We start from the raw sequence: 72,089 nt of genomic DNA, 5'->3' as shown, positions 1-72,089 counted from the left end.
ACACGCCATGCAGTCACACGCGTCGAGGACCGCCAACCCGTCGCCCCACGAAGGCCATGCATGTGACCCGACAAGCCAGATGACACCCGCAGCCCAAAAAAATAGACGCACTCATGCGCGCGGGCAAGTGTAGCAAGAACAATTATCGTTCAGAAGCAACTAAGTCCCATTCCCATGGAAATAGATTTGGTACGGAAACGACCTTGTCAAGTACTCCATGTATATCTTCGACTTATGACACTCCTCCCGATTCCTCCCACTCCCGCTTTTTCTTCAAATCTCTTGGGTGTTGCCCTCATCCTCGCCACGATCTTTGTTCATGTGAACACCAGTGCCTTCATGTGATAAGCTAGTGGTACTAACACATGAACTAAAGAACCCGCTAAAAAACACATGACCTAAAGTATTTCCACATGAATACACGTAAAACTGTAGTGAAAGATGATCCTTGCTATATAATCCAATGAGAATGGATGTAATGAAATGCCCGGATGGAAGTTGGAGGATGAAACTTGTTGTTTGATTATAGTCTGGTGTGCATGGAGTCTGGTATATGTAAGGGGAGAACACATCATTTCACAACCAATATTTGATGAGTATTTATTTTTCATGAGGTAAATACCCACATCTCATAGTAGGTGTGTTCGGACGTAATTGCTAGGTAGAGCCAGTCCCAATGCACCGTCCATGGTTCACCACTCCGGGATTCCCCTATGTATCGCAGCCACTCGCCCACTCTAGCTGCTTCGAGCAGATGGTCCAAGCTAGTACACAGCAGCCCACTAGTGAAAACTGTGCGCATCACTCAGTCAGCTAGCTGGCACGAAGGGATGTGGATTCTATTTCTTTGGTCGTTGCTTTCCTTCTTTGCCCATAGGGGTGTTCATTTTATTTTATCAATTCTTTCTTCTTCGCTCGTGCGTACGGGTAAACCTTTTGTTTTTTGGAAAATTGTTCAGGTTTTCAAAATTTCAGTTTTGCAAATTATTCATTCAGATTTTAAAATTATTCATGGAGCTAAAAAATGTTCATGACTTTTATAAATCAGATCTCATAATTCATTCACGGGTAAACATATTCACGGAGTTCAAAAAATGTTCACAGGTAAAAATGCTTGTGGAGTTTAAAAAATATTCATGGAGTTAAAAAGCGTGGCGCTTTAAAAAATAATGTTCACAAAGTTAAAATATTAAAATGTTTACAATTTCAAAAGTTACAGAGTAAAAAAAGTTCAGTGATTTTAAAATAATGTTAATTGGTTCATAATCATATATAACCCTCCAAAAGAGGAAAACAAAATACATGAAAAGGGAAAATTGGGAAAAAAGAAAATGAAAAGAAAATAGTAAGAAACAAAATAAAAGAATAAAAAACAAAGTAAACAAAAAAAAACAAAAAATGAAACAAAAAACTAAAACCAAAACTTAGAAGAGAAAAAGGTAACAATAAGAGAACGAAAAAAACAACCATAATGGGCTGCCGGTGCCTTCTTATGTCCACAGACCACAGGCGAGTCCTTTTCTTAATGATCACTATCTAACTCATTGAAAATGTACTATGATCTCAAGAACTTTGTGTTTTATAAAACTAAAACGAAAATTTACCAACAATTTCAGATGGAATATGAAGTCTACCTCCTTTTGTGTCCTATAATCTTGTCGGCCCATAACAGCCATGTAGGCGACCCGGTAGGCCAGGTGACGCCTAACGCAGCCTAAAAAGATGCACTCATGCACGTGGACCATCTTCGGCGATAACCTGGTGTGGTCGCTACATCGGGGCCAACCGGCCAAGGGAACTGGCTCCTCTAATGTTCAGAAGGCAAGTCAGGAAAAACAACGAAGCAAAGTCAGGGAATTGAAGTATTAGTACCATATTATATACACTAATTAATTACTATAGGTAATTACTGTAGTCATAAAAAATTAAACTAAGTTTTATTATACCATAAGTTGTGTACGTATGTAATTAATCTAAATACATGGCCAAAAAATTATTATGAAATGTTTTTCAGTTATTTTAGCCTTAATCAAATGGTTTTGAAGAAGCAAAGTTAGGGATCTGTAGCTTGTCTAACTTTCCTTCTACAAGTCAGAGGATCCAGTTCCCCGGCCAAGTGGTTCCCAAGGCGGCATGTTTCCGTTCTTGTTCGATATTCTAAGCGGGAGCTCCTCGCCACTGACCTGGTCGGTGGGTGGAAGGCACCGCACACCCCCACGATCCAGTAATTTAGTGGGCCGCGGCCCATTGCATCAGGTGAGTTTTTTTTCCTTTTTCTTCCTTCTTTTCTGTTTTTTCTTTTTTGTTTATATTTTCGTTTTTTAAAATCTAACACTTTTAAAAACTTTTTTCGAGAAAAAGTTTTTCATAAAATTTGAACAGTTTTCTGAAATTAAAACAGTTTTTAAATTTGAACATTTTTTGGATTTGAATATTTTTCAAAATTCGAAATTTGAACAGTTTTTTAACTCGAATAATTTTCAAAATTGAACGTTTTTTGAATAAGAACAAATTTCGAATTTGAACGATTTTTTGATTTGAACGATTTTCATATTTAAACAATTTCCAAATTTAAACGGTTTTCGAATTTGGACGGTTTTCAAATTTAAACAGTTTTCAAATTTGTAAATTTTTTAATTTAAACATTTTCTCAATTTGAACAATTTTTAAAAATCAAAATTTTCGAATCTAAAAAAATATAAACAAAACCAAAAACAGAAAAAAGAAAAGAAAACAGAAAAAAGAAACCAGAAAAGATAAAAAAGAAAAAAGAAAAAACGAGGCTAAACAGCCACAAATGGGCCTGGCCCATACCCGACCAGGGGGTGTGCGGTGGCCGGTAGCCACCGACCTGGTCGGTGTATAGGTTTTGCCATTCTAAGCCGCCTACAAAAGTGCGGCCGCAGCCCAAAATTTGGAGGGCCAAATTTTTTCATATAGGTACGAAGCAACCCATATGTTGACCGGAATACGAATACGAAAGGAAAATAGGGCTGACGTGGACCTTTAATTACCTGGGCCTCTAGGAATACCCAAGTCCTATAAGGGCATGCCCAACGCATAGCCTCAACTCACTGCCTCACAGGCCAATTAGGCTCGGGTGTCAGTCCGAACCTGAAAGTAGCTGCCCGGCAGACCAACTAGTCTCTTGCAGGAGAGGCTACATCCTCGGCAGATAAAGCTGGAAGAAAGAGGAAGAAAGGGAAGAGAGAAGAGAAAGGAAGGAAAGTGATGGACCACGGGGAGGAAATGGCAGGAAAGGAGAAGAGAGATTGTCTTGCTTGCGCCGCGCGAGCTCGATAGGCCATGGCCGGCAGCGGCAACTCAAGGTGTGCAGCCACCCCATAGTCTTGAGATTGTCCACGCCAGATCTCGATCTAGTGGACGCATGGGATTTGATAGAAAACTATCTAGGAAGCACTTCGATCCGGGAGGGACGAGGCAGTCAAAGGCTTTGTTAGATTGGATTTTTCTTCCATTGCTAGAAGAAATTGAAGAAGCTTGGGGAACCGACGAGCTGGTCCTGGCTTGGTGTTCTCTGGAAGAACGAAGAGATTGGAGGTGAAGAGCATCCCACGATGCTTCATGATTATTATTAAAATAAAAGCTGGACGGTGGGACCTACTAAGTGGTGGCTTCAGCTTTTAGCGTTGGGTAGATTCTAGTCTATGTAGTAGTTTCAGCCAACCGAACCTAGGTGGAAGTGCTGAGGCAGTGACAACCATATGCCACCATTGCTCATGCCCTAAGTGTCTTTGTATCGGGAAAGTTGGCATCGTTTGCATGCGAGCGAAGTGGGTTGCGGCCAGTTAGCACTCGGGGACGGTGACTGTTTTGCCTAAAGACCAACCTTTGGAAAGGGAAATTTTCCATCCGAATCAAACGAAAAAAGAGTGACACGTGTCAGCTAACCCGCGCTCTCGCGACCGGAAAAGCCACGCGCACGCGACCAGGAACCCGCGCGAGTACAGCCGCATGCATCGCGCGCGAGTGCCGCGTGCATGCATCCATCACGATTCGCGAGCGAGTAAACCGAGCACGCGCAAGTACGTACAGTACAGCCGCATGCCGTGCATGCATCCATCCATCGCCGAGCGAAGTACACTGGGCATGTATACATACGTGAGCTATCCAAGGCTAGCACATCGATAGATCAAGTACGAAGTACAACTGGTCGGGTACGACACAAAATGAGCTACCACCACACTTGTACAACTAGCGGGCAACATTAGTGCTAAACGTTCAGCACTACTCCCTCCTTCACAGTTTATTAGGCGCGCGCGTGCTGCAGGTCAATCGATTTAACTTTATATAATTTAAATTATATAATACAAAAATTATATCATTAGAAAATAGAACATCTGAACTTTCTAATGATATAATTTTTATAACATATAACTAATGCTAACTTGATCAAATTTGCGACCTAGGGGTACGCGCGTGCCTTATAAACTGTGAGAGAGGGAGTAAAACAATCATCGTTCAGAAGCAAATAAATTGCACTCTCATTAAAATGGATTTGGTTATTAAACAACCCTGTCAGGTACGCTTTAAATCTCTGTGGGTAATGACACTGCTCCCGATGCCTCCCACTCCCGCTTCTTCTTTAAATCTATTTGGTGTTGCCCTCTTCCTCACCACGATCTTTGTTCACGTGAACACCAATTACTTTCTGTAATAAGGTAGTGGTACTGACACATGAACTGAAGCGTTAACACACGAATACACGTAAGCTAGAAGTGAAAGAGGAACCTTGCTATATAATCCAATGAGCATGCATGAAATGAAATGCCGGGATGGAACATGAATCTTGTTGTTTATAGTCCGGTGAACATGGAGTCTGGTATATGTAAGGGGAGAAAACATCATTTCACGACCAATATTTGGTGAGCATTTATTTTTCATGAGGTAAATATCCACCACTCATAGCAGGTGTGTTTGGACGTAATTGCCACTCCATTAATATTCAAAGTTCAAAATTGTTCGAAGTTAAAAATTCAGCTTTTTCTTATTCGGAAAAAATCAGCCTTTTTAATAAAAAAAAGGAAAACAGAAAGAAAAGAAAAAACCAGAGGGAAAAGACCTCGGGGACGACGACCGTTTTTACTGGTTCAGTTTTTTTTTTCGGTTTTAGGAACATTCCAGAAGATTCCAGCGGTTTTCTTTAGTTTTTCTGTCATTTTTATTTTTATTTATTTGTTTTCTAATGGAGATTCACTGGTGGAAAAAGGGCCTTTGGTCGCGGTTCGCAACTGCCATTAGTCACGGTTGCGCAACCGCGACCAAAGTAGCGCGACTAAAGGCCCCCCCCCTTTAGTCGCGGTTGCTTACGAACCGCGACTAAAGGCCCGTCCACGTGGGCGCCAGGCGACCGTCGGGGCGGAGGCCCTTTAGTCGCGGTTCTTCTGGCCGACCGCGACTAAAGGCCGCCGCAGGTTTAGGGTTTTAGGCCCCCTAAACCTGCCCCCCTAAACCTGTTTTTCGTTTAATTTGTATTGTTTTATTTCTTTTGTGCTTTATTTGTAATTTTGAAGGAGTACGTTTCACATATTCTACGGTACTACATACATGCATGCATATGAATGTACAATTTCAAACAAATTTGAAATTAGAACCAAAAAGAATTCAAGAGGAATATACAATATATATTCAATATCATCGGATGACCATATACAAGTTTGAACAAGTTTCCATACATAATTTAATGCATGTATAGTTCTACGTCCTCTACGTAGTGTTGTCCTGTAGGATCGATGACTTCCCTCGCGAACCATCCGGCTAGTTCCTCCTGAAGTGGTCGGAAGCGAGCTTCGGAGGTTATTCCTCTTGATGTTGAGCTCATCCGACTGGTCCCGCTCATTGGTGTATCTCCGGATCCTCTCACAAACATAGTATCCACATAGATTGGTCCCCGGTGGCTGAATATCCCCGGTCGTCCGCACTTGCCCTTTTAAAATGTAGCTCTTTTTTGAATTCACCGACCTTTTCATCTACGAACCGTCTCCAAACCCTACGAGGCAAAGAAAATTAAATGAACAAGAGAGTTATTAATTAGTTACTTGATATTAGGAAATGATGAACGAAATAGGCCGATCGATATAGAGCGCAAATGAATGAAAACAATTACTTTTGCATCATTTTTCTCATGTCGGCCCAAAGCGCCGCATCCATATTCGAGAGAGTCGTGGACGAGAAGCGTGGAGGTGTGAAATTGAATTACCATCGAGAATCCGAGTGGAACACTGCGGACACGATACATGCACGATCATGCATATATAACTCATCGATTAGCCACATACCATGCATGGAGTAAACAAAAGAGAATGTTCTCAAGACGAAACACTCACCCAAAATGGTAAGGAAATAGAATATCACTTTTGAGTTCTGTTTTCTAAGAAACCGCCACGGAGTCTTCCTCCACGTCGGCGGGGTGGTGTTCTAACACATATGAATTAACGATGTGTGGGTCAATGAACCCAACATCATGGATGTTCCTTATTTGCATTTCCCGCTTCTTCATTACGCATAATAGCGTACACAACAAGATAGTTAGGACAATATATAGTGCGGGCAATGAACGAGATGGGGTAGAAATTAATAAATCACTTACGAACGTAGCAACTGATGATAGATTTGTCGAGGTCGCGCGATTGAGCAGTTGGAACAATTCACTCCGATGAATTGGTATATAGTAATGTTTGAAGTGATGCTCAGCTCTAACTTCCGCATAAATATAGTCTTTGGCGTTTTTAAGTTTTATGTAACTCTTGTACCAATTTAGCAGACCTTTCATTTGTCGAGGTAGATCCTCTTCCTGCGCAGGCTCGACGAGAGGGACATTCTTCACATATGTAAATACTACGTCCTTCATTGGCGCCTCATCAAGGCCTAACAGTGCACGAAGAGTGATACCTAAGTCGGCCGCTTGTTCTCTGGCACTCGTTACAGTCAATCCATGTCTTGCCGCAGCTGCTATGATATCGGGGGCATCCGGACCGGCGGCTTGCACTATGAGCGGGGCGATCGATTGTTTACTTTGTTCCCGAGCTGGGCAACTTCTTTCCCCCTTTCTAATTTTTCTCGGCCTCCTCCAAGGCTTTCTTCTCCTGCTTCTCCGCCAAATCTTGGTTCCTCTTGAACGCGAGTGCTTGCCTACGAAGTTCACGTGCATAGTCGTCGAGCAGATTCTTTGCGGCTTGGGACGGTGTGTTCAAAAATGACTTAGCCCACTTCTTTTGCTCATCGAGAAAATGCGGCTTGGGCTCGCCCTCTATTTTCTTCTTGCGGCTCGCCTTCCATTTCTCTAAATCGGCGGCCGCGCCGCCTCGACTTCCTCGGCACTATGTTCCCAAGGCCTCGTGGGGAGAGGCTTCGGTGATGGCTCCGGTACCTTTGTTTTCTTAGGTACGTAAGGGTCCGGGTTAATAATCCGGGGCTGCGCTGCTCGCTTCTTCGCCGGAGGTGGATTGGGGGCGGCGTGCGCTACCCGCCGGGGCGGACTAGGGGCGGCGGCTGCTTACCCGCCGGAGGTGAATTGGGGGCGGCATCGGCCCTCGTGAAGGAGGTGTAGGTGAAGCACCACCACCACCACCGCCACCGCCGCCACCACCACCACCGTAGGGGGTGGACTTGTTGGCGCCTCGCACGGAAACTTGATAAACTTCTTACGCCATAGAATGAGCGGCGCTTGACATCTCCAAGTCTTGTCGCCCCTTCGGGTGTAGCAATGTCAATGTCCGGGTCCTCAAACCCTTGGACTATGTCCTCCACGCGTGACACGAGCATAGCCATCTTGAATGGGGTTGTTGTGGTGGAGTGCTCCGAGTGGTAAAGCACTGCCGATGGCTACCTTCATGGACATGTTCCCGATAGGATAATACGGATGACATGCTTTCATCTCCTTTATATCGTCCACGGGGTAGCGAGGAGGCTCCGGTGCGGTAATTTCGACCACCGGAGGCTCCGGTGCGGTAATTTCGATCGTCGGTGCACCGGCCGATGGGGCCTCCGTGGAAGCCACGGCTGCTTCTCCGCGGCTGGCTTCCGAGATCCAATGGATGATCTTCATCTTGCGCCCGAGCTGCATCTCTTTCGGCTACTAGTACACTCACGGTTTTCTTCATGACATCCATTTCCGATGCCAACCGCGCCACAACATACGCTTCCAGATCCATCTTTCTCTTACGGCTACGTAGCCGTACGGGTCATCGTTACGGGGAACCCTATTTTCCACGGAATGTGCCCCATGCCTCGTACACGTCCTCCGTGTTCGGGATTCCCGAGGGCTTTTGTCGGGCGTCGTTCTCTCCGTTGAACTTGATCCTCCCTCTTGAGCATCCCTCATTGCCTCAATAAGCTTTTGGGTGGGTGTAATTATTTTGCCACTGGTAAACACACTCCCTGTCTCCGGGTTCGGCGATCCCCCATGCCCGTACCACCGGCTTTTGGCCCTTGGGTCCCATCCCTCCGTACACTGGACGGATTCCTCGCGTCCTCGGCTCGTTCTCCATCTTCTCCCACCTAGGCTGCCAAAAGCGATACCCTCCTCGGCCCCATTTTATGATTGTACTCCTTCTTGGCCGCATTATCCTTATTTTTTTCGATATTTCAAGGAACTGCTCCGATTTCTTTTGCTTCACAAATTCTGGCCAATCATGTTGCGGTTTCTCATATTGTCCTTTGAAATCCGGAGTCTTGCCCGGCTTGACAAAGTCATGGGCTAGATTTTGCTTGTATTTCCGGAATGCGTTGGCCATCCTAGAAAGAGCGAACTGTTTGACTAGCTTGCACCTCTCCTTGTTTTCCGCAATCTTGTTACCCTCCTCATCGTATTTGCGGTATTCCGGAGGTAGAACGAAATGTTCCATAAGCTTTTTGAAGCAATCTTTTTTTGTTCTCTTATCGACAAAAGTGAAACCAACACGTGCCTTCTTTGGCTCATTCCACTCTGGACGGTGATCGAGACGTTGTCTCTAACAACGGCTCCGCATTGGTCGACAAACTTGGTGGCGTTCTTGCTCGGGCTCCGGCGGCCTGCCGGTTGCTTCCTCGACAACATCGATGGTGCATGTTTCTCCTGCTTTCATCGTCTTGGTTGCGCCACGCTTTGACGACGACGTACTCGATTGTTTCGACGATCCGGCCGAGGGCTAAAATAAGAAAGAGAGGCGCGCGCGTTAGTACACACATATTTATTCAAATCGGTGAGTTTGTATCACCGGAGGCTCAATGTATATATATATACCTCGGCGCGGAGGTGGTTGCTACTTCCAAGCGAAGATCGTCGTTTATCGACGTTTCTTCGGCACCATCTTGCTCGACCATGCCCTTCATCTTCACCGTCAAGGTTCGGATAAGAATCGATATCATATTCTTCTTGTCCGGTCGGCACATATAGAACATCGCCTTTTATGATGCCGAAGATTTGTTCTTCGGCGTCCGGATCATAGTTGTCCATAATTGGGTCAGCTCTATCGTCCGCCATATGTCGATCCTGAAAACATGTAGTCAAAACAAATTAATTAAGTGCGAAGGGGGCGGTGGCGGTGGCGAAAGGGCGGTGCCAAAAGGAGGGGCCGGCGAGCTGGAAGGGGTGGGAGAGGGTGTCGCGGAAGAGCGCGTGTGTGCGCCGGGAGAGATTGGAGGGGCCGGGGCGCCGGCGGGCGCCGCCCTAGCTATTGCATGTGTGCGTGTGTGGCGCGCGCCCCCGGCCGGCCCCCTCCGTATACGCGCCCCCGGCCGGCGAAAGGGCGACGAGCGCTGCTGGCCCCCTCCGTATACGCGCGGTGGTTAAGTCAAATTTTCGTTAAGTCAAAAAATTTAAGACAAAATTTTTAAGTCAAGTTTAGAGTTCTTTTAAAAGTGAAAAAATACAAATAATATGTTAAGTTATTTTGAGTTCTTGTAAAATTTAAGTCATATTAAGTCAAAATTTTAGTTAAGTTAATTTTATTAAGTCATAATAATATGTTAAGTTTTAATTTTATTAAGTCAAAATTTTAAGTCATATTAAGTCAAAATTTAAGTCATATTAAGTCAAAATTTTATTAAGTCATAATAATATGTTAAGTTTTAATTTTATTAAGTCAAAATTTTAAGTAAATTTTTTTTGGAATCCCTCTCTGCTCTCTCTCTCGTTCTCTCACGCGCGGCGGCGCACGCGCGCGAGGCCGGGCCGCCGGAGCCGGCCGATCGACGCGGGTGTCGGGGGTCGGCGCGATGAGGCAGGCGCGGCGGCGCGATGCGCGCGGTCGGATGGCGTCCGCCGGCGGCGCAGGGACACGGCGAGCGCGAGCGCGCGCGCGGCATGCGGCCGGCCGGCGATCTTGTGAGAGGGGCGGCGGGCGAGGGACGGGCGGGCGGCGGAGGAGAGACCTGACGGGCGCCGGCGTTGATCGATGCGACGGCGAGGGACGGCGGCGGGCGGCGGGGCGGCCGACGGAGAAGATCGATGCGACGGCGAGGGCGCGGCGCGGCGGAGACGAAGAGAATGCGAGATGGAGAAGAGAGCGGCGCGGCGGTTCGCGCCGCGGGAATATATAGGGACCCCCCTTTGGTCGCGGTTGGTGTGGCCAACCGCGACTAAAGGTCCCGCTTAGTCGCGGTTGGCCACCCCAACCGCGACCAAAGGCTTTTTTCGCCCGAATTTCATTTCCCGCGGAAAATACCTTTAGTCGCGGTTGGTGTGGCCAACCGCGACTAAAGGCATTTTTCAAAATGCTTTTCTTTTTCAAAATGTTAAAAATACATATAATATATCAAAAAATTCAGAAAAATAAAACTAATTCAATTCAAAATCTTAAAAATACAAATAATATATAAAAAACTAAAGAAAAATAAAACTAATTCAATTCAAAATGTTAAAAATACATATAATATATCAAAAAATTCAGAAAAATAAAACTAATTCAATTAAAAATCTTAAAAATACAAATAATATATCAAAAAATAAAGAAAAATAAAACTAATTCAATTCAAAATCTTAAAAATACATATAATATATCAAAAAATTCAGAAAAATAAAACTAATTCAATTCAAAATGTTGAAAATACAAATAATATATCAAAAAATTCAGAAAAATAAAACTAATTCAATTCAATTCAGTTCTTCCCGGCCGCCTCTTGTCTTCTCGTTGGCCCCCTCTTCCCGCCTCTGTCTCCGCCGACCCCCTCTTCCCGCCTTTTTCTTCCCGCCTTTTTCTTCCCGCCACTTTCTTCCCGCCAATTTCTTCCCGCCACTTTCTTCCCGCCTCTTTCTTCCCGCCTCTTTCTTCCCGCCACTTTCTTCCCGCCTCCTGTCTTCCCGCTCCCATTCTTCCCGCCATTTGTCACTACATATATGTAGCCCGGCTTGGCCGACATTATCACATCTCTACAATCTCTCATCACTCTCTCATGGCTTCCACCGCACCCACTCTAACCTACCGGCGGGTGGAGGAGCTTTGCGCCTCGAACTACCCTTGCCCACCGGGCTACCGCGTCCCCGCCGGGCCGGAGCCTAAGCGCCGGCGGCGTGCCGGTCCCTCCCGGTCCCTCGAGGTGCTGCGCGGCGGGCGGCCATCACGAACCACTACTACCTCGACCTCACGTCGGAGCGGCGGATGAATCCCCGCCGGCATCCCGATAACCGAGCATACTTGGGACGCCTTCTTCATCAATCGGCGTGAGAGGGCGCTCGCCGGGTATGAGGAGGACGGTGCCGCCTCCCGGAAACTTCCACGAGGCCGGCCGTCGGCTATGGTGGTACGGCCGGACTCGCGGGAGCGTCATGGACTACATCACGGCCGGCGATATCCCCGCCTCGCGCTACCCTCGGTTCGAGCCACGAGTGCCGCCCGACGACGGCGACGACGGCAGGCGACGACGACGGCGGCAACTTAGAAGGCGACGACTACCGGTACAACTACGGCGGCTATGAAGACTACGAGTATGCATATTACACGCCTAGGCGGGAGTATGACTAAATCACTCCAAATTTCATGTATGCGAGGAGTATGACTTAGTCACTCCAAATTTCATGTATCATCGGTGCTATCTCGAGTCAATTGAATCATTCGAAAATGGACACCAAACACATCACGGGTAATATAATTCACATGATCCATTCAACAAAGTTTGGTACAATAAATTATTACACATCATTTCTTTCCTTGTGTCCCTGCTTGCTTACGATTGTGCCGTATCCATGGAGCATCCTAATCATTTAACTTAATGCTTGGGTCGGTGTTCACTTTGAAGGGCGGAATTTCAGCAAACATATTATAATCTTCTGACATGTCCGTCTTGTCCTCCACTCCCACGATGTTTCTTTTCCCTGAAAGAACAATGTGGCGCTTTGAATCATCGCATGATGTACTCGATCGTTTTCTTATCTTTCCGTTTCCTCGGTTTGCTACTCATGTCCTTCACATAGAAAACCCGAGCGACATCTTTCGCTAGGACGAATGGTTCGTCAAGGTAACCAAGATTGTTGAAATCCACCATTGTCATTCCGTATTGCTGGTCCACCTTTACCCCACCTCCTGTTAGCTTGAACCATTTGCACCGGAACAAAGGGACCCTAAAGGAGGGTCCATAGTCAAGTTCCCATATCTCCTCTATGTAACCATAATATGTGACCTTTTGCCCATTCTCGGTTCTTGCATCAAAGTGGACACCACTTGTTTTGGTTGGTGCTCTTTTTATCTTGGGCGATCGTGTAAAATGTATTCCCATTTATCTCGTACCCTTGGAAAGTCGTTATAGTCGAAGATGGTGTCTTGGCCAACATGTACAGGCTGATCTACAACATGTTCGTCACTCATTAAATGTTTTCTCAACCAACCGCCGAAAGTCTCCATGTGGGCCTTCCTAATCCAGGATTCGAGGCTTCCCGGGGTTGTCCGAGCGTAAAATATTCTTGTGTTTCTCAAAGTACGGAGCCACCAAGCTGGAATTGGTCGGAAGCTGTGTGGTGTGCATCGGTCGGAGAATGGCCGTCCATACATATCGTTGATTTCCTTCCGATCGTGCCTTTTCCACTTAGTCTCCCCTCGTGCCGCGATCGAGGAAGACCAATCGGCTTAAGGTCGGGAACAAAGTCAACACAAAACTCAATTACCTCCTCATTTCCATAGCCCTTGGCGATGCTTCCTTCACGGCCTAGCACGGTTACGAACATATTTCTTTAATATTCCCATGAACCTCTCGAAGGGGAACATATTGTGTAGAAATACGGGACCGAGAATGGAAATCTCATCGACTAGGTGAACCGGGAGGTGCGTCATAATATTGAAGAAGGATGGCGGGAACACCAACTTGAAACTGTCAAGACATTGGATCACATCGTTCCGTAACCGTGGTAGAACTTCGGATTGATTACCTTCCGAGAGATTGCATTGAGGAATGCACATAGCTTCACAATGGCTACTCGAACATTTTCCGGTAGGAGCCCCTCAAAGCAATCGGAAGCAATTGCGTCATAATCACGTGGCGGTCGTGAGACTTCGGGTTTTGGAACTTTTTCTCCGCCATGTTTATTATTCCCTTTATATTGGACGAGAATCCGGACGGGACCTTCATACTTGCTCGGGCATTCAAAAAAGATGACCTTCTCTTCTTTGGTGAGAGCGTAGGCGGCACGACCTTGAAACCGTTCCGGATGCCGGTCATCAGGGTCTTTCAAAATTTGCTAGTCCTGCCGTGCTTCCTTTGTATCATTTGACTTCCCATACACGCCCAAGAAGCTTAGGAGGTTCACGCAAATATTCTTCGTAATGTGCATCACGTCGATTGCAGAGCGGACTTCTAGGACTTTCCAATATTCTAGCTCCCGGAATATAGATTTCTTCTTCCACATGGCTGCGTGCCCGTCGGCTCCCTTCGGAACCGATTGTCCGCCAGGACCCTTTCCAAAGATGACTTTCAAATCCTTGACCATATCAAATACCTCGGCACCGAGTGTGTTCCGCAGGCTTCGGCCGGTGATCTGCCTTGCCGTTGTAATGCTTGCCTTTCTTTCTTACTTGGATGACCTTTCGGAAGAAATCGACGATGCCCAAGGTACACGTTCTTCTTACAATTTGGCAAATGTACACTTTCGGTCTCATGTAAGCGGTGCGTGCATGCATTGTCTCCCTTATTTGACAGGTCCCGAAAGGTTACTAAGAGCGAGGCCAATCGTTGATGGTTACGAAAAGCAACGCTCGTAGGTCAAATTCCTCTTCTTTGTGCTCATCCCACACACGGACACCAGGTCTGCCCCACAGTCTGTAAAAGCTCATCAACTAATGGCCTTAGGTACACATCGATGTCGTTGCTCGGGTTGCTTCGGACCTTGGATGAGCACGGCATCATAATGAACTTCCGCTTCATGCACAACCAAGGAGGAAGGTTGTAGATGCATAGAGTCACGGGCCGGGTGCTATGGCTGGAGCTCGCTCGCCAAAAGGATTCATGCCATCCGTACTTAGACCAAATCTTATGTTCCTTGCGTCGGCTGCAAAATCTTTGAACTCTCTGTCGATCTTTCTCCATTGCGTTCCATCCGCGGGGTGTCTCAACTCCCCGTCCGACTTACGGTCCTCTTTGTGCCATCGCAACAACTTGGCATGCTCTTTGTTCCCGAACGGACGTTTCAACCGTGGTATTATAGGAGCATACCACATCACCTTGGCGGGAACCCTCTTCCCGGGTTTACGGCCCTCAACATCGTCACCGGGGTCATCGCCTCGATCTTATAACGCAATGCGAGTGCATACCGGGCATTCATTCAAATTCTCGTATTCACCGCGGTAGAGGATGCGATCGTTGATGCATGCATGTATCTTCGAACCTCTAAACCTAGAGGGCGAGACAACCTTCTTTGCTTCGTACGTATCGGCGGGCAACTCGTTATTCTTTGGAAACATATTCTTCAACATTTTCGGCAAGTTTTCAAATGCCGAGTCGGCTACACCTGCCTGTGCCTTCCATTTCAGCAAATCCAGTGTGCAGCCCAGCTTTTTCGGACCATCATCGCATCCGGGGTACAACGCCTTCCTGTGATCCTCTAACATGCGATCCAAATTCTCCCTCTCCTTTTCAGTTTCGCAGCGTCTCCGTGCATCAGCAATGGTCCGACCAAGATCATCAACGGGATCATCACGTGCCTCTTCTTCACCTTCCCCTTCACCTTCCCCTTCACCTTCCCCTTCACCTTCCCCTTCACCTTCCCCTTCACCTTCAGCATCCTCCATGAAAGTATCACCGAAATGAGCAAGATAGCTTTCATCGATGAAATCATCCCCTTCTTCATCTTCTTCCATTATAACCCCTCTTTCTCCATGCTTGGTCCAACAATTATAGCTTGGCATGAAACCGTGCCGAAGCAGGTGCATGTGAACATCTCTTGAGGAAGAGTAACCCTTACGATTCTTACGGTTAACACATGGACGAGATAACAAAACCCCCTGCTTGTTCGCATTAGCCACTACGAGGAAATCTTTCAAACCCGTACTTGAACTCGCCGGAGAGTCGGTTACCGTACATCCATTGCCGATTCATCTGCATTATTATAATATAAAATATATAATTAACCATCATGCATTTGTTAAACTAACTAGCTACAAACAATATAAATTAAACAATGAACTACACACACATGCATATTGTATCAATGACGACACATCAAAGGTTCAAGTTGCTAACCGCGATCGAGGAGGAAAAAATAAATGAGAAAGCTCAAGTGTGGCTCCAACACTTCATATCATGTTTGTTTCATGCTCTTGGGGCATTTCATCAAACACCTTATGTGCATAAGAGGAACCAAAAGCAAACCTAACACTCACTTGTGAAGTTTGTGAAGAGAATGGCTCCAAATGGCTGGATGGGTATATATAGGGGAGGGGCTTTAGTCCCGGTTGGCCTGGCCAACCGCGACTAAAGGCCTTCGGGCACCTTTAGTCGCGGTTGGCACTGGCCAACCGCGACTACCCCCCACGTGCACCGGCTGGCCACCGTGCGCCACGGGCCCGGAGCCTTTGGTCGCGGTTCGCCACACGAACCGCGACTAAAGACCCCATTAGTCGCGGTTCCTTTACCTTCGCGACTTATGGGGCTTCCCGGAAGCCTGTTTTTCTACCAGTGATTCTTAAGGTTTTTAAAAATATGTTTTTTAGTTTGAGCATTTTTTATTTTTTTTAAATTTAAATGTTCAAAATTTTGGATGATTTTCAATTTTGTACATTTTTGAACTGTCAACATTTCTCAAATTTTGAATATTTCTCAGTTTTCAACTTTGAACATTTTCCAATTTTGAACAATTTTCAAATTTAAAACTTTTAAAACCTACAATGTTTTCAAATCTATAACTATTTTTGAAAATAATAGAGAAAGGAGAATTATACAGAGAAGCCCTTTACCTGGGCTGGCCCAACTTGGCATGCCCGAGGGCGATGCGTACTCGCTCCCGCCTTGGAGCGATGAATATGAGCACCCATCTGTACCCATGTGTCATCAATGCAATCGATCGATTGTGCCGCAAACACCGTCCCAGCTTCGCTCGTTACTCGCTCCCTCGAATCCTCGAGACTCACGCCGCTAGGTGAGAGGCGGTTCTTTTTTTTTCTCCTTCTTTTGGGCCGATCGGCATAACGCCGAATCTAATTTTGTTGATTCTCTTACCATGATCCTATCCTCTAGTCCCGGTCAACATAGGGGCACGAGGCAGGATCGATCGTAGACTTGTAGTGCAACCATTCAACCGACAACCGAACTAGGACGACACATGCAGGGATGAGGTGAGTTCGTCATCCCAATTCATTACCTGTCTAAATTCAGCTGATAGGAACAAGCGCCGCCCTATCCTTTTTAATCTTCAATCTTATCAATTTCAAAGCATGTTCCTATTGTTTAATTTCAGAGTTTCGCACGGGGCTCCGGATTTTTTTGGCTTAGCCCTGGCTAGGTGTGGTGTCCACTTCCTTTCATGTTCAGTGTTGAGCTGGTTGTTCTAGCCTTCCGCTCTTACTTCTTGACATGCTTGTATGGGTTTCTTCTCTCACTTCTTACCAGATTAGTCGGTTGAAGTTTATTTAGTATAAAGCATGACGAATGGCCTTGAAGAGGCCTACAAGTGAAGCACTCGCTTGTGAAAATATACAAATGTCAAGTGTATATTTCTTGAGGGAAAAGTAAAAAGGACATGGTTCGGATTATGTACTTTGCTACATGTTCTTCTTACACGAGTCTACAACAAGAGTTATGTTTTCTTGTGAACTACCAAAAAAACAAACAAAGAGGTAGCTGATCCTGTGGAAGATCTATCTACTCGTACAAGCCGAATAACTTAACACGGTCGGGTACGACACAAAATGAGCAACCACTACATGTTCTACGGACAACATTAGTGCTAAAAGTTCAGCACTAAAACAATCATCGTTCAGGTACTCTTTTCATCTCTGCTGGTTATGATACCGCTCCCGATGCCTCCCACTCCCGCTTTTTCTTTAAATCTCTTTGGTGTTGCCCTCATCCTCACCATGATCTTTGTTCATGTGAACACCAATTCCTTTATTAATAAGCTAGTGGTACTAACAGATGAACTAAAGCGTTAGCACACGAAATACACATAAACTAGAGTGAAAGAGGAACTTTGCTATATAATCCAATGGGCATGCATGGAATGAAATGCCGAGATGAACCATGAATCTTGTTGTTTATAGTCCGGTGAACATGGAGTCTGGTATATGTAAGGGGAGAAAACATCATTTCACAACCAATATTTGGTGAGTATTTATTTTCATGAGGTAAATACTCATAATTCATAGTAGGTGTGTTTGGACCTAATTGTCAAGTAGGGCCACTCCCAATGCATTGTCAATGTGGCTTGCGGCACCAGATCCCCTATTCACCGCTCCCATGTGGGAGCGAAACTAGCTCTGTTCGTGCACACGCCCCTGTTAGGCGGACCCTGTAACACCTTTTGTATTTTTTTCTTTTTCTTTTGCCTCCTCCGATTCATAATAGCTGGTCTTCAGTTCAAATTTAAAATAAAGCTCTGATACTTATCATGGACCGTAGGGAGTATTTTATTTCTAATTTTATTTTTTCTTTGAAAAGACTTGTAGATTTGAAAACATTCAGATTTAACAGAACTCATACTTGTAAAAGTTTATGTTTTAAGGAAAAAATCATTCATATTAAAAATATATAGATATGAAAATTGTTCAAAATTTTTAAATGTAAAATATTAAAATTACTGAAATCTGAAAATAGTATAAATTTTAAAATTGTTCAAATTTAAAAAAATGTTGAGCTTTTTAAAGAAAAAATGAAAGCAGAAAAAAAAACCTGGGGAAAATACCGGACGCATTCCATTCCATCCCGTGCAGGCGTGCAGGCCATAATGTTTTTTTTTCAAGACCGTGCGGACGATAAATAGGGAGCACAGATCGGTTTGCTCAATGAGCAATCTTGTCCTTGCCTGGACTGGTCATCCATCACTTACTTGGGCCTCCCGTTTCCCTCGTGAAAAAAAAAACGTAGCCCGCCCGTCAACTTTTACATAAAAACCCTCGCCTCCTCTCCTAAACAAACGAAAAAAAACAAGAGAAAGGCTCCCTCCCTCCATCGTCACTCCCAAGAACCCTTTTTTCCTCTCCGCCGCCGCCGTCCCAACCCCTATCCGCCGCCGCGCGCCAAGATGCTGGACATCAACCTCTTCCGCACGGACAGGGGCGGCGACCCCGAGCTCGTCCGCAACTCGCAGCGCCGCCGCGGCAAGCCCGTCGAGCTCGTCGACGAGGTCATCGCCCTCGACGAGGCCTGGCGCAAGAGTAAGACCTCCTCTCCCCCCTCTCCCCTCTCCCAACCCTTCCCGGATCCGCGGCCCTGACGCTCCCGCGATTATCCTCTCCGCAGCGCAGTTCGACCTCGACAAGATCCGGCAGGAGCTCAACAAGACCAGCAAGGAGATCGGCAAGCTCAAGGCCGTAAGTTCGCCTCGTCGATTTGCTCCTAGTCTTGTATCCTCGGGATGCTATGGATTATTGGTATGTTGACCGACCGTCTGGGCATGTCGCTTTGCAGAAAAAGCTCGATGCGGCGGAGTTCATACAGAGCACGGAGGAGATCAAGACCAGGCTGGCCGCCAAGGAGGCGGAGGTGCAGGAGGCCAAGACCACCCTCGATGCCAAGCTCGTCACCATTGGCAACATCGTCCATGACTCTGTGCCCGTCAGCGACGACGAGGTGCGTTGAAAGCGCAAACCTTACATTTCATGGTTGTACAGATAAACCAAGAGAATATTATTGGTTTGATTGGTAGCTTTGTGAAAGATTGGGTACTTGTAGTAACTTTTTGGAACTGCTAGCTCCATTTTAGCCTAGTTCCCACTCTCCTGTTTCTGCTGCCGGGGTTTCTACTGCAACTCAGGACACCATACTAGTACCGAAGCATCACTGCATTATGTATTAGTTAGGTTGAATTTGCTTGTATGTCTATTCTGGATGACTAGGTCCAGTTAATCTAAATGTAGAGCGTGTTGTTGATCTCTTCTTCACAGAGCTGATACAAAGCCATCTCAAGTGGTCTAATAGTTCCTTCTCACAGGCAAACAATGCTATTGTGCGGACTTGGGGAGAGAAGAGACAAGAGGGGAACTTGAAGAATCATGTGGATCTTTGCTTAATGCTTGACATTGTTGCTTTGGAGAAGGGTATATATGCTCGAAAACAATCCTCTGTGGCTAAATATTGTTTTCTCATTATGCTTGATTCAAGTTTGATTCAAAGTTCAAATGCATTTTCCTTTACCTACCGACTTTTCTCATGATAAATTGTTTCATTTGCTGTGCTGGTTGGCATTCTAGAATGGCCTTCTGTGATTTTGTTCCGCCTCTCTAACATAACAAACATTTGTTCCGAACATTAGGAGAATAGAAAACTAGCAATAGCTTACCTGCAAATATAGGTTGTCTTTGATTAATTTTTAATAATCAGCACGGCTAAATTTTTTACGGGTCTATCGTCTGTGCACACAGTGCTGGTCCATGCTCTGCTTTAAAGCTGATTTGGCAAAATGTCTTATGTTAGACAGTTTGACTATAAGGAGTAGTGTTCTATGTATTTGACTGGAATCTCTGGTTTCAACTAGCACTGTTGTAGCCCCAACTATTTTTGATTTCAACTAGTGCTACTGAGTTCGTTGTCTTGGCAAGTTGGTCAAACAATTATCCAATTAATCTTTTGTTCTCAGAATGTGGTAGGTCAGATCTTGTTTGCTCTATTATCTTTAATCTTTACTCCTATAGATATTGGAGTTGAGGACGATGATCTGTGTACCACCTTATATTAGCTCTCAGCACTTCAGCAGTTAAGCAATTCAGAAAGAATTTTGTTGCCCTGCGAAGTCTTTGACCCTGGGTATATGAGTTTGAGACTTAAAGACAGTAGTGTCGATATGCAGTAGGGCAAGCTGCCATATTGAGAGACTGCTCTTCATAAGAAAAAAACTCACTTATGTTCCATCGATTTTATGGAGATTGATGTGCCACATGATTTAGACCCATAGCAGCGCTAGGATATTTTGCTAGTCATAAGAAAAATCTCGCTTGCAGTTCAAGAAAGCTGCTTACATTGAAAAATCAACATGTATAAAATGCAAGGGAGCCAGAGGAAAGATACACCTATTTAAAATGTGAATTGTTCATACTCTTGTGTTTGTTTTTATATATCCAAGTGGGTACTGCTTTTTCTTGATCTACAGTCTTTGCTGCCTCTGTTTTTTTCCTCCTTGATAATTGATAGAGCTGCCCACTCAATGTTTGCAGGTGCCGATGTTGCTGGTGGAAGAGGTTACTTCTTGAAGGGCGATGGTGTCCTCCTGAACCAGGCATTAATAAACTTTGGGCTAACATTCCTCAGAATACGAGGTTTCACACCAATGCAAACTCCGTTTTTCATGAGAAAGGAAATTATGGGAAAATGTGCCCAGTTGGCCCAATTTGATGAGGAGCTCTACAAGGTAAGTCCAAAGAAGTGCCCGTCTTGCCTACTGTGATGTTATTAAGCAACTGTACTTTCATTTGTTTGTGTACTGAAATATTAGACCATGTTTTCCAACACTTTCTCGGTTTATGGGCATATTCTCTCTTGTTGTCAGTTTGCCGTTGTTCAGGATGGGAACGGGGCAGGTCGGCCCACCAGGTCGCTGACCCGGCCCAAAATGTCGAGGCCAATGGGTCGGGTGGGTCGGCCTTAAATATAATTTGGGTCAGTAGGGCTGGCACCGAGTGGCCCGATGGGTCAGCAAGGCTGGCCCACATCGTATCTCACGGCAGCTACATGCTAATGACCGTCCTCGCCGATCTCTGTCGTGCGGGTGTTGGTGCCTCCGATCCTGCTTATGTGTAACTCGCCCTCATGTATTTTCTGGCGAAACGCAGCAAAGCTGGCTTCCTGGCTCAATTTATTTCGGCAATACGCGCACTTAAAGAACAGCAAACAAGCAGATTGATTGATTCTGCTAGCTAAGTCAAGTATGTATAAATTGCGGCGAACACATTATTTCTTTTGGCGACTTGTTGCTTGCACAAAGACACTCATGGTAGACGTTGTTGACTGCCTAGCATTATACGTTTTTTGATTATCTTTATTGGTACCGTATTTTGATTTTCACAATATACATACATAGAAATAGCACTTGGAGCAGCCAATCTAGTATGTTTAGGACTATGAATTCTTACACTGATAAAATTTAGATAAATTTGGATCGACCCAAAATACCCAACGGGTCAACAGGGCCACTGCCTATTATTATATGGGTCGGCCCGTGGCCTCTAAAATTGGCCCTAGGGCCACAGGGGCCAGGTCCAAGGCCAGGTCTGGGTCGACCCGTTTCCATACTGAGCCGCCGTATGTTCACACCTTTGCAGTAAGCATCACCCAGTTTTATTAAAATTAACATTCTGTTAGACGGATCAGTAATGGTTTTCAGATTAAGTATTCTTCCAATTTCAGTATTTGAAGCAACACTTGATCATATCTGATTATGTACACTGGTTCCTGATGATCAGTGTTGATTTGAACTAATGACGTTTGAACAGTATTATTTGATCCAACTTATGTAATAGTATGTTCATGACCATTAGTTGCATTTGGCAGGTAACAGGTGATGGAGAGGATAAGTATCTCATAGCCACATCCGAGCAACCGCTATGTGCTTACCATCTAGGTGATCGAATTTATCCAGCTGATTTACCGATTAGGTGAGCAAAGTACCTAACTTTCGCTAGGTTGTCTTTAGTCGGTACGCACTAGTAAATCTGATAATTGACTTTGCCCATTTAGATATGCTGGGTTCTCCACTTGCTTCCGAAAAGAAGCTGGTTCACATGGAAGAGACACAGCTGGTATCTTCAGAGTCCACCAGTTTGAAAAGATCGAACAGTTCTGTGCCACAACTCCAAATGACAATGAATCGTGGGAAATGCATGAGCAGATGATAAAAAATTCAGAAGATTTTTACCAGGAGGTACATATCCAAAGATCTGCAAACCTTAACACCATGTTTATATGCTTGACTATGTGTTCCTGCCATGTGTAAACATTTGTACAATGTCCATCTTACAGATTGGCCTACCATATCAAGTAGTTTCGATTGTCTCTGGTGCTCTTAATGATGCTGCAGCTAAAAAGTACGATTTAGAAGCATGGTTCCCTGCATCAAAAACCTTCAGAGAATTGGTGTCCTGTTCAAATTGCACAGATTATCAGGCAAGGAGACTTGGAATAGGCTATGGCCAGAAAAAGGTAGGATTTCAAATTGATACTGGTAGACAACTCACTCTTATGCACAGTGTAGATCGAAGTCTGATCAGTTATCACCACTTGTGTATGTTCAAATCGCAGAATGATGAGCAGTCCAAGCAGTTTGTTCACATGTTGAATTCTACGCTGACTGCAACTGAGAGGACCCTTTGCTGTATTCTGGAGAACTATCAGAAGGAGGATGGTGTCGAAGTTCCAAAGGCATTGCAACCATTCATGTGTGGAATAGATTTCCTTCCTTTCAAGCGGCCTCTTGACAGCAAACAAGCTGCTGACTCGAAAACCAAGTCTAAACCTAAGGTATGTTTGTCCCTCTGCTTTTCCATTTTCCTGAGATGACACCTAAAGCCACCATCTGAGCATTATTTTTTCCTCTCCTGGCAGGCAAATGCAGCTTGAGCTGTAAGAGGGGCGAACTGAAACTTATTTTGCATTGGATGAGAGCATCTTTTTATTAATCTGTGGGTCGTTTGTAGCATGAACTGAAACTCCATGATGTTGAAGTTTTGTTACCCCATTTTGAATGTTGTGGTTACAATATTGCGAATCCAGGATATTTGCACTGAACTTACCACAAAATATATTACATTAGTATTGCTTTTAATTACTTTTGGTGCACTAATTAATTGTTGTTAGAGACCTCTACCTCTACTATTGAAGTGTAAAATGTCAAGAACTTAAGTTATCTGTTGTTGTGGCTTGTTATGGTTGGGGTTATCACTTATCAGGGTGATGTGTATAAATCTCACTCGTACATGAAAAGTATAGCAGTGGTACTGGTAGGATAAGAGGGATCAAAATGCTAAAATTACCACACCAGGCGTCCAGCCCTCAAACCCAGGTGTGGATTCACTTCCACCTTGACCTGAGCGGTGAATCAATGCCTGCCAGCGAGGCTGCGGTGAGCCAATTAAAGGCGGCGATGGGTAGGGGTGATGGTGATGACACAGACAACAGTTATCTCGAGTTCGATCTCTGTCTTTTTGCATTGGCTCTTGAACTGGAACATAGTCTCAAATTTCGAGCATTGCTTCTGAACTACGTACTACTGAGTATGCCAGGTTACTCTGCTTCTCCATGCTCCAGACTTTCACTGCTCTATGTTACTGTAGCCCTTGAATTTATTCCGACCAGCCTTAGACGTATTTGGATAGTAGCCTTCAAACACCAGGCTTCACAGCAGGATAGCATGTGCTTCTGCCCGGTTACATTTGAAATTTTGAATGAAGCGCGTGCTGGTGTGTATAACTTCCCATCAAAATGGACAGGGCAGTTCAAGCTTACTGCCGATCAAGGTGACAAATCCCACAACGTTTTTGAACCTTTAGAGCATCTCCAGCCGCGTTCCCCAAACCGTCCCCCAAAGCGCGCCGGATCGAGCGTTTGGGGGACGTGGTTTGTTCGTGCCGCGTTTGGGGGACGTCGCTCCCCAGCCGCGTCCCCCAAACGCCGCCCCCAAACATTTAAAATAATTTTTTAACACATAAACCATTTATATCAAATGTAGCATATGAATAAAAATGTTTGCGAGGATTGTTTTCAAATTAAATTACAACAAACAATAAAACAAGTAATCAAATATAATAAATAGGGCTAGATGCTACATCAAGGTGCCACGGTATTTCCTTTGATCCGCCACAAATACTCAACGAGATCAGCTTGAAGTTGCTCATGCACATTGCTGTCACGGATCTCTGCGTGCATGGCGAGAAAATCATCAAAATCTGCAGGCAACTCATGATCAACCTCCGCGAGAGGGCCTTGACACTCATAGGGACCAACATGTGACCTAACATGATTCTTGCGGTCATCCTCGATGATCATGTTGTGCATGATCACACAAGCTCGCATCACCTCCCACATTTGGTCGTGAGACCAGCTTAGAGCAAGTGCCGGACAATGGCAAATTGAGCTTGAAGCACATCAAATGCCCGCTCGACATGCTACATGCAAGCCTCCTATCGCGTAGCAATGTGAGAATTCTTCTGATCTGATGGATTCGAGATTGTTTGGACAAAAGTTGCCCATTTTAGATATATATACCATAGGCTAGATAATAGTCTTTGGTATATTGGTGGTCATTGATCTCATAGTTGCATGGTGGAGCATTCCCTTCCACTAGTCTGTTGAACACCGGAGACCGTCGCAACACGTTGATGTCATTGTGTGATCCCGCCATGCCAAAGAAAGAATGTCAAATCCACAGGTCATAATCTGCCACGACTTCAAGCACCACACTCTGCAATATCCATGACGGCCTTTGTATATACCTTGCCAAGCAAACGGGCAGTTCTTCCATGCCCGGTGCATGCAATCGATGCTTCCAAGCATTCCGGGAAATCCTCCGCGGCATTTTGTGCCATGATCCTTGCGATCTCTTCCTCGGTTGGTCCTCTCAAGTAGTATTTGCCAAACTTTCCCACCACGGCTCGGCAAAACTTGTACATGCACTCAATGGCGGTAGACTCACTCATGCGAAGGTAGTCGTCCTGTGTATCGGCGGGTGTTCCGTATGCAAGCATCCTCATGGCGGCGGTGCACTTCGAATCGACGAGAACCCGAGAACGCCTACGGCGTCGAGCTTGAGCTTGAAGTAGGGGTCGAACTCTCGAACGCCGTGGAGGATATTCATGAACAGCCCCTTGCTCATCCTGTACGGCGCCGAAAATTGTCGGCTCGTGTTGCATCGTCGGCGAAGTAGTCGTTGTGCAACATGGCATGCCCCTCCATCCTCCGCTCGGGGCTTCGACTTCCTTCTTCCCGGCATTGATCCTCCGCGGCGCGGCCTCTTCCTCTTCTCCGCCTCGGCGTCAAGCATGTCCTGGAGGGACGCGATGATCGGCAAATGCTCCCGCAGGTCGTCGTCGAACGCTTGCTCGTCCTCCGGCGAGCGGGGCAACCATCTCATCGTCGCTGTCCATGGCTAAAGCAAAATCAATGGTTAAAATTGCGCCGAGGCGGACGACGCAACAAACGGCGGCCAATCGCGCCTACACGGCAAGTCGTCGAGCACCTTCTGTGCGCGGAGGCGGGGCGGATTTGACGGCGCGTTCTGGGAAGCGCTGGCGACGCGGTGGCGGCAGCACGACCGGCGGGAGCCCCAGCCGCGACAACGGTGCCGACTCTCAGCAGAGATCGACGCCCAAACGGCCGGGAAATCCAGCGGCGGTGGGGTGGGAGGCGCGGGAAGGAAGGAGCGACGAGAAAAGAGGCGCGAACCAACGGTTTATGCAAATAGTCGCCGACATGTGGGAGCCCGCCTCGCTTTTCGTTGTGTTCGGCGTCCCCGGAGCTTCCCTGTGTGACGGGGACGGGCTCGGGGCGCTGGACACCGTATAAGGGCGCGCCGGACAAAAAAAGGCTTTGGGGGACGCGGCTGGAACGCATTTTTCGTCCGACGCGCCCCAAATCCCTTTGGGGGACGCGACTTGAGATGCTCTTAGGCCGTCCTAGACTGTAGGTGAACCCAAACTGTCCGGCAACTAACTAACGAGTAACGACCTTGCCCATTGCCGTGTCTCTACTACAACAACATAGTACTAGTACACATCAGAGGCGTACAAGGTAGGATTGGTCACGAATCATCAAGGATTCAAGTGGTTACCCAGGCGCAGAGGGACCATCACCGAAAATTTATGTATCGACGATTGGGAGGACGGGACCATCTGAAGGTCCAGTAAATGGTACTTAGCAGCCTCCATCAGGCTGTTCAGGGATGCATTATCGGGCATTATCCTTAATCACGCGGGCTATAACACCCGACCCAAGATTAGGGATAGAAAGTGTATGCATAGGATTTAAAAATGTGATCCTACAATCATGACAAGGAAGAATGGTCGGTTAGTTGCGCCAACGTCGTCTTCTTTACGAGCAAATGAATGAAAAGTGGCTGGTTGTCAGGCACAAGTTCATGAAAAAGAGATCTTGTAAAAGGAGTGCAGTTAACCTTCCAAAAAAAAGCTTCATCTCCGGAGGGACTTCAGAATAGAAGCTGCCCATGTTCGCAAATCCAATAATGACCATTCGTCGTTCGTTCACATGGGATTTTCGTGAAATGATTTGGTGCCTACGTTTATGGAGCATGTGTTTCCCTGTAAGAGCAAGTACAATAGATCCTACTCAGCAGGCTACAAGCAAATCCAGCTCAGCAAAATCCTAGGTGGAAGTGAGAGAAGTGATGTGAGAGAAAGGAGCGGGCGCTCCATGTATCGCCGGCGCTAGCACACGAAACAAGAAATTGTAGCTCACATGCAGCCGGGAGCAGACGCTAGGACTGACTAGATGCATTAAAGGCAAGCTTCTTGTGTCTTGCATGCGACCTCTGCCATGCATGAATGAAACCTTTAAATATTTTACAAAGCCAACTTAATAGCCCATCTATTGTACAAATGCTTATTTAGAATGGCTATAAGTGACGTGGCTTGAGGTATGTAGCCGGCAGCTAACTTTGCTATTGTTCTTGCTCTAATAATTTCAGAACCCTTCTCAATAATGGAATGTTCTAACTTCTAAGCACATTAACTACCAACCTCATTCTAATGATTATGTTCCTGTTCCAGAAGCACCTCACTTTTTTCAAATGGATATCAGGAAGGCTTTTACAAATGTGTCACATCAACTAGCTCTTGGTCCGGTGCCTAGGCTGAGAACACGGGTTCTTAACGAAGCCACACATAGGTTAATGGCTCAAGTGGAAGACAATTTTTTTAACACCAAGTATCTTCTACGAGTCTGGCATTTGGGGCTTGGGCTACATGGAACCCGTTTTTTTCAAGAAATTGAAAATGGTTTTTCACAGTTTCAAAAGAATACAAATAAAAATTCTAGAGGTAGACACTGATGTATTATACCATTGGAAAAAAAGCAATAAGAAAGACTTAGTATTTTGGGCCGTGCCAAATTTACAAATATGTGGATCTAAAAAGTGAAAGTACCTCCAACATTTGTCATAATTTTTCATTTTTCTGTAGCCTTGAATATAACGTATTTTATTGTGAGATTTTGCATAGTGGTAGAGTACATCGTTGGCTACATCAAGATTTTTCTTTCAGATTTTTTGAAACTTTAAAATGTTTAATTCGAATTTTCTACATTGTACTAGGTGGTATATATATATATGTCATCACTTAGTCACATATTATGTAGTTAAATGTGAATCATCACATGATTTTAAAGGGTATACATACATTTAATTGTTAGAGACAATACTAGAAGACACTACATTGTATACTTCTATTGTCAACTGTAGATAACATGGATGATTAAGCAAATATCGTCCTCTCAATCGTAGCACGTACCCTACACGTTGACTTAATGAAAGCCTAGCATCCATTCCATTGACTTTACACACTATTATATTTATTTAATTCTAAGGTCTCCTTTGCTTCAAAGAAATTTCATAGGATTCGTGAAGGATTCACTTGCACTCTCTTTTGGAGAAAACTTAAATTCCTTGCTTTTCTTGTGATGCGAAATGCCTTTTCGATCTAACTTTCAATAGTTCTCAAATTTTATTGTAGGATTCAAGAGGACGTGCCACTTAAATCCTCGGTTTCCTATGTTCCGCATTTTGTTTAATCTTGTGAATCAAAGAGGGCCTAACTTTTCTTGTAAATTGGCTTAAAGAGACCGCCCACTATATGAGTATGTGGCGAAGCTAGGGAATAAATCCACTGGGTTCAGTCTTTATTTTATAGTGTAATTATTCACTAGTAAGCAATGGAAGAGATTAGATTAGTGAAGGATACATGTATTTTATTGGGTTCACTTGAACCCAATACTTGTACAGCAGCTCCGCCACGTTTATGTATACTACCACCGTTCATAACACATCCAGATTTTGACAAATTTAAAATATTTACTTATGGATGGATGGAGTATGTAAATTTAATCCATCTAAAGAAGCGACATCATTCATGTGATTCAGGAGCTATCTCACAATTATTAACTTCCACATGGCACCAATTAGCCAAAGATTCAAGAGGTTTTTTCTTTTGTTTTCTGAAATGGATCCCAGACTGTTTTCCCCAACATTGCATCAGCCACACAAGTCCAAATGGCGATGAACTGAGAAAAAGAAACAATCGCTATCAAACTTGACCAATATGAAACCAAACTTTTCGATGGAGATTCTGATTTCAAAAACTGCAGTGCTGAGATTCTGGCCCTTTATCTCAACTTGTTCTTTTCCTCCCCTGAAACCTGGCCAGAGCGCAGCTCTCCACGGCGACCGGCCGTCTGTCTATGAGACTGTGCCTGTCTACTATCACGCTCCAGTTATTCAATGTACGAAACTACGAATAAAAGGCAGAGCTTTCAAAAAAGAAACGGAAAAAGAAGACAAGCCGAAAAATTACAAAGACGCCCTTGCCCCAACGGGAGGGCCCCTGTTCCTCGGTGCCTTTCCCCAGCCATCACGAGAGCCGAGCCCAACCAGCCAGCCAGCGCTACTCCACCACCACCACCCAGCTCCAGGAATCGATCTCCCTCCTCGGATACCTTCCCTCCCGAGCCCTGCCTGCTCGCGGGCAGCTGCGCCGTCTCGCCCAGGGACCCGCCATTGGCCTCCCTCGTAGCCGTCGCCCTCCGGCCGGCCCCCGTTCCCGCGGTAAGTAACAAGCTTTGCTTTCTTGCTCCCCCAATGCCGCGAGATCTTGCCCTGGATCTGCGCCTCCGTGCCTTTCTTGGGTTCCTTGGGCTGTTTCGCCGTCGCATCTCGCGGTTGCTGATTCGGTGGAAACAAGGCGGGTGGCTCCGACTGAGGGGATGAATTAGGCTGGTCATTTCTTTTCATGCCGACATCGTTCGTCTGCTTCCCCCCCTCAGTCGGAGCCAGCAAAGCTGTCGGACGGCGTCACCCGTTGTTTCTCTCGGGCGTTCAGTCCAGTTTGCTAGCTACTCCCAGGCGTTGCTTTCGCAGCAGCAGTGCAGGTACCAAAAACAGTTGTTAGAGTCTGGGTGATGTAACCGTCCCTGGAGGCCTCACGAGTTTCCACATCCCCAGTAATGGTACATGAAAGCCGACTCAGTACCTACCTGGCTGGTGCATTGCTGAAATGAGCGAGAGCGATCTTCTTTCCTTTCCTCCTGCTGCACGTCGTGCTTCTTTAGAAGTAAATGTTTCAACTTTCAAGTGCAGATTGACGAATATCGCGCGGCATTGTCATGGAAAGAGTGTACACGAATCAATCTTTGGTAGAGCATAGAGCTTGGTCCAGTACGTTGGGTGGGAGTTTGAGAAACAGATCTGATCTACCGGCTCTCTTGTCTCTTACAAGCCCAATTAGAGCTTCCTAAAAGCATGGTTGCTTTGAGACAGTCAGTAGTAGGGTAGATTGTTTGAGCTAGTGGAGGTAGCAGCCTGAGGAAGTTCAAACCGAAGCTGGCCGTGCAGTTCTCTGAAATGTGCAGTGAGACTCGATTACATCGCCGTATTACGATTCATGTCAACATCATTCGTTCCCCCTCGGTTGGAGCGAGTATTGCCGTTGAAATTAGTTTTTTTCTCGATATGGGAGCATTGCTCCGGCCTCTGCATCAATAGATGCACACAGCCATGTCTTTTATTAAAAGTAGGGGCGTTAGTTCATTCTGGTACCGCCAGATGATGATTTCACAGGAGCTGTCCAGTTTCAGTTTGTTTACTTGTACTAAAACAGTTGTTGAAGTTTGGGCGCTGTATTACAGTACTGTGCCTGAGCTGAAAGCCTGAGTTCCTACTTCCCAGTAATGGAGCAGAGCAGCACATAAGCCCAAGTTGGTACTCACCTCGTTGGTGCGTAGTTGAATTTTATTGTTGCTGTTGTGTGTTTGCCCAAAAGTAATTGTTGCAAGTATAGCTTGAGGAATTATGCGGCATAGTCGCCAACAAAGTGCAGAGGACTCTTATCTTTAGTACAGGGTACACATTGTCACCAACAAAATGTGGAAAAATCAATCTTTAATAGAGGGTAGAGTTAGTACATTGGGTGGGAGGGTGAGAAACAGTTCCCATCTGTTCGCTTACCGTATAGTCTTATATCTTTAAATTGGAGCTTCTTTAATGCATGGGTGCGTGCAGTTAGTTAGACTCGGTTACGAACTTACAATCTTTAGAAAGCATGGCTGCTTTGAGTTATAGGACTCGGGGTTAGAATGTTTGAGCTAGTGGAAGTAGCAAGCTCAAGAAGTCCAAACCGAAGCTGGTTGTGCAATTCTCTGAAATGTGCAGTAAGACTCGACTACACCGGAATGGCAACTGCAGTTTCATGTCAACATTGTCCATTACCGTGCAGTTGGAGCCAGTATCACCGTTTAGTCAAGGGGTTAATTCATTCTGGTACCACCAGAAGTTGTTTTCACAACAGCAGTCAGGTTTCAGTTTGTTTACTTGTACTCAAGCAGTTGTTGAAGTTTGGGTGCTGTATCACAGTACTGTGCCTGAAAGCCCGAGTTCCTACCTCCCAGTAATGGAGCAGAGCGGCACATAAACCCAAGTTTGTACCGACCTGGTTGGTGCATTGTTGATTTTTTGTTGCTGTTGTGTGTTTGCTCAGAAGTAATTGTTGCAAGTATAGCTTGAAGAATTATGCGGCATAGTCGCCAACAAAGTGTGGTCGACTCTTCGTCGGCACGGGTCCTGCACATCTTCTCCGGAGCTGCCAGTTTTCTGCGCGAAGGGTCGACTGTTTAGCATGGACCAACGTGGGCTTCACGAGGGCGCCACGGTGAGGACCTCTCAGGTGGTCGTTGTTTGATGAAGTCGGAGTTGCTGGCTCGTGGAGGAGTGATGACAATGACATCGGTGGGCAACCTTGACGATCGACCTTGTTTTGGTGTTGTGTTGGTAGCTAGGTTGGCCGGGTGTGCCCTCAAAACATTCGTTTCTTGACAGCTGGCGAGGGTAGTTGTGATGGTTTTTGCCCGGTTTTCGCCTAATAAACTGGGCAATGCTCTTCTTAGTTAATGATATGAGGCAAAGCTTTTGCCTCCATTTTAAAAAAAAGTACATGGTACACATTTTCACTGACAAAATCTAAAAAAAATCAATCTTTGATAGACGGTAGAGCTAGTACATTAGGTGGGAGTGATTTCCCATCTGTTCGCTTGCTGTATAGTCTTATATCTTTAAGATGGAGCTTCTTAAATGCATCGGTGCGTGCAGTCACTAAGACTCGATTTCAAATTTGCAATCTCTACAATTATCAGCACGAGGAACTTCACGAAAGTAATTTTAGTTCTCTGAGCTCTCCTCTGAGAATTGCAGTACGGCTTGATAAATGTTTTGACATCATAATGACAACTGCAGTATTACCTTACTAGCCGTAGGAGTATTGCTGCGGTGACATTGTTCCTCCTAACTGAATTTTACAAATATCAAAATAGTACATGCCCAAGGGCCTAGGAGTGGGCTACTCAAATCTGTTCTATGGGTACATACTAAGAACTCTTAGCATTTTCAAGTAGTCCAGAAATCTTACATTCATACCGTGCAGCTAAATCTAATGCTCACGTTGTGATTAGATAGCTAGCTTAATTGTTTTCATTCCTAAACTTGATCCTTCATATATTGATAATCTGATTTAACCATTTGAAGGAATATGAAACTAAGGACAAAGCGGCCTGGATGGAAGTCCCTTGTGCCTCTGCAGTTGAGCAGGAAATCCGCCATGCGGTTCTTTTTGTTTCCCAAGGTTCAGGCATCCGGTCAATCGCCAACTGATACTCCGGTTTATCTTAATGTGTATGATTTGACACCCATGAACGGCTATATATATTGGGCAGGCCTTGGTATATTTCACTCCGGCATTGAAGGTTCTTCTCTCTGCCATAACCATCTTTTGTTAGTTACTGTACAACCTGCGCGCTGGTTCATTTTATGTGTTATTGCATTTCTGTTTCTAATTTTTAGATCTAATAGTCAAATATATCTGTACTGGTCCTATATATTTACTGGCCATTTCACCTGAACTGTTCAGATCATTTCAAGTTATCTGGCTCATCATAGCTAACATAAATCATCAATAAGGAACCACTTACATACCTTACTTTCTCCAATCTAGTTGTTACTTAATTACTCAAGTATGCACTAGGTAAAACCAAACGCCCCTACCTGAATGACCCATGTCGGCATAGCGGGATTCTGGGTAATAAAAGTACTTCTAGTCATCGAGATTTCTTGGTCGTATTCAATATCATAGAAATTAGCATGCAATGCTTTGGTCATTTCAGCTAGTACATATTATTGCATAGCGTATATAAGCTATATCATGTACTCATTCATGCTGCCACTGATGTAACAAGATCATATTACCACATGCACGTACACCTCCTGATTATTAAATTCTAGAGACAAACAGTGATGATTGCCTATGTTGGCCTTACTATTCAAATATTATGAAATGGAAGAAATATCTTAATATCTCTTGACGTTCATCGGCCTTTTAATATGACATTATGACTTAAACTTCTATCCTTCTATCTGAAATGGGTAGTTTTAGAAAGGTGACCAAACAAATGTTTTTGGAGATCTACATGGATATAAATGCATCTCATAGACATACAATAAGGATGATATCTTGGGTCCAGTGTTTATAGGACATGCTATTCGGGTAAATATTTACTTCTGCTAGTCTGCTGCACAAGAAGATGGATGTTTAGGACTCTCCTTATAGCTTTTGTAAGCTTCAGCTTAGTCCTCCATTTGCATCTGCTTGTGCAAAGATGGAAAAGGAAATTAAGTGAGACATGGTATTTGAGTCCAGATGAAAACAAAGAGACTTTATCTGCCTCTTCTGCTTTCTTGTCTTCATGCAAATTAAATTGGGTAATTGTTTTGGAACGAAAGTTCAGAAGTGATCTGAATAAGGATGTATTCTGATTGCCTTTCTTTTACATGTGCAGTTCATGGGGTCGAATATGCATTTGGAGCACATGATTATCCCACGAGTGGGGTATTTGAGGTAGAACCTCGTCAATGCCCTGGTTTCAGATTTAGGCGATCGATATTTCTTGGTACAACGTGCTTGGATCCTATCCAAGTTAGGCAGTTCATGGAGCTGCAGTCAGTAAACTACAATGGAGATACTTACCATCTTATCATGAAGAACTGCAACCACTTCTGCAAAGATATGTGTTACAAGTTGACCGGCAGCAAAATTCCCAAGTGGGTGAATCGGCTCGCCAGAATAGGTACCGTACCTTTATGCAAGTGATGGTGCTTATTATTAGTTGTTTAATAGTTCGGTAAAGCTAAAGGTTGTTTTGATAATGATGGTTGCAGCTTAATGTGCATAGTCAGAATGCACTGAGCACTCTCATAGTTACTGCCTGTCATTCTTGCTCACTGAATTCCGTTTCCACTTTAGTTTCCCGAATTGTAGCTTACCGAATTGTCGCATAAAGTTGTACTTTTGCGGTCACATCACCTGCTAGTGCAATTCATCAGTCTTCACAGCAATGGGACTTGAGACTTGACTGATTAGAAAGAACTTGAGCTGAGTCATGTGCTAAATAAGTAAATAGGCATTTCATTCAGCTCGCCAACTTTCAGGCAGTATGAAAACTCTGACTTTGTAGCTTGAGACCATGGTCCATGCATTTAGAGTTGTAAAAGAAATCAGATTCTTGTATATGTAGACTATAGTTTCCGCTTTTCATAGCATTTCGTTATTTTTGTGACGTTTCTTGCTATGAACTGGGGTGAACCGAGGCTTAGCCCGGTGGTTGGGATGGGCTGATGCATCCCCGCTCCCAGGTTCGAATCTCCGCACTCGCAATTTGGTGTCGTACAAACAATCACTTGTAGTAAAATCACAATGCTTTGGTTTTGTTCCCCTTAAATCCAAACATTTTTATTGTTGCTGTTGTTGTTATGAACTGGGAATTCATTTGTGTCATGTATGTCTACAGGTGCCATTTGCAACTGCCTTCTCCCGGAGTCACTCAAGATCTCCCCAGTCGGCCACGACCCTAATAGCCAACCCGAAGATTCGGAGAAACGGCGACTGCGGAACCCATTGAGCTGCTTCTCCTCAATCTCCAGCCAGAAACAGCTCCCGTCGTCCTCCCCTTTCCCTCCCTCGCCCGTGAAAGAGCCCCTTCCGAGCTGTTCATCGAAGAAGTCCAGCACCGGGTCGCTGAGGAATAGGTAGCCAGCGTAACTTTTGGTACCAAGTTGGCTAATTCGGGCCGCGGCGTATCTTGATGGTACTGCCATGTGCTGTCATGGCTGCCAGTTAATTTTTTTCGTCGGTATCAGCCTAGCGCTTCCTGATGTTGTTGTTGTATCATGTAATCCCGGTGACAAAGTGTTGCTACAGATCTCATTTGGGTGTGTGGATTCAGCTCGATTCCCACCCACTCGTGTACTTGTGATAGACTGGACAGAATGGATCTGTATATTAATCCTCTATTCTTTAAGCTGTGGAAGTCTCATCATGCCTAATGTCTTCCTTGTGCCTTGTTTCTAGAGGCGGAAATGGACAAAACTGAGTGGTGTCACATTTGTTTTCATATTTTTTTTGGCGAAAACAAAAATGAACACAGAAATATCAGAAAAAAATAGAAGCAGATATTGTCGAAAACAGATACGGATCGAATATGCTGTTTCGTTTCCGTTTCTGCCAAAAAGTTTCTGTTTTGCAAAATTCTGTTTCCATTTTCGTATTTTCATTCCATTTCCATGTTTCCACATAAAACTCGGAAACTTTTGGCTGCATTTTCATCCCTACTCGTCCATGCTGTAAAATATCATTGTGATTTCTGCAGTGTACTGTAAAGCACAGTTCAGTGCTCCATTCAGCAGTAAACCGGCAAGCTACACTTGATCCGCTGCTATGGCCATGCTGAATTGTAGTTTAGATGTGATGATTTCTGCAGGTCGTGCAGTTAGCCATCTCCAAAAGCACATGCCAGTTGCCCAGTTCTCACTTGAGCAGTTAAGGTATGTGCAAGTTCTCAGGTCAGTAAGCAGTAAAGGCCTACACACAATCAGCTCTAAACTAAAAGCATGTGCAAGTTCTCAGGTCAGTCAGCAGTAAAGGTAGCAGCTACACTGGGATGGATGTGCATCTCAACAAACGATAGGAGTAACTGATTGAGCGCATAATTCTGTCGTTCGTACGCCACGGAGGGTGACAGTTTGCGGGCGCTGAAAGTTCTCCGATGCTTCTGTTCCAATCTCATCGAGTTCGTACAGCTCCAGGGGGGAGGCATCTCATCATCGTCCTGGATAAGAATTCTCCTCCTATGCCTCCAGGACTAAGCAAAGCAGCAAAGGCCCCATCTTTGGCGTACTCCGTGACCTGCGTCCAGCGCGCGTCCCCCACACCGACGATTAGGCCACGGGCACGGCAGCAGGTGCCGTAAAGCCGGCGATGGCGACGGCCGGGTTCGAGGTCGAGGAGGACGACGATGGTTCCCGACTGTGCGTTTTTTGTTTTGCTCGCTCGTGGTGTTCGTGCGACGACGGGCATATGCGAACGTCCCTGTCCATCCCGGCGGATGACGGAGGATTGATGGATTAGGCTTTGTTCGATTCGTGTGCCGTGTGACGGTAGCTCGTCAAGGAAAAAAAACGCACATGTTAGTATTCCCTCTGTTCCAAATTAATTGACTCGCCATGCAATTTGCCAACCTATGAAAAATGCTTCATTCGGTGCAAATGAACCCTGATACTCCAGATTCCGTCTCTTGGAAGCTCACCAATTGTGGATGCTACTCGTCGAAGTTAACATACAACACACAATTCTTTGGGTCATCCAAAATCTTTCATGCCATCCTTAGTTTGGGGACCGTGTGCTCCCCTTATTTGCAAATTTGCTTGGTATGTCATCCAAGATAGAGTTTGGACGACGGATATGTTTGAAAAGAGATGGTGGCAAAATTGTGAAAGGTGCAAGCTTTGCAACCCGAGTACGAGAATCCGCCTCCCACATTCTTTTCAAATGCCAGTTCACCATCCCATGTGTGATCGTGAATAACTGGCTTGGGCTCCATTATGTTAGTCCAAATATTTGGCATACTAGCCGTTCCGTCAAAGAGTAATGGATCGAGGAGATCCGCAAACATAGGCAATGAACGATGGACATGGCTTTGTTTGCAATGTTGATATCTTGAGAAATTTGGAAGGAACGGAATGCACGCATCTTCCGAAATAGCGTATCCACCGCGAACATGCTTGTTGCAAAAGTTAAAGAAGAGGTGGCTATGTAAAGTTTTGCGAGGGCAAAAGCATTCAGTAATGAAATGCTGCGAGATTAGGCTTATTTCTTTTTTTCGATTGACCTTTTGGTCAAGCTTGACCTTGCAAAATCTTAAAAACGTCTCCATAATTAACAGAAAAGGTAAACCTTTTGCCTTGTTGCAATTTTTTTTTTTAGCTTAGTTCTATCTAGATACGCATGTATCTACACACTTAAACGGTGTCCAGATATACGAGAATACTTTTGATCGATCATTCAGGTCGTCTTTTGCAGCGGGCTTATCTCCGCGGAAGCAAGGCTTTTAAGGTGACGACAGGTTCGCCAATGCAATCATTAGCTGTGGATAATGGCCGCAGTTTTTATGTCAGGTCGACACGTCCGACGTCTAGTCGTAGGATACTATTATGCCGCCACTTAGGAGAGCTGTACACTTGTACGCACCAACCAGCTCCTGCTGCTAGCTGATGCTCAACATCAGTGCGGCTGTGCTAGATTAAAAGCAGCACCTGACGATGAACGAATAATGGGACATTATCATGTGTGTGATGTGATGAGGCCCAGCACTGCGATGCAGCCCAGCCTGCTGCTGGGCCAAAGAAAACCCCCAGACATTCTTCAAAAATGGAAGTAGGAAGGTGACAAAAGGCACCAATGTATATCAATTGGTTCAGTCAATCATAATCGCTTGCATGATAATCCAGACATAGTACATACAAAGATTACCAATTCATATAATGTACATAGCTTAGCACATACGTACTCTTATACTACCACCAATACTACTTGTGAATTCTCTGCTACCACCAATACTACGTCTGAATTCTGAGTTGCTAGTACTACTGCTACTTGCATACGTAATTACCCTGCAATTTACCGTTGATTAATTAATTAACATTGATCATCATAGTAATGAAACTACTCGAACTGTTGGCGTGCTATCCCTCCACCCAAGTTAAATCAGCTGCAGAATTGGTCGTAGACTCCTCCGAAGTAGCCGCCCGCCGCCAAGTCCATCATGTAGTTGTTGTAGTCGTACTCGCTCATGTATGTCAGGTCGGCCTCCACCTCCTCCATCCCGAACTGCCCAACCATCGCCGCCGGGGTGTGCGTCACCGTCGAGAACGACGACGAGCTCGGGCTGTTCACACCGCCGCCGCACCCACTTGTCGCCGCCGCAGCCATGAACTTGCTCTTCTCCTCCTCCGCCTCCGCTAGCCTCGCCTGGAGCCTCAACAGCTGCACACCATACACGCATACATGTTAGCACATCTAGCTAACAGCCAAGAGTTTCTGACATAATACTGCATCTGCATGACTGCATGGTGTGAGTACAGACAGAGTCTAAGGTTGTTGCAGTGTGTGTACCTCGGCCTCGAGGTGGCAGTTGTGGACGACGACGGAGTCGTGGGCGGCGCGCAGCTTGGAGAACTCCTCCTCGATGAGCTTGCTCTTGTAGCGGGCGCGACGGTTCTGGAACCACACGGCCACCTGCTTGGTGTCGAGGCCAAGCTCGGCGGCGAGCTTCAGCTTGCGCGGCGTCTCCAGCTTCCGTTCCTTCCTGAAGCTCATCTCCAGGAACTGCGCCTGCTCGTCGCTCAGCTTCCGCTTCTTCGCCGCCGCGTCGTCGCCATCGCCTGCCGACGCCGACTGCCTCGCCTTCCGCCTCCGCCGCTGCCGGCCGGCCTTCTTCTGCTCACCACCTGCACAACGCATTGCGGTGATGAGTCGAGGTCTTGCACCCACAAAGAGCTATACATAGCACAGACACCGTACATAGTGCGGTAGCTAACTCAGTCATCAGAGGGAGGATTACCAAACTTACCGGAGCATGGTGTGGCGGCGTCGGCCGGGGAACTCTGATCCGGGAAGGAGAAGGAAGGGAACAGCAGCATGTCTTCGTCCACGAGGTTCATCTTCAAGCAGGCACGAGAACACTAGCTTGTGGGTACCTGATCTTGATCGTGTGTGTTGCTTCAGAATTTGATATGCTCCGATCGAGATGCTTTGGGCTTTGGAGCTTGGATATTTTGAGAGAGTCGGGCGCTATCTAGCTAGCTAGCAATCTGCTGTGCTGTCCAGTGACCGGTGGCCGAGTCTGTGAGCTCCGAGCTTGGGCGGGGAATTTATAGAGGGAGCTGAGGTGAGGGTACTACTGGCAGTCTGGCACTGGTAGTAGATAGGAGATGAGACTTAATAATTCCTCGTGTGGAGCCGCGAGAAAGGGATGCGTGTGTGTCGTGCTGTTAATTGTCTTCTACCGATGACGATCACTGTGTGCCGTGCTAGCTTTTCTGATCTAGTTTTGGATAATGGAAAATGAAACGGGAGCGGTCTGGCCGGGTATCTGCAAACAACCTAGGCGAGTGAGAGGTGAAGCTTAATTGACATGCTTACGTAGTACTTTCCCATGTGATTAATTAAGAACATTGTGGTGACTTTTGGCGAAAAGGACGCACGCGCGCGCCGGGTGAGTGGAGATTGACTTTTTTTTGTGTGGCGAAAACTGTGAAATTCTTGTGCATTTCTCGCTTTCTGACGATGGTTTTTGCCGCGCACAAATAGTCGTGCGATGAGGGGTTGAACGGTGTCGAGGTCCGATTGATTTTTGTGGCCTAAGCGGTGACCCTAGGAGGGAGAACGGCGCCGATCATCACCGTCTTCAGGATACCCGGATCTTGGGTTTCCTCGGGAGCAGCCCGAGCAACGAGATGAGACATGCATGCAATGACGATGTCTTCAACAAGTTAAGGACGCATAAGACACCACCATCGTTCGTCATTACCGAGATCGGTCCGGTTTTTACCTGTAGTTGTGCCTCCCGCCGAACCCGCACCTCCGGCCCGCAAGATAGTCTGCCACCAATCGCTTGGCCTCACCGCCGCACACGCCATACACTGCCCATATCACCATAGCCGTCACTTGCCCATGCCTGCAGTTAGACCCGTGGGCTTCTCCTAGTGTCGACCTACGCCCCCGGCGCAGACTGCTAGGGTTTGATGGGTCGCTGAAAGGGGCGATGACACACTGACGTACAGATGTTAATGAAGTCCGGGTTGAAAGCTGCAAGTTGGACGCTGTAACTTAGGTGTGAAAGTGCGGTGATGTGCAGCTTGATTTGGCTAGCCAGCTCTAGCGGTTTTAGCTGTAGAGTTTCGGTTGCACAAGTTAGCCATCGATCGGAGCGAGCGCATGGGCTGTGTCGGCTTCCGGGGTCCGGCCGGAATGCACAGGACACGACGACGACGATGAGCACGCCTAGCAAGACAAGCGGCCTGACGTCAACTGCTTTAATTTGCACGCACGCTTGAGCTGCCCCTTTCTACAAAAAAAAGTTTGGCACACCTGCCTGCCAGATATCCATTTCCAAGTGTACGAGCACACGCTTTCATATCTCTCCCAAAGTACGTGACAATATCGATCTGTACTCGATTGCTTAATTATTTGACCTAGGCGTACGTGTTGCCGTGGGGATGGATCATCTTCATCCCCTGGTTCCTTCCGGCCTCTTCTCTCTTCCGGCCTCTTCTCTCTTCTGTAGCTTTACTTCTCGCGGTTCATCTCGATCTGGCGTAGGCAGCTAGGACGGCTTGTAAAGGTTGTGGGAACAGTGCTTCTTTTCTGGGACACGACGGGTCGATGGAGGACGCGTTCTACGCGCGGTACTGAATGGCGGCTGCATTTTTGGGCAAGTTTGCAGCATTTGCCCTTGCTGGAACAGTTTCAAGACCACTAGAAATTCGCCACGAAGGTATTCTACTGCTCCAAGGAACGCAACCAAGCCCCGAAAACCTCTTTCCAAAGACAACTACACTTTCCGTCCTAAAAAAAGACAACTACATCTACATGAGTGACATCAGTAGTGACTTTTTTTTTTTGAAATGGAGATTTTACTCCAGCCTCTACATCAAAGTGATGCATATGGTGTGTGCTGATCATTCCTTACACAAAATTATGAAATAAATCTGAAATATAATTAAAACATAACTGAAATACGAATATTTTGTGAAACAAATCCTAGTGATGTCAGCAGTAACGTCATCAGTTTCAGTTTTTGTCAGAATGTTTCACAAAGCTTTTCATGTATCACTTTAGTTTCACAAAAGTTTCGCTTGTGTTTCAATTATTAATTTTATATTATACGAATGTCAAGAGCCGCACTAATCTTAAAGCAGATAGTAGATGGTAGATATCACACCGGTAGGCACGGTTGGCTTTAAATTCGCTGTGTTCAACCAAGCCCGGCCTCATGCTGCATAACGAGAAAATTAAGTTCCTCATCCATGCGTGTCAGGACTCAGGAGTGCCTAGGTTCTGAAAATTCACTTCAACATATATGTTGTTTTGCAGAATTGTAGTTTCAAAATAATATGAAAATCTATTTACCAATTGAAAATCAAAAGCGCATTATGTAGCACTATTTAGGCACTTGTCTTTTTTTTACTATGTTTGCGCGCCATATACTTTTACCTTTGCCGTAACCATCAGCTACAATGATAGCTAGCTCCTAGCTAGCAATTGTCGCGTTGATGATTTGACGTCCTATTTAGAAATTGGTTTTTGGTGCACATCGATCAATTTAGGTAACTAACTTTTAAAGTAACTACTGACTAGTATTAATTTCTTTTTCTTGATTGACGAATTTGGACGTGGCGGACACAACATATATTCCCGCATGGCGTGCAAGCACAAGAGTACTCCTGTATGACAAGGGTGGTGAGTGTGTGTGTGTGGCATGGCAGCGTGCGCGATAGCGACGATGGGACGGCGATTGGGTCGGAGGATTGTTATTACCCTGAATAATGATAACGACGTGTCTAATAAGGACATGTCTGTTCTTATATGAAAAAATTTATTTCATAACTTTTTAAATTGCATATTTTTAAATTTTTAAATAAGCGGGTGCGCCTACATCCATGTTTCATTAGGTATTTCCGCATTGTCTCTATCCAATATTAAAAATGGAATTTAGTGCACGACCTAATTGAGGGAAAATACTATTATCTCAATTGACTCGAAATTAACTATTTGCAGTTGGTTTTACAAGAGAAAAATAACAAAACCCACCACAATTAGGGCTACGATTTTAACAAACCACTCTTTTGTCAAAGAAAACTACCGGGTGATAAAATCGCTGACCAAATTTCTAAACCACTCTAATTCTGATTGGACGGTCCCGCTGCAAGTGCTCACGTTTCGCTAAATGGTCACACCGTTTGGCTGAACCAAAACAAGCGTAGGGCCCACCTGTTCAAACCTTCACCTTGATTCTCTCTACTGAATACTATTCTATCAAGCACCGACGGTTCCAAGGAGACCACTTGGCGGACCAGGGTCTCCATGCCGTGTGCCCATGGAGGTAGGCGTGCCCTACTCAAATATTTTTTCTCATTCACCAGATCGCGTCGGATCTTTTGCCACCACATTTTGTTGACCTAAAACCTCTCTTTACATCCTCTCAGAATTTCTCTTGCGGCATGCATAGCTGCATGGAGACATTAAAAAATAGAGGTTGTTTATGCCACTGACGAAGATGAATTTGAGGTTGAACTGAATGGGATTTTGGATGTACTTCAAAAATATGCATCCACACTAACACCCAAGATCTATACTATGAAGTTGAATCTATATCAACTCAACGAGTAAAGCGGAAAAACTCGATGATGATGATGATGATCTGAGCGATCCCCGCTGTTAGGCGATACCTCCAAGCCACGAGGATATCTCCACCTTGCTCCTAGAATCAAACAGACGATTCCTCCGGGGTAGTCCACATGTCTAGAGGGCTTTGCTGCTAGGTCTAGGCTACTGTGGTGAGACTGTTTCAGCCATTCGCTGTATGTGGAGAGAGAGGGAGAGATGTGGCAAACCAAAGGGCCATGAGAGACTACGAGAGAAAATTGCCCACCAACTGAGGTAGGCTGCACCTCTATTTTCAGGTGGAGAGGGGCACCAACTTGGAGGAGGGGATGGGGCTGCCCCCATTAGGTCGGTCGGACAAGGGTAGGCTAGCCACCAGCCCCCTCCCGAGGTCGACTACTTAGGTGGGCCAGCCCACCAAACCGTAGGGCCCTACTTCCGTAGTGTTCCTAGGTTGGTGGCTCCCTAGGCCTTGGGGCCTAGCCGGTTGCCCCAGTTGGCCTGGCCTAGCTGGCTATTAGCTCTTTGAGTGCTAGGTGGCCCAACCGTCGTGCACTCCCATCTCTACCACCGAAACACTTCCCTCTCTTATTCTGATGTCCATCGGACAATCCAGATTTCGTCAGAACGAGATTTCCCCAATACAAAATATCACCAGAATGATTCTGCAACCCCGAAACACTTCTGATGTTACCCCGAATCACTCGGCAGGCTTGAAGTGACTCCAGAAGTCTCTCTCCTAGTCATAAAATTTTCAGAACAATTTCAATGATGTCGGAAACATTTCAAACAGCTTCTCTCAACCATATACCATAAATACAACTCCCACAACACATTGTAAAACCTTGAGCGTGTGACCCGATAGATTTGGTATAGAGTAGTCGTGAGTCCGAATACCTTCGAATCAATAACCAATGCTAGGATCTGTACATTCACATTCGCTCCTTTGAATACTTGAAGTTTGGAACTTAAACACACCTTTCGTGTTGTTATATGTCGTTCCCATTGTTACGCCATATGTTGATAACCTGAGGTGAGACTTTGGTATTCCCGTGATCAACTCTTGATCACTATATCTGTTATCTTCGATCCGGTATCAATGCTCCTTTTTTCTCGTTTGGTGTATATTGATGATGTGCTATGATCACTATCACAGTGTGTCTACGCATACATGTTACTTAACGTCAGAATACCGAGAGGGTCCAATTCATATATCTCCTTTGTTAGGTGTAACAAATCTCAATCTTGAATCATTAGGTTTCCTGCACCTTCAGTTATGCCTGAGACTTAACCTTTCCCAACACCCATGATTAACTGGTGAGGGTGGATAAGATCAAAGCATACCCTCCAATATGATTCACCATAATATTCTCATGGTTAATGGAATTTTACATAATTTAACAATTAAAGATATATTTCTATTAACCAAAAAAAGTCTCATAGTATATCAGTGACTTGGGTTTGTTCAGTGCAATTGTTCAGCCAAACAATCCACCCTCATTGTTGTTAGCATAACAATGCTCATGATAAAAAAGCTTGATCATCTCACAACAAATGATATAGTCTTATCAGAGGCAAAAGTAGGAACTATTTTCCTTGTTTATCTCTCTACACATGCTAGTGAGCTTTTCTTCGAATCTCATTTCCAAGGAACACCGCAGCTATAGCATAAAGGATAAACTTAATAATAAACATGAATTTATAGATAATAAACAACTCTTATTATTATTATTATTATTATTATTATTATTATTATTATGGGATTTCTATTTTCGTGCCCTCAGGTCCTTAGTTGTACTCAGATTTCCCCAGCTCCTTAGTTTTTCCTCAGTTTTACCCAAGCCCTTGTTTGAAACCCGCAGAAGGAGCTCAGACGGCAGGATTCCCGTTTAGTTGACCGTTCCGTGCTGACGTGTGGGGCCGCGTCATGTGGGGCTGCGTCACGTGGGGCTAGTAGAAAGGGACCACGTGGGACAAGACGAGACATCGTTTGATCGCACGTGAGCAGGAGCTGGGTTCTGTCTCTCTCGGCCCAGATTGGCATTTTTAAGAGTACCTTCCCCCCCTCTTTCTCTGTCTTTTTCACCTAATTAGTATCAAATCTAGAGAAGCTTGCATTTCTGTCTTTCTTCAATTATTTGTGCCTTTTGGATCTCGTTGTTTGCCCAATATGGCAGCAAATCTAGCACTCTCTCTGGTCCATATGTATGTAGTTAAATCTAGAAGAAAATCTCCAGGGTAATGTACGATAAATTCACACAGTCATATAGTAGAATAGGATAGATAATAGGGATCCCTCCCTAGATAATAAGCTGCATACATCAGCTAACTTAGTAACAGGTTCGAGGTTCTTCACAACACCATCATACTAACAACATAACAACAAGGGATCCCTAGCTAACAACAAAATGGAGGAGGCAGCAGCAGCACACATCCAGGACTCCGCCTACCCCATCTGGCTCTGCCTCCACTTGGTGCTCCGCTTGGGCACCTTGGGCTTGAGCGGAGGCATGCGCCCGGCGGCGATCTCCACCCGTTGGAAGTTGCAGAGGTGCATGCCGAGCGCCTTGTGCTTGGCGCGGAAGGAGTAGGGGTTCACCGTCGTGCCGACCTTGGGGAAGGTGTTCCGATGTTCTCGGCATGTGTGAGGAGGCAGTTGAAGTCGGTGCCGCCGAGTCTCCTAGTGCAGAAGGGGCACCTGTAGACACCCTTGGCGAAGTAGGAGACATACTGGCCGACCTGCAGCTTCCGCAGCACCTGCCGAGTCTTGGTGTCATGGTGCTCGTCGTCGCTGCCAGACAGCTGATCCATATCAAACGGAAACTATGAGTGAATGAGTTGCAACGATAACTAACGAGCATAATAACAAAGTTAGAAAAAATAGAGGCAACCTCAGTTAGAGTGGACACGATTATATATCTACATGGATGGTGTTAGCGAACCAAAGCTCATGCACAACAGATTTGTACATAGCAATGGTTCGCTGAACCCTCCCTGTAAAAATTTGTGCCCAACGATTCATCATAGGCAAAGAAACAGATTCCAGATTATTTGCAAAATTAAACGGTTGATATCTTTTGATTCGTGCATAAAATAACTGATTGAGATCCCATGATTACTTGCATAAATTAACTGATTGAGATCCCATTATTACTTGCATAAATTAACCGACCGGCCGAACCCCAAATCTTAAACGAAATCAAGAAGGGATCAAAACAAAATGGAATAAAATCGGCGCAAATATTAACCCAATACTCATCCATCTACAGATCCATCTACACCAGCAAAAATAGGGTTCAAAAAGGAATGGGGAACAAAAAGGAAGCAAACCGTAGTTACCTCATTCCATGGGTCGTCCATGAAGGTGTCGTAGGGGTTCGGGGGCGACTCGTACGGCACCTCCTCATAGGGGTCCCATCCCGCCGGGACCTGACTGCCACCGGCGGTAGCCTCCAATGCACCAGCGGCGATGGCCGTCGAGGGGACAGCGTCGAAGAGGGAGGCGTCGCGCTTGGAGCCGACGGCGTCGTGGACGATGGGATTGGCATTCTCCTTGTCCATCTCGCCGGTAGAGGAGAGGGAGAGGGTTTTTTTGTCTTTGGAGAAGATGATGGGACGTGAGAGAGGAGGCGTTGCGTGAGCGAGTGAGAGTGACAGAGATAGTGGGAGGAGGCTTCTATAAAGGCGAGGGGTGGTTAATGCGACCTGTGTCCTACGCGTCCACCGTTGCACGTCTGCACGTCTTGGACTTCTGCAACGCGACACGCGTCCACGATTTCACGTCTTCGACTTCTGCACCGCGACCTGCGTCTACGCGTCAACAATTGCACGTCTTCTATTTCTGCACCTCAACACGCGTCCTCGGGTCTAACCCTAGAAATTTAGATATACTCAGGTATACCCTCGAGTCTTATACTAGCATTTTTTGTGTGCTCAGTTTTCCCCTTGAGTGCTAACACTGGCTAGTGTAATATGCTCAGTTTTACCCTCAAGTGGCTGGTCAACAGAGAGTCAACAAATGGGATTAACTAGTTAAATGAGTCATTTAATGTGCAAATAATTCCGAAAAAGAGTGGCACTTACTCATGGAGTCTTTACCACAAATTGCCACTTCTCAAATCATAGATAAGTCATAGATAAATCAAGTTTTACCACAAATTGCGACTTCTCAAATCACCTAGTAGCTATGAAGGTGCATGGTTTTCCACAATAAGCCCTTCCCGCAACAGACTTTCTCCAAAACATACTTTGTCTAAATGAGGCCACAATTCTCACACTCATGTATATTTGTATTGCAAATAGTTTGAGGTAGGCCAAGATGGGTTTCATTGTATAAAACACGCATTTTCCATTTTTTAAATCTCATATTTGAATCCCTTAGTCCGTTTACTACTCAGGTGCCCTTGGTTTCTTGATACTACTCAGTTTTGCCCTCTCCCTTCACAAATTCTCGCAGACGTGCATCATTGCCCTGATTGGTCTAGCCCATGTCACGCGGATCGTGCCCGCTGACCGTTGATTGTATGATCTAACGGGTAGGATAACCCCTCTCTCTCTCTCTGTCGGCGTTTAGTTTCCACCCTGTAAGTATGCTAAAGGGCGGTTTTCTGTATTATTTTTCACACGCTAAAGCCCAACTCTTTTAGGCATTACTTTTCACACAAAAAATGATAAACCGTCATCGATTTGTTGTAGTCATTAATTTTCACGCAAAAAATGATAAACCATCACCGATTTTTTGTAGCCATTACTTTTCATGCAAAAAATGATAAACCATCACCGATTTATTGTAGCCATTACTATTCATGGTAAAAATGATAAACGAAACAATCTATCTATCTCTGTATTTGAAGTTTGGGAGGGTTCACCATCTACTTATGTTAACTTTCGAGGTTTTGACCTGAAAATCAAATGGGTATTATAAAGGGAAATAAAAGTTCAAAAAATGTAAAAACGAAACAATCTACCAATCTTTGTATAGAAGATCGTTTGTATGATTTTTGAGGTCATTTAGAGAAGGTAGAAAAAAAATCTCTTTTGAGAAGGTCGAAAAAACCTAACTTGTTACAAAAGCTGGTTTCAGTGAGACCTAACCAAGTTTGGCATACATGATGCCATACCTATAACAACAAGGAATATCTAAAAGGAAAAGTTTCACAAAATTTAAAATTTAGGGTGAAAATGATGCTATATGATGCTGTTTTTCGAGGTTTTGACCTGAAAATCAATTGGGTATTATAAAGGGAAATAAAAAGTTCAAAAAATGTAAAAACGAAACAATCTATCTATCTATGTATAGAGGATCAGCTGTATGAAATTTGAGGTCATTTAGAGAAGGTAGAAAAATCACCTTGCAGTTCTTTGTGGACGTCGATCTCATCTCGGCACCCCGCAGGCCACCTCATCTATGCCATCGCCGTAGAGCTCCATTTAAAAATCTAATCCTACCCGTGTATTGCCCCTTGTATCAGCGTCATGGTCCCACTTTTCATTCAATATACCGAAGCCCCACTCATTCGCGTTTTGGTCAGGGATACATCGATGCTTACGGTTAAACAAAGATGGATGGTCTGACGTGTCTTTGCGGGCTCTACGTGGCCCCACTAGTCAGAAGATAATGGTCAACTGTCGGGCAACCGGCTGTTACAACACCTGTGATGGTTTCAGATAAGGGCTTGGGGAAAACTGAGGAAAAACTAAGGAGCTGGGGAAACTGAGCACAACTAAGGACCCGAGGGCACGAAAATAGAAATCCCTATTATTCTTGCCTCTAGGGCATAGCTCTTTCATGAACCGCTTTAGGAATCACCTCTGCGATCGCATCTCCTCCTCCTCCTCCACAATCGCCTCCTCGTTGATCTCCACCATTAAGCAGGAGTAGTCAACCCCATGGACCATGGATTTGTGGTAGTATCTTGATCATATATCTTTATGTAGTATCATTGCTTTGGACCATATTAGCTTCTCTACATGATTAGGACATTGTTTATGTAATTTTGATAGTGGATCCTACAGAGATTGTTGGAGTCTAAAATGTTTCACACTTTCAAACTACATAACTAAATGCGCAGAAGGAATGAAGACCAAGGTAACAATTATAACCGTTTAATTGGCCTAACTATTAACCATGATGAATTATTTTCATTTAAGTTCATAAAAAATTATATGTTAATTACCTGGCATACTGATCTTACACCACCCATATTGGTCTAGTACTGAGTTGATATTACTTACAAACAACACGTGTGGGTGTTTTGAGACATGACAAAGTAATCATTAGCCCACAAATTTGGGTTGGTTAAAGTTGTTACTCAAATATGTGATATTTTATTTCTCTTCAACATTTTTTAGAGCTAGAACCATATTGTTTCATATCATGAAATGTGATTTTCATGAAATCATAATCTATTTCTTGGACACTTTCAAGCCACTAAAGATGACTCTCTCTCATTTGTGAGGGCCACCGCGCTCGCTCAAATAATATTAATTCGTATTATAGATATTGGTATGCTATTCTAACGAGAAAGTAGTAGGTAAACTTAAAAACTCTATTGAGGCGCACACACCATTTCCGCGACACTATATGAGCAACAACGAATGTTCGATTGTCACAAATACCATTGCATCCAGATGCTTCGTACTGCGTGCAATAGGGGCTGTCAAATGAGAAAGTACCCTTACGTTTATTTTGATCAAGATAGGCCCCGAAGGTTTTGAAGTTTCGAGTACTTCAGAGGAGGGGGAACTTTACAAAAAGGACCTTAAGAAGATGAAAAATTACACCAAGATCTTGCAGTTTAACAAAGAACACTGATGACCCACAAGTATAGGGGGTGTATCGTAGTATTTTTGATAAATAAGAGTGTCGAACCCAACGAGGAGCAGAAGGTGTTGACAAGCAGTTTCGATGAAGGATTCACTGTAAATACTCACAGACAAGTATTCAGGGGGTTTTGATATGGCAGATAAATAAAGTACAAGTAAGTAAAATGCGAGAGAAATAATTGCAGCGAGTGGTCCAATCCTTTTTAGCACAAATTACAAGCCGGTTTGTTTACTTATAATGACCAAACGTTCTTGAGGACACACGAGAATTTAGTCTAGTGCTTTCGCTTCATATAGCTGATTAATCTTCATTGTTTTGATAAGTGTTGTGTGGGTGAACCTATGCTAATGCACCGCCCTTCCTAGGACTAATACATACTTGTGATTATACCCCTTGCAAGCATCCGCAACTACAAGAAAGTAATTAAGATAAATCTAACCACGACCTTAAACTGCGAGATCCTGCTATCCCTCCTGCATCGATATACCAACGGGGGTTTAGGTTTCTGTCACTCCGGCAACCCCGCAATTGGCAAACAAGTACAAGATGTATTCCCCTAGGCCCATAAAAGTGAAGTATCATGTAGTCGACGTTCACATGACACCACTAGAAGAATAACACCACAACTTAAATATCATAACATTGAATATTACCCAACATAATTCACTACTAACATTTAGACTTCACCCATGTCCTCAAGAACTAAACGAACTACTCACGAGACATCATATGGAACATGATCAGAGGTGATATGATGATAAATAACAGTCTGAACATAAACCTTGGTTCAATGGTTTCACTCAATAGCATCAATAACAAGTAGAAATCAATACCGGGAGAGTTTCCCCTATCAAACAATCAAGATCCAACCCTAATTGTTACAGCGGTGACGAGGTGCAGCGGTGGAGATGGCGGTGATGATGATGGAGATGATGGTGATGATTATCCCAATGATGTCCAGCTCGATGGCGGTGACGATGGCGTCGATTTCCCCCTCCGGGAGGGAATTTCTCCGGCAGATTTCAGCCTGCCGGAGAGCTCTTTTCTCTCTCGAGTTTTCCGCCCCGCAGAGGCGGCTGTGGCTCTTCGCGACTATCCTCTGGAGCTTAGGTTTTCGGGACGAAGAAGTACGCGAAGGAGAGGAGGCCAGAGGGGGCTGTGGGCCCCTCCCCACAAGGCGGCGCGGCCAGGCCTGGGCCCGCGCCGGCCTATGGGGGGGGGCCCATGGCGGCCCTCCTCGGCTCCTCCTTTTGGCTATCTCCATCTTCTGGAAAAATAGGATTTTCAGTGTAATTTCCGTCAATTGTTGATCTTCCGAAATATCGCATTCTGATGGTGCTTTTTCCAGCAGAATCCTGACTCCGGTGCGCGATTCTCCAGTATCCATGAAACATGCAAAATAGATGAAATAACATAAGTATCACCTCTAAATATGAAATATATCAATGAATAACAGTAAATTATGATATAAAATAGTGATGCAAAATGGACGTATCAACTCCCCCAAGCTTAGACTTCGCTTGTCCCCAAGCGAAACTGAACTCAGTAAACAAGACCACATGTTTATGGAGTGAAGAGTCGATAAACCAAATACGGACAAGAAGCATCATATTAATTCACACAAGACATTATAGTGAACAACTTCGTCATATAATTCAGCTTGAAACAAGTAGAAGGTAATCACAAATAAAGGTGCATAAGAAATCATAATTGGTGATGACAAACTTCGTTCTTGGTCAGAGAACAATTAACAGATTATACTTATCTATCGAGCAGCGCTCTTATGTTAAAGCTTATATGGCACAACTTGCATACTCAATCATAATAATCTCCTCATAATCATTGATAACTTTCAAAGCTATATTCCTTCAGATCAAACTTGTACTAAAAAAGGAAGAGTAAAAGGCATGATTAAGCAGATCACAATATAAATGGTTTGATCACAACAACTCAAATGCTTGCTTAAGATGGAGGAAAATAGGTTTACTGACTCAACATAAAGTAAAAGACAGGCCCTTCGCAGAGGGAAGCCGGGATTAAATCATGTGCTAGAGCTTTTTCAGTTTTGAAATCATATAGAGAGTATAAAATTAAAAATTTGAGAGGTGCTTGTTGTTGTCAACGAATGGTAGCGGGTACTGTAACCCCCTTGCCAGACAGACTTTCAAAGAGTGGCTCCCATGAAATTTTTATTTTTGGGTGACACTCCTTCCAACCTTTTCTTTCACAAGCCATGGCTAACCGAATCCTCGGGTGCCTTCCAACAATCACATACCATGAAGGAGTGTCTATTTATTTTAGTTTTATTTAGAGATGACACTCCTCCCAACCTTTGCTTTCTCAAACCATGGCTAACCGAATCCTTGGGTGCCTTCCAACAATCTCATACCATGGAAGAGTGTCTATTTGCAAAATTATGAAGGTTAATTAATTGGGGCTGGGAACCCCGTTGCCAGCTCTTTTTGCAAAATTATTGGATAAGCGGATGAAGCTACTAATCCATTGGTGAAAGTTGCCCAACAAGATTGAAAGATAAAACACCACATACTTCCTCATGAGCTATAAAACATTGACACAAATAAGGGATGATAAATTTTGAACTGTTTAAAGGTAGCACATGAAGTATTTACTTGGAATGGCCGGAAATACCACATAGTAGGTAGTTATGGTGGACACTGATGGCATAGGTTTGGGTTAAGGTTTGGATGCACGAGAAGCATTCCCTCTCAGTACTGGTCTTTGGCTAGCAAGGTTGATTAGCAAGCATAAGAGTTGAGGGAAACAAACAAATATACATGTGATAGAAACAATCATGCATCTTCCTTGTAAGCACAAACAATTTTAACTTCAGAATAATAAGCTAAGAGCTAACAAGAAAGAAAGACAATGAAACAACATATCTACATGTATTTCCTCTTTTCTTAAACTCAAGGTGTTGTTGCTATTGACCAATGCTAAGTTTGCCAAAACCAAATAGATTTACTTAATGCTCCCAAAGTGATACCAATACTAACAACAAGATCAATCATATAGTAGAGATTGCAAACTAAAATAAGATGTGCAATATGTAAATGATAAGACTTCTCATTAATATTCCATAACGATAACTCACACCAAGGGATACATAGACAACCAACTAAAGAGAGATACTTCCACACTGCAACCCATCTTATATGATAACTTCCCTACTCATGATATGACACTACTTGATGGTAAAAAGTAAAAGATAGTGATGATGTGATACCGCGGCACTCCCCCAAGCTTGGAACAAACCAAGGGGATGCCAATACCGATGATGAATTACTCCTTCCGCGGTGGTGGTGATGAATTCTTGATAAGCTTCTTAACAAGCTCCTTTAGCTCATCAATCTCGTACGTGAGGTTGCGGATCATCTCCGAATTGTGCTCAACGCGGTTAAGAAGTATGTCTGACGGCGAGTCCCAACTCTTAGAGTTGTTTCCCCACTCTCCAGCTTCAGGCTTCATCCTTCCTGCAGTGTTAGAACGATCTATATCCCAATTGCTAGGCAATACTGCCTTGGGAATCCTTTCAATTTGACTATTGTAAATTAGATTGCGGAAGGGGTTGTAGGTGCCTAGAGGAGATGTCTTTGGAGCTAGGTAGTGACGTGGAACCTTTCCTCCGGTGCGAATTCTTGCGCTCTTCTTGGTACTGAAAGGGTTTTCCACCACCTCGATGCTTGCGACGGTGGCACGCGGGTATGCACGCGAGTCTTCCTCCACTTCTTCTTCATCTTCTTCCTTGACGCTCTCATCCACCTCTTTTCACTTGGGATCTTGAATATCTTCATCCGAAAGCCCCTTGCCCTTGTTGTTGGAGATCATGGTGCTTCTAGATCAAAAACAGATCCTGGCAGAAAACAGCTCGAAACAAAACACGTCGAGAAAACGATATACGGACCTCCAGGGGTCCGGGGGATTATATAGAAGAAAATTTTACGACAGAAGGAAAGTACCAGGTCGAACCAGAGTCGGAGAGGGACAGCGAGGGGCTGTCCTCATAGGGCGGCGCGGCCAGGCTGGGGCCCGCGCCGGCCTATGGGGGCACGCCCTCGTGCATCTCCTCCACTCCGTTTCGATCTCGTAATTTTTCATATTTTCCAAAAATAGTAAAAACATTGTTCGGAAAGTTAAACGTGGACTTTTTATTACCAGTACTGTTACCTATTCAAAGTCGAACTCTGCCGGACTGTCAATTTGGCCTTTGATGAAAACTTCCGGAGTCACCACTCGAATAACATCAACATCTTCATTATAAGAATCTCGAGAGATATAATGCTTGAGTCTTTGCCCATTCACCACTTGTGTGGCATCGCCTTGCAGAGAACTAATTTTAATTGCTCCCGAACGATACACCTCCACAATGACATATGGTCCTTCCCATTTTGAGAGTAATTTCCCTGCAAAAAAACTGAGACGAGACCGATACAATAAGACTTTATCCCCAACATTAAATTCTCTTTTGATAATTCTTCTATCATGCCATTTCTTAACTTTCTCTTTAAAGAGTTTAGCATTTTCATAAGCTTCACTTCTCCATTCATCTAGAGAACTCAATTGTAGCAATCTCTTCTTACCGGTAAGTTTAGGATCTTTATTTCGTTCTCTTACAGCCCAATAAGCTTTGTGCTCTAGTTCTAAATGTAAATGACAAGCTTTCCCATAAACCATTTTATAAGGTGACATACCCATGGGATTTTTATAAGCAGTTCTATAAGCCCATAGTGCTTCCTTCAATTTACTAGCCCAATTCTTTCTAGATTTATTAACAATCTTTTGCAAGATAGATTTAATCTCTCTATTTGATAATTCTACTTGCCCACTAGTTTGAGGATGATAAGCGGAAGCAATTCTATGATTAATACCATGTTTAGCAAGAGTTTTTCTAAAACCACCATGAATAAAATGAGAACCTCCATCAGTCATGAGATATCTAGGAACTCCAAATCTAGGAAAAATAATATCTAAAAGCATTCTTAAAGAGGTCTCACCATCAGCACTTTTTGTGGGTATGGCTTCCACCCATTTAGTAACATAATCAACAACAACAAGTATATGAGTGTTACCTTCGAAGAGGGAAAGGTCCCATGAATTCAAATCCCCAACAATCGAATGGTTCAATAACAAGAGTATAATTCATAGGCATTTCATTGCGTCTGGAGATATTACCAACCCTTTGACATTCATCACAAGATAAAATAAACCTTCTTGCATCTTTGAAGAGAGATGGCCAATAAAAACCTGATTGTAGAACCTTTTGCGCGGTTCTATCTCCGGCGTGATGTCCTCCATAAGCACTACCATGACACTTACTCAATATCTCTTGTTGTTCATATTCGGGAACACATCTTCGCAGAATACCATCCACTCCTTCTTTATATAAGTGTGGGTCATCCCAAAAATAATGCCTCAAGTCATAAAAGAATTTCCTCCTTTGCTGAGCTGAAAAGGTTGGAGGCAAGTACTTGTAAACAATAAAGTTAGCATAATCAGCATACCAAGGACTGTCTCGCGAGCTCACCTTTATTACAGCCAATTGTTCATTTGGAAAACTATCATTAACAGGAACAGGATCATAAGCAATGTTTTCCAATCTAGACAAATTATCAGCAACATGATTATCAACACCTTTCCTATCTATAATATGCAAATCAAATTCTTGCAACAAAAGCACCCATCTAATAAGCCTTGGCTTAGCATCTTTCTTTTGCATTAGGTATCTAATTGCAGCATGATCAGTATGGATTGTAACTTTTGAATCAACAATATAGGATCTAAACTTGTCACAAGCAAAGACTACATCTAACAATTCTTTTTCGGTTGTAGCATAATTTCTTTGAGCAGCATCAAGAGTTTTACTAGCATAATGAATAACATTCAATTTTTTATCTACTCGCTGTCCAAGAACAAGCACCACGAGCAAAATCACTAGCATCACACATAATTTCAAAAGGTAAGTTCCAATCAGGAGGTTCAACTATAGGAGCAGTTGTTAATGCTTTCTTTAGAGTTTCAAAAGCTTCCTTACAATCATCATCAAAAACAAAAGGTACATCTTTTTGAAGAAGATTAGTAAGAGGCTTTGAAATCTTAGAGAAGTCTTTAATAAATCTCCTATAAAACTCAGCATGACCAAGAACACTACGAATACCTTTAACATCCCTGGGATAGGGCATCTTCTCAATTTCTTCAACTTTAGCTCTATCAACTTCAATACCTCTCTCAGAAATTTTATGTCCCAATACAATTCCTTCATTAACCATAAAGTCGCATTTCTCCCAATTAAGAACAAGGTTAGTTTCTTCACATCTCTGCAAAACTTTATCGAGGTTTCGCAAGCAATTATCAAAAGAATTCCCATAGACAGAAAAATCATCCATGAATACCTCTACAATATTCTCGCAAAAGCCATGAAAAATAGCAGACATGCCATCTTTGAAAAGTAGAAGGAGCATTACATAAACCAAAGGGCATACGTCTATAAGCATAAGTTCCATAGGGACAAGTGAAAGTGGTTTTCTCTTGATCTTTAGTTTTAACAGCAATTTGTGAAAACCCAGAATAACCATCAAGAAAGCAAAAAAGAGTATTTTTAGACAACCTTTCTAACATTTGATCAATAAAAGGCAAAGGGTAATGATCTTTCTTAGTAACTTTATTAACTTTTCGATAATCAATGCACATTCTATACCCTACAACTACTCTTTGAGGGATGAGCTCATCATTATCATTAGGCACTACAGTCATTCCTCCCTTCTTAGGAACACAATGCACAGGACTAACCCATCTACTATCAGCAATAGGATATATAATACCATCTGCAAGAAGTTTTAATACCTCATTCCTTACCACATCCTTCATCTTAGGAATTAGACGACGCTGATGTTCAACAACAGGCTTTGCATCATCTTCCATATTAATGGCATGCATGTTGGAAAATAGAGGGAGAATTCCCCTTCAAGTCATCAAGAGTGTAGCCAATAGCTCTGATACGTCCAAAACGTATCTACTTTTCCGAACACTTTTGCTATTGTTTTGCCTCTAATTTGTGTATTTTGGATACAACTAACACGGACTAACGCTGTTTTCAGCAGAATTGCTCTGGTGTCTCGTTTTTGTGCAGAAATTCAACTTTCGGGAAAATCCTCGGAATTTATACCAAAGGGCCTATTTTACCAGAAGAATCACGGAGCCAGAAGGGCAAGCCAGGTGGAGGCCCGAGGGCCCCACACACTAGGCCGGCGCGGCCCAGGAGGGGGGTGCGCCGCCCTACTGTGTGGCCCCCTCGGCTGGCCTCCGACCCCCTCCTCTGGACTACTTAAAGGTTTCGATCTAAAAACGCAAGGCAGAAAGTCGAAGTCGCCAGAAACCCTCCAGTACGCCGCCACATCGCGAAACTCCGTCTCGGGACCAGAAAACTCCGTTCTGGCACTCCACCGGGACGGGGAATTGGAGGAGATCATCGCCATCATCACCACCGACGCCTCTCCATCGACTAGCCATGTTTCCCCCATCCATGTGTGAGTAATTCCCCCATTGTAGGCTGAAGTGGATGGTAGGGATTGGATGAGATTGGTCATGTAATAGCATAAGATTGTTAGGGCATAGTGCCTAGTGTCCGTAATTGGTACTTTGATGATATTGTTGCAACTTGTTATGCTTAATGCTTGTCACTAGGGCCCGAGTGCCATGATCTCAGATCTGAACATGTTATTGTTTCATGATGATATTCATTGTTTTATGATCTTACCTGCAAGTTGTATACACATGTCGCTGTCCGGAACCCGAGGCCCCGAAGTGACAGAAATCGGGACAACCGGAGGGGAAGGCGGTGATGTGAGGATCACATGTGTTCACAGAACGTTAATGCTTTGCTCCGGTACTTTATTAAAAGGAGTACCTTAATATCCAGTAAATTCCCTAGTGGCCCGACTGCCACCGGCTGGTAGGACAAAAGATGTTGTGCAAGTTTCTCATTGCGAGCACGTACGACTATATACGGAACACATGCCTATGGATTGCTTAGTACTTGGACATCGTTTTATTATTATCTGCAAATGCCCTGCTTTGATTGTTACATGAGTTTCTCTCATCAATGCAACGCCCGTCATCCATCCCTGTGCCTACAGTATTTTAATCCTGCTGTTTACTGCAATCACTACTGCTGTCTCTGTTACACTGCTGTTGTTATTTCACTACTGCTACTGCTATAAACTCGTTACTACCGATAAACTCTTGCGAGCAAGTCTGTTTCCAGTGCAGCTTGAATTGACAACTCCGCTGTTAAGGCTTTCAAGTATTCTTTGTCTCCCCTTGTGTCGAATCAATAAATTGGGTTTTACTTCCCGCGAAGAGTGTTGCGATCCCCTATACTTGTGGGTCATCAAGCTCCACGGTGTTTCTTCAATATTTCCAATAACCTTTCTTCCTCGAACTCTCAAAGCTTAGAACTAGATCTTCAACCGGCAAGTCATGTTTAAGAATAGGTTGATGAAGGAAAATTTCATCAAGCTCATTTCTTTCTTCCCTAAAAACTTCACTCTCACTATTCTCCAAATGTTGCTGTAAAGGATTATTAGGAGAAAGAGCAATAGATGCACATTGTTCAACTCTAAAATCATTATTAGGCTAATCAGCTTTATAAGGAGTTTTGGAAAATTTAGAGAAATTAAACTCATAAGATTCACCAGCAAATTTAGTCACAATTTTCTCTTTCTTGCAATCTATAACAGCTCCACAAGTATTTAGAAAAGGTCTACCGAAAATGATAGGACAAGACTTACTAGCAGCAGAACCAAGTACTAAAAAGTCAGCAGGATATTTAATCTTACCACATAGAACTTCCACATCTCGAACAATACCAATTGGAGAGATAGTTTCTCTATTAGCTAGCCGAATAACGACATCAATATCTTCAAGTTCACAAGAACCAATTTCATGCATGATCTCCGTGTAAAGCTCCTAAGGAATATCACTAATACTTGCACCAATATCACATAAACCATAATAGCAATGATCACCAATTCTAACAGAAAGCATAGGAACACTGGTTTTCCTAGACTTATTAGGATGCGAAACAATATTAGAAGCATCTTCACAGAAAATAATATGACCATCTTCCACATTTTCAGTCACAAGATCCTTAACTATTGCAATAGCAGGTTCAACCTTTATTTGCTCTTTAGGTTCTATAGGTTTCTTTGCACTTTTATTAATAGCACTATTTATAACAGAATACTCCTTCATTTTAGCAGGGAAAGGAGTTTTTGCAATATAAGCTTCAGGAAGAACATGATCAACAGTTTCAATTACAACACATTTATTTATAGATGAATAAATTTTATCTTTATACGGTTCATGATACTTATCAAAATTCTTCCTAGGCAATTCAAAATGAGAGGCAAAAGCTTTATAAAGATTTGCAACGACTTGAGAATCAAGACCATAAGTAGCACTCATATTACGAAATTTATCAGTATCCATAAAAACTTCAATGCATTTATAATCATAGTTTATACCTGACTCTCTACCTTTGTTGTTCTCCCATCCTTCAGTATTCTCCTGAATCCGATCAAGAAGTTCCCTCTTAAACTCTTCTTTGTTGCGTGTAAATGATCTAGAACAAGAAGTATCCAGCAAGGTCTTATCTTGAAAAGAAAGTCTTGCATAGAAATTATCAATGATAATATTACCAGGAAGCTCATGAATGGGGCATTTGAGCATTAAAGACTTCAATCTCCCCCATGCTTGGGCAATACTCTCTCCATCATGAGGCCAGAAATTATATATGCGGTTCCGGTCTTTGTGAATTTCACTTGGAGGATAGAATTTAGAATAAAACAGAGGCACAATATCATTCCAATAAAGAGAATCCCCATTCTTCAGTAATTTATACCAATGCGCCGCTTTACCAGACAGCGATATAGAGAATAGTTTCTTCCTAACTTCATCCATAGCAATACCTGCACACTTGAATAAACCGCATAATTCATGTAAGAACAGTAAATGATCTCCAGGATGGACAGTTCCATCCCCTTCATATCGGTTATCCACAACACGTTCAATAATTTTCATAGGTATTTTGTATGGAACCTCTTTCTCACCTGGCGCCTCATCCACTACCTTTGCAGTAGTAGTAGATTTTCCAAATAAAAATTCAAGAGAAGATCTCTCCATACTGAATTATAGCAGCAGGCAGAAATAAAATCAGCACGAACAGTAAAAGTTTCCCTTACCAATTCCACTTACCAATAGCGCTTCACTCCCCGGCAACGGCTCCAGAAAATAGTCTTGATGACCCACACGTATAGGGGGTGTATCGTAGTATTTTCGATAAATAAGAGTGTCGAAACCAACGAGGAGCAGAAGGTATTGACAAACAGTTTCGATGAAGGATTCACTGTAAATGCTCACAGACAAGTATTCAGGGGGTTTTGATATGGCAGATAAATAAAGTACAAGTAAGTAAAATGCGAGAGAAATAATTGCAGCGAGTGGCCCAATCCTTTTTAGCACAAAGGACAAGCCGGTTTGTTTACTTATAATGACCAAACGTTCTTGAGGACACACGGGAATTTAGTCTAGTGCTTTCGCTTCATATAGCTGATTAATCTTCATTGTTTTGATAAGTGTTGTGTGGGTGAACCTATGCTAATGCACCGCCCTTCCGAGGACTAATACATACTTGTGATTATACCCCTTGCAAGCATCCGCAACTACAAGAAAGTAATTAAGATAAATCTAACCACAGCCTTAAACTCTGAGATCCCGCTATCCCTCCTGCATCGATATACCAACGGGGGTTTAGGTTTCTGTCACTCCGGCAACCCCGCAATTGGCAAACGAGTACAAGATGTATTCCCCTAGGCCCATAAAGGTGAAGTATCATGTAGTCGACGTTCACATGACAACTAGAAGAATAACACCACAACTTAAATATCATAACATTGAATATTACCCAACATAATTCACTACTAACATTTAGACTTCACCCATGTCCTCAAGAACTAAACGAACTACTCACGAGACATCATATGGAACATGATCAGAGGTGATATGATGATGAATAACAATCTGAACATAAACCTTGGTTCAATGGTTTCACTCAATAGCATCAATAACAAGTAGAAATCAATACCGGGAGAGTTTCCCCTATCAAACAATCAAGATCCAACCCTAATTGTTACAGCGGTGATGAGGTGCAGCGGTGGAGATGGCGGTGATGATGATGGAGATGATGGTGATGATGATACCAATGATGTCCAGCTCGATGGCAGTGACGATGGCGTCGATTTCCCCCTCCGGGAGGGAATTTCCCCGGCAGATTTCAGCCTGCCGGAGAGCTCTTTTCTCTCTGGTGTTTTCCGCCCCGCAGAGGCGGCTGTGGCTCTTCGCGACTATCCTCCGGAGCTTAGGTTTTCGGGACGAAGAAGTACGCAAAGGAGAGGAGGCCGAGAGGGGCCGTGGGCCCCCTCCCCACAAGGCGGCGCGGCCAGGCCTGGGCCCGCGCCGGCCTATGGGGGGCCCATGGCGGCCCTCCTCGGCTCCTCCTTTTGGCTATCTCCGTCTTCTGGAAAAATAGGATTTTCAGTGTAATTTCCGTCAATTTTTGATCTTCCGAAATATCGCATTCTGACGGTGCTTTTTCCAGCAGAATCCTGACTCAGGTGCGCGATTCTCCAATATCCATGAAACATGCAAAATAGATGAAATAACATAAGTATCACCTCTAAATATGAAATATATCAACGAATGACAGTAAATTATGATATAAAATAGTGATGCAAAATGGACGTATCAAGCACCCTAAAAGAGATTGCATATACACGTGAGTCTCGTCGGCGACAAGAACCCTCTCCAGGTGCAGCTGCTCTTACCCAAACCTAGGACATGTACATTTGGTCGAGCTAGAGCTTGAGAGGGTGCACCGAGGCTGGAGAAGATCCTATACTGGAGGAAGAAAAGGCTCTGACAACATGATATGTCGGGCACGGTGGGGGCCAGCCCTCTGACAAAAGGTAGCGACATCTAAGTAGTGCCGCCGATTGGGATCCGCTGCTGGAAGCATAAATTGCAGAAGCTCTCAAAGTTGTCGCTGAGAACCAGACTCCATCAAAGCAGGTTTCATCCTCTCTCTCGCCACACTGATCGGCCGAGAGGACGCAGAGTGCTTGAATTGGACGAGACGGGTTGTGGCAACGTTTATTGAGGGGACTTATCCAAGGTGGGCCTCGTCTTTTTCCACCACCGAAATAGAACAGAGAACCTTGCCGGCGACCCTCTGGAGCCAAGCTGATGCACCAAAGCGAGAGGAAATCTCCAGCTGCTGCTAGATCCACGAGCTGTCGAGTTGCCTTTTTTTTCCTGTCGCCTCCACGGCCGGCTAGGTGAAGAAGCCACAACCAAGCATCAACACTAAGCAGGAATGCTGTCGTGTGAACAAACAGATGCCCGGGGTAGGCTTATATTGAGGTCGATGGACACCGGAGGATCTGGGGAGGGATGATGCAGTGGAGACTACACACAGAAGAACACACAAACACAACGATGTTCCCAGGTTCAGGGCCCTCATGAGAATGTCAAACCCCTACGTCCTGCATGTCTGACTGTATATGAGAGCTACAATAGTGCTCCTTGAGCCGTTTCTCTAATAGTGTCAACTATGAACTAAAGAGCTAGCTCGAGACAGAAGAGAGGTGCTTGTATGAGAGAGAGAGCTGGGGGAGAGTGAGGCTCGAAGGGATGCCTTGTGCGCTTCCCCTGGTACACTGTTCATCGAATGACTAGTGGGCTCTTGTCGCACTTTTCACGCATCATGAGTATGGTTTTGGTATGCTTGGCATCGTCATCAGCGTCATCGTTGTTATCTTTTGCCTGGCCTTGGATTCTGGTTGTAGGTGTACATAGAGGTTGAAGCTGGGGATGCTATACTCGGCAGCAGGCATGGGCGAGCGAGTGCAAGGCCCGAGCAAGCAGCGCTATAGGCATAATGCTTTCCCGATCGAAGAAAGGTGTGCGTGGGTGATCCGGATCGGTGGCGCGCTGGCGAGGTGAAGCCGGCCCAGACTAGGGTGAGGTGAAGCCAGCCTGGCAATGTAGGCTCGGTGAACTCGGTCTGGGCAGGGCCAAAATCGATGGACCCGGACCGAGCTGAAGTTGGCGGAGCTGGGTTGGGCCAAAGCCGGCCTAGCCACGGGGCGGAGGTGAAATCGGTCCAGGCGGGAGCCGACCTAGGGGAAACTGGAGCAGGGTGTGATACGTCTCAAACGTATCTATAATTTTTGATACCCCGTGCTTGTTTTACACCAATTCATATGTGTTTTCCTTACACTTCGTTGCACTTTTACATGATTTCCGGCACTAACCTATTAACAAGATGCCATAGTGCCAGTTCCCTGTTTTCTGCTGTTTTTGTATTTCAGGAAAGTTGTACAGGAAATATTCTCGGAATTGGATGAAACAAAAGCCGAAGTCAATATTTTACCGAAACGAAGACGAAGTCTAGAGGGAGGATAGAGAGGTGCACCAGGGCGCCCACACCACCCTAGGCGCGACCTAGGCCTAGCCCGCGCCTAGGGTAGGTGTGGGGCCACCAGGCGCCCCACCGACCTCAATCCTCCGCCTATTTATAAATCTTCTCGGAAAAACCCTGGATACCCGAGCCTCCATCCACGAAAAGTTCCGTCGCTGCCGCCATCACCGAACCCATCTCGGGGGGTCCTGAAGCTCTTTCCGACACCCTACCGGAGGGGGAAATCATCGCCGAAGGCATCTACATCGCCATGCCTGCCTCCGAAGTGATGCATGAGTAGTTCATCCCTGGACTATGGGTCCATAGCAGTAGCTAGATGGTTGTCTTCTCCACCATGTGCTTCATATATCGATCTTGTGAGCTGCCCTACATGATCAAGATCATCTTTATGTAATCCTATATGTTTGGTTTTGCTGGGTGATGACCCACAAGTATAGGGGATCGCGATAGTCTTCGAGGGTAGTAAAACCCAAATTTATTGATTCGACACAAGGGGAGGTAAAGAATACTTATAAGCCTTAACAACTGAGTTGTCAATTCAGCTGCACCTGGAAAAGCACTAGCAACAGGGGTGATGTGAAAGTAGCGATAATATGAGTGCAATAGTAACAAGAATCACAGCAGCGAGTAATAGTAATATGAGAGCAATGGCACCGGAAAATAGTTGATACTACTTCCAATGACATGTAGAACAAGTATATGATGATGAGAGATGGACCGGGGTTCCCAGCCGATCTACACTAGTGGTAACTCTCCAATAACAAGCAACAAGTGTTGGGTGAACAAATTACAGTTGGGCAATTGATAGGAATCAAAGCATTAAGACAGAACATCAAGATTATTAATTATGTAGGCATGTTTTCCAATTATAGTCGTACGTGCTCGCAATGAGAAACTTGCACAACATCTTTTGTCCTACCAGCCGGTGGCAGCCGGGCCTCAAGGGAAACTACTGGATATTAAGGTACTCCTTTTAATAGAGTACCGGAGCAAAGCATTAACACTCCGTGAAAACATGTGTCCCTCACATCACCGCCATCCCCTCCGGTTGTCTCGATTTCTGTCACTTCGGGGCCATTGGTTCCGGACAGTGACATGTGCATACAACTTGTAGATACAATCTAAACAATAAGTATAGAGCTTAAATCTAAGATCATGCCACTCGGGCCCTAGTGACAAGCATTAAGCATAACAAGATTGCAGCAACAATAACTTCACAAACTTTATAGATAGACTAATCATAATGTATCATCCATCGGATCCCAACAAACACAACACCGATTACATCAGATGAATCTCAATCATGTAAGGCAGCTCATGAGATCATTGTATTGAAGTACATGGAGGAGAGAATACCAACATAGCTATCGCTAGAACCCGTAGTCCATGGGGGAACTACTCACGGAGCATGATGGAGGTGGTGGCGTCGATGGAGATGGCTTCCGGGGCACTTCCCCGTCCCGGCAGGGTGCTGGAACGAGACTTCGTCCCCGAATTGGAGTTTCGCGATGGCGGCGGCGCCCCGGAGTCTTTCCGGAGTTTCGTCAATTGGTACCGTGTTTTTAGGTCGAAAGGGGTTTTATAGGCGAAGAGGCGGCGCAGAGGGTGCACTCGGGGCGCCTCACCATAGGCCGGCGCGGGCCCGAGTCCGGCCGCGCCGCCTTGTGGTGTGGTGGCCCCTCGGCCCCTCACCGACTCTTCTTCGGTGTTCGGAGCCTTCCGGGAAAAATAGGAGGTTTTCCATCCGAGAATATTACCCGAACAGCCTTTCCGGAACCAAAAACAGCAGAAAACGAGAACCGGCACTCGTGGCATCTTGTTAATAGGTTAGTTCCGGAAAACGCATAAAAACATTATAAAGTGCAAGCAAAACATGTAAGTATTGTCATAAAACAAGCATGGAACAACAGAAATTATGGATACGTTGGAGACGTATCAGTCTCTCCCTCTTTTTTTTGCGCTATATCGTTTTGAATTAGCGTCAGAATCTTTTTAGATTCATATTCAGTAGTTGCAACTGCTACATATTTGCTTCACATCCGATTCACCTCTCTCCCTTATTCGACATAGCCCTGTATCGATTTGCTCTATGGTCTCTCCCTCTCTTTTTTGCGCTATAGGGTTTTGAATTAGCGTCAGAATCTATTTAGATTCATATTCATTATTAGTTGCAACGGCTACATATTTTCCTCACCTGTTTATTTGGCATGTATCAGGTTGCTACTGATGAGGTTGACAGCGATGTCGAGTCGCGTCATAGGAAGGCCAGGGCCACTCTCAACAAGCTAAAGGCGGGGAAGTTCGACAAGTATTGGAGTGAACCCCGGATCGGTGCCGAGAACAGCTGCCCCTTCGCACAAAGAGCATAAAGGTTGACTTTCAAAGCGTCCGCAGACATGCCGAAGCCGGTGGGTCCGGCTGTCTCAAAGTTGGGGAAACGGTTAACCGATCCGGCTTCATAGCCAACCACATGGCCTATGGGCTATTCCTAAGGAAGAAATTGAACCAAGCTATCGAGACCGGTCGTGTGCCTCCTCCCAAGCCCAAGCCACCAAAGATTAAAGGTATGGGCAGCAAGAAGCGAAGAAGCGGGACCGGGAGGAGGCGATAGGAAGAAGATGGTAAATATACTCCGTAACTGTTGTGCATGTTTGTCTCTCCTACTGCTTCAAAAGCAGCATCTTTTGTTGAACTCTGTTTATGTCTGCTGCTCAGCAGCGTTTGTGGTGAACCTATTAGCTTAATTAGGGGTTGTTGAACAATATATGTCTGTGTTGAACCTTGCTTAATTAGGTTGTGTTGAACTCTGTTTGTGTTGGCGTGGGAAGGGGGCATGATGCTACCCTGAATTTGCGGGACCCCGAAAAACTTGCAAATACGAGTGATGCATCCAAAAGGAACAAACTTTTACATGGTAGACCCCAGTCTGAAAGCAAGAAATGCGATCGGGTCCTTAACAGCCACCGCCCGGATTGATCGGGGATTTTGCCTGCCTACCGCATGTGACTTGTGCTCACTGAAGTTTGGGACCTCATGCATGGGCACCACACGTAAGTGACAGACCTGTTGGTGTAAAAACTCGGGTGATTATTATACTGCATTAGTACAAAGTTTCCTATGGATTCAAGGGTTGGAAAGCCAAGTTAACTCATTTTCATGACTAAGAAGGAGCCAGGCTTACTTTTTCATTTTCATGTTTTAACTTGTTTAAATCTCGGTCAAACAAAGGATTTGACCAGGATTCAAATGGGCATAAAAATTCAAAAAAGAAATAAAAAAATCACATAAGCTTCTTATGTCATCTAGTAAGCATTACAGTTGATCAACGAAGTCTAGACATATTCAAACCAGAAAAATCATGTATATACCCCCTAACCCTAAACTCTGTCTTATGAAGTCAAGCATGAAGAAAAGTGGTTTTGGGTTTCAAACATTGGAAATTAAAAAACTCCCAAAAGCTTAATTTTGGAGTGACTAAGAAGAATCCGAGCTTACCTTTTCATTTTCATGTTTTAAATCTGGTTTAAATCTTGGTCAAACCTAGGATTTGACCAAGATTCAAATGGACATAACAAATTCAAAAAATCAAAACCAAAACACATAGTCTTTTGATGTCATATAGTAAGCATTCAAGTTGATAAACAAAGTCTAGACATATTTAAACAAAAAAAATCATGTATATACTTGGCCCCTAACCCTAAACTCTGTCTTATGAAGTCAAGCATTAAGAGAAGTGGTTTTGGGTTTCAAACATGGAAATTTAAAAAACCTCCCAAAAGCTTCATTTTGGAGTGACTAAGAATACAAGCTTCCCTTTTTTTCATTTTCATGTTTTAAACTTGTTTAAATTATCTTGGTCAAATCTAGGATTTGACAAGATTCAAATGGGCAAACATATGATAAGTGATGCAAAAATCATTTTGGTATGCATCGTTTGGTACTTTTCATAGCTAGAGTGCTTACTCCCTCCGTTAGCAAATAGTCTTCGTATGTCATATAGTAAGCATTCAAGTTGATAAACAAGGTTTAGACATATTCAACCAGAAAAATCATGTATCTACCCCCTATCCCTAAACTCTGACTTATGAAGTCAAGCATCAAGAGATGTGGTTTTTGGTTTCAAACATGGAAATTTCATTTCTAAGTGCTGGCAAACCAGCCTTTAGCTTAACATATTTCTAAGTACAATACAAGGTTTCAGAAAAATTGAGTGGGGGCGGCTGCCCCCCTTGGCTATAGTCTGGATCCGCCCATGCTATAGTTTGAGGCCATTTGGATGACGTCGAAAAAATTCTTTGATTAGAAATGGGGTTGTTCAAACCCCGTAGTTGGATTTTTTGAACCTTGATCTGTAGTACTTGGGCAAAACCCTAGTTTAACCTATTTAATTATAGATTCGTAGGTCAATTTTTCTACGTACCTTTTTATTATTACTCTACTATGCGGCACATATGTGTTTGCCCGTCGAGTGAAACTCGGAAGGAGAGAAGAAGGAGGGAGAGCATTATGGTGTCTCCCCTTTTTCGGGCGATGATGTTGACTGTTGTGCAGGGTTTGTCAGTGAGCAGGAGGTGCGAGCGAGTCGAGCGAGGCCGAGAATGAGAGATTTTTTTTTGTGAGAGGGACAACCGAAGGATCCTGAAGGACCCAGAGACTTCCAATACGCATCCTGATGCGTCTTCTCTTGACAAAGAAAATGGCTGGGAGTTTGCGTACCTATTGCACGTGACTTGTGCTCACTGAAGTGTGGGACCTCACGCATGGGCACCACACGTAAGTGACAGACCTGTTGGTGTAAAAACCTCGGTTGATTATTATAGTGCATTAGAACAAAGTTTCCTATGGATTCAAGGGTAGGAAATCCAAGTTAACTCATTTACATGACATTATTTTTTCCATGAAGCAAAGTTAACACATCTATCAATTGGTACATTTTGGAGTGACTAAGAAGGATCCATGCTTACCTTTTCGTTTTCACGTGTTAAACTTGTTTAAATCTTGGTCAAACCTAGGATTTGACCAGAGATTCAAATGGGCGGAAAATTCAAAAATAAAAACAGAAAAATGAAAAACCAAAGCACATACGTAGTTTTCTTATGTCATATAGTAAGCATTCAAGTTGATAAACAAGGTCTACACATATTCAAACCATACAAATCATGTATCTACCCCTAACCCTAAACTCTGTCTTATGAAGTCAAGCATGAAGAGAAGTGGTTTTGGGTTTCAAACATGGAAATTTCAAAAACCTCCCAAAAACTTCATTTGGAGTGACTAAGAAGGATAAATGCTTCCCTTTTCATTTTCATGTTTTAAACTTGTTTAAATCTTGGTCAAACCTAGGATCTGACCAAGATTCAAATGGGCATCAAAAATAAAAATAAAAATCAGAAAAATGAAAAACCAAAGCACACAGTCTTCTTATGTCATATAGTAAGCATTAAAGTTGATAAACAAGGTCTAGATGTATTCAAACCAGACAAATCATGTATCTACCCCTAACCCTAAACTCTGTCTTATGAAGTCAAGCATGAAGAGAAGTTGTTTTGGGTTTCAAACATGGAAATTTCAAAAACCCTCCCGAGAGCTACATTTTGGAGTGACTAAGAAGGATAAATGCTTAATTTTTCATATTCATGATTTAAACTTGTTCAAATCTTGGTCAAACATAGGATTTGACCAAGATTCAAATGGGCATAAAAATTCAGAAAAAACAATAAAATGAAAAACCAATGCACATAGTCATCTTATGTAATCTAGTAAGCATTCAATTAAGTTGATAAACAAGGTCTAGACATATTCAAACCAGAAAAATCATGTATCAACAAGCTACCCCTAACCCCAAACTCTGTTTTATGAAGACAAGCATGAAGAGAAGTGTTTTTGGTTTCAAACATGGAAATTTCAAAAACCCTCCCAAGAGCTACATATTGGAGTGACTAAGAAGGATAGATGCTTAATTTTTCATATTCATGTTTTAAACTTGATTAAATCATGGTCAAACCTAGGATTTGACCAAGATTCAAATGGGCATAAAAATTTAAAAAAATGAAAAACCAATGCACATAGTCATCTTATGTCATCTAGTAATTAAGTATTCAATTAAGTTGATAAACAATGTCTAGACATATTCAAACCAGAAAATTTATGTATCAAGCTACCCCTAACCCCAAACTCTATATTATGAAGTCTAGCATGAAGAGAAGTACGTGGTTTTTTGGTTTCAAACATGGAAATTTCAAAAACCCTCTCAAGATCAAGCTTCATTTTGGAGTGACTACGAAGGATACATGCTTAATTATTCATATTCATGTTTTAAACTTGTTTAAATCATGGTCAAACCTAGGATTTGACCAAGATTCAAATGGGCATAAAAATTAAAAAAAACAATAAAATGAAAAACCAATGCACATAGTCATCTTATGTCATCTAGTAAGCATTCAATTAAGTTGATAAACAAGGTCTAGACATATTCAAACCAGAAAGTTCATGTATCAAGCTACCCCTGTCCCCAAACTCTGTCTTATGAAGTCAAGCATGAAGAGAAGTACGCGGTTTTTTGGTTTCAAACATGGAAATTTCAAAAACCCTCTCAAGAGCTTCATTTTGGAGTGACTAAGAATGATACATGCTTAATTTTTCATATTCATGTTTTAAACTTGTTTAAATCATGGTCAAACCTAGGATTTGACCAAGATTCAAATGGGCATAAAAATTCAAAATAAATCAAAATAAATGAAAAACCAAGGCACATAGTCTTCTTATGTCATATAGTAAGCATTCAATTAAGTTGATAAACAATGTCTAGACATATTCAAACCAGAAAAATCAAGTATCTAGCTACCCCTAACCCTAAACTCTGTCTTATGAAGTCAAGCATGCATGAAGAGAAGTGGTTTTTGGTTTCAAACATGGAAATTTCAAAAACCCTACCAAGATCTACATTTTGGAGTGACTAAGAAGGATATATGCTTATTTTTTCATATTCATGTTTTAAACTTGTTTAAATCATGGCCAAACCTAGGATTTGACCAAGATTCAAATGGGCATAAAAATTCAGAAAAAACAAAAAATGGAAAATCAAGGCACATAGTATTCTTATGTCACATAGTAAGCATTCAATTAAGTTGATAGACAAGGTCTAGATATATTCAAACCAGAGAAATCATGTGTCTACCCCCTAACCCTAAACTCTGTCCCATGAAGTCAAGCATGAAGATATGTGGTTTTTGGCCGGTTTCAAACATGGAAATTTCAAAAACCCTCCCAAGAGCTTCATTTTGGAGTGACTAAGAAGGATATATGCTTAATTTTCATATTCATGTTTTGAACTTGTTTAAATCATGGTCAAACCTAGGATTTGACCAAGATTCAAATGGGCTTAAAAATTAAAAAAACAATAAAATGAAAAACCAATGCACATAGTAATCTTATGTCATCTAGTAAGCATTCAATTAAGTTGATAAACAAGGTCTAGACATATTCAAACCAGAAAATTCATGTATCAAGCTACCCTTATCCCGAAACTCTGTCTTATGAAGTCAAGCATGAAGAGAACTACGCGGTTTTTTGGTTTCAAACATGGAAATTTCAAAAACCCTCTCAAGAGCTTCATTTTGGAGTGACTACGAAGGATACATGTTTAATTTTTCATATTCATGTTTTAAACTTGTTTAAATCATGGTCAAACCTAGGATTTGACCAAGATTCAAATGGCAAAATTTAAAAAAAATGAAAAATCAAGGCACATAGTCTTCTTATGTCATATAGTAAGCATTCAATTAAGTTGATAAACAAGGTCTAGACATATTCAAACCAGAGAAATCATGTATCTACCCCCTAACCCTAAACTCTATCTCATGAAGTCAAGCGCATGAAGATATGTGGTTTTTGGTTTCAAACATGGAAATTTCAAAAACCCTCCCAAGAGCTTCATTTCGAAGTGATTAATTAAGAACCATACATGCATGCTTAGTTTTTCATATTCATGTTTTAAACTTATTCAAATCTTGGTGAAACCTAGGATTTGACCAAGATTCAAATGGTTTATAAAAATTCAAAAAAAGGTCTTCTTATGTTATATAGTAGGCATTCAATTAAGTTGATAAATAAGGTCTAGACATATTCAAACCAGAAAAATCATGTATCTACCCCCTAACCCTAAACTCTGTCTTATGAAGTCAAGCATGAAGAGAAGTGGTTTTGTGTTTCAAACATGGAAATTTCAAAAACCTCCCAAAAGCTTCATTTTAGAGTGACTAAGAAGGATCCAGGCCGGCTTACCTTTTCATTTTCATGTTTTAAACTTGTTCAAATCTTGGTCAAACTTATGATTTGACCAAATTCAAATGGGCATAAAAATTGGGAGGAATGGTACATGAATTACAATTCAAGAAAACACAAGGTAACTTAAATACTTGGATGCCCCAAAGATGTGTGGAAGCCCAAAACAATGGCAAAACATGTGCGGACGCAGCATCCAATTCAAGTAGAACACATACCAGGCACCAATAGTTTGACCTAAATTTGAAATCAAAGAGAAGGTGGTTAGAAAAAATCGAAATTGGCAACGCAAAGCATGAAATCATGAATTTGTGATGCACTATAGCTATGAAAAGTATAAAACAATGCATACCAAAATGATTTTTTTAGAGGAATACTAGTTCAACTTATTTAATTTTATATTAGTAGCCCGAAATCGAACCAGTAGTTGGATATTTTTGAACTTGATCAGTAGTAGTGGGCAAAACCCTAGATTAACCTATTTAATCATAGATTCGTAGGTCGATTTTTCTACTTTTATATTATTACTATGCAGCACACGTGTGTTTGCCCGTCGAGTGAAACTCGGAGGAAGAGGGATCACTCGGAAGGAGAGAAGAAGGGAGAGAATTATGGTGTCTGCCCTTTTCGGGTGATGATGTTGACTGTTCTGCAGGTTTTGTCAGTGAGCAGGAGGTGCGAGCGAGCGAGCGAGTCGAGCGAGGCCGAGAATGAGAGTTTTTTTTGTGAGAGGGACAACCGAATCCTGAAGGACCCAGAGACTTCCAGTACGCATCCTGATGAGTTTGCGTACCTACCGCACTTGGCTTGTGCTCACTGA

General features: G+C 43.8%; 3 protein-coding genes across 3 annotated transcripts; 2 read left to right on the top strand and 1 right to left on the bottom strand.

Annotated features, from left to right (window-relative positions):
* The first annotated feature begins 18,618 nt into the window (after positions 1-18,618).
* On the top strand, positions 18,619-23,392 carry LOC124701626 (serine--tRNA ligase-like). Its single transcript, XM_047233718.1, has 10 exons — positions 18,619-18,794; positions 18,880-18,950; positions 19,048-19,209; positions 19,571-19,676; positions 20,790-20,983; positions 22,123-22,226; positions 22,309-22,492; positions 22,591-22,770; positions 22,870-23,088; positions 23,173-23,392. The coding sequence occupies exons 1-10, from the start codon at positions 18,662-18,664 to the stop codon at positions 23,185-23,187; spliced, it is 1,368 nt and encodes a 455-aa protein (XP_047089674.1). The 5' UTR covers positions 18,619-18,661; the 3' UTR covers positions 23,188-23,392.
* A 5,927-nt stretch (positions 23,393-29,319) lies between these two features.
* LOC124696144 (deSI-like protein At4g17486) lies at positions 29,320-35,145 on the top strand. Its single transcript, XM_047228915.1, has 4 exons — positions 29,320-29,395; positions 32,363-32,580; positions 33,670-33,957; positions 34,678-35,145. Exons 2-4 carry the CDS (start codon positions 32,367-32,369, stop codon positions 34,917-34,919), a joined length of 744 nt encoding a protein of 247 aa, XP_047084871.1. The 5' UTR covers positions 29,320-29,395; positions 32,363-32,366; the 3' UTR covers positions 34,920-35,145.
* Positions 35,146-37,742: 2,597 nt separating this feature from the next.
* On the bottom strand, positions 37,743-38,901 carry LOC124696145 (homeobox-leucine zipper protein HOX12-like). The gene is made up of 3 exons (XM_047228916.1): positions 38,794-38,901; positions 38,337-38,671; positions 37,743-38,207 (listed from the first exon to the last, which is right to left on the bottom strand). Exons 1-3 carry the CDS (start codon positions 38,882-38,884, stop codon positions 37,929-37,931), a joined length of 705 nt encoding a protein of 234 aa, XP_047084872.1. The 5' UTR covers positions 38,885-38,901; the 3' UTR covers positions 37,743-37,928.
* Between the last annotated feature and the right edge of the window lie 33,188 nt (positions 38,902-72,089).

This window comes from Lolium rigidum, chromosome 3 (genome assembly GCF_022539505.1).
Source record: "Lolium rigidum isolate FL_2022 chromosome 3, APGP_CSIRO_Lrig_0.1, whole genome shotgun sequence".
NCBI lineage: Eukaryota > Viridiplantae > Streptophyta > Magnoliopsida > Poales > Poaceae > Lolium > Lolium rigidum.
Note: the sequence above shows the minus strand (reverse complement) of the source record. Positions and strands in the feature narration are given on the sequence as shown.

Bases quoted from the DNA above. Each gene is read 5' to 3' on its own strand.
- LOC124696145 (XM_047228916.1), bottom strand. From the start codon at position 38,884: ATGAACCTCGTGGACGAAGACATGCTGCTGTTCCCTTCCTTCTCCTTC. The intron at 38,672-38,793 runs GTAAGTTTGGTA...TGCGTTGTGCAG, and splicing joins CGCCGCCACACCATGCTCCG to GTGGTGAGCAGAAGAAGGCC. The intron at 38,208-38,336 runs GTACACACACTG...TATGGTGTGCAG, and splicing joins ACTGCCACCTCGAGGCCGAG to CTGTTGAGGCTCCAGGCGAG.
- LOC124701626 (XM_047233718.1), top strand. From the start codon at position 18,662: ATGCTGGACATCAACCTCTTCCGCACGGACAGGGGCGGCGACCCCGAG. The intron at 19,677-20,789 runs GTATATATGCTC...CAATGTTTGCAG, and splicing joins CATTGTTGCTTTGGAGAAGG to GTGCCGATGTTGCTGGTGGA. The intron at 20,984-22,122 runs GTAAGTCCAAAG...TGCATTTGGCAG, and splicing joins TTGATGAGGAGCTCTACAAG to GTAACAGGTGATGGAGAGGA.
- LOC124696144 (XM_047228915.1), top strand. From the start codon at position 32,367: ATGAAACTAAGGACAAAGCGGCCTGGATGGAAGTCCCTTGTGCCTCTG. The intron at 32,581-33,669 runs GTTCTTCTCTCT...TTACATGTGCAG, and splicing joins ATTTCACTCCGGCATTGAAG to TTCATGGGGTCGAATATGCA. The intron at 33,958-34,677 runs GTACCGTACCTT...GTATGTCTACAG, and splicing joins GAATCGGCTCGCCAGAATAG to GTGCCATTTGCAACTGCCTT.